Here is a 72,089-nt window from a genome sequence, read left to right as displayed (position 1 = left end):
TCTTTTAAAAAAAATTGTTACCTTCCCTCATAGCATTAGCCACATCAGCAACAACATTCATAATATTTGTTTCAAATGTTTCCGGTTCAGGTTCAGCTTCATCTTCTACTTCATCTACAAATTTTCATTTTTTACTTTTTCATTTTTATAAACTTGAATTTTTTTCAGGTGAAAAACATATAAGGCATACCACTTGAATGTCATCTTCATCATCATCTATATGGTGGTTCTCCAGTGTAACATCATTACTTGCCAATAAATCATCAACTTCAACGATACTTTCTACTTTGATGTTGGAGGTCTTGGTTAGTTGGACATTTTTCTCCTTAGCTGTTTCAGCATTTTCTCCTGAAGTTCTATCTCTAGCAAATATTGCCAACATTTTATCGTTGGGCACCTTTTTTGTCTTCAATATAACTGCTTCAGGAAAATGTTTAAAAAACTCAGATCCAATTAAAAATATAGATAATAAAATAAACATAAAAAACCTAAATACAATGTTAGATGAACACTAACCATAATTAAGATATCTCACATTTGAGAGAGAGAGAGAGTCTTTTTCTATATTAAATAATAATAATAACTTAAAACACTAAAGAGAAATAGAAAATAAATATATCAAAAATATTACAGTCATTTTATTTTTTGAACAAATCAAGGAGATGGTGAGAGGAAATATATAGGCTTTTTTAATATTAAATAAGAATAATAACATAAAATATGAAAAAAATATATATATAAAATATATATTAAGGGTATTACGATTATTTTAGTTTTTGAACGGTCCAAATAAGCAACCCAACTAATTGAAAAAAAAAACACTATTTCTATAATTATTAAGAGGATTCGCCTAGATTGTAAAAATACAAACCACACATATCATTTTTATAGTTTTGTCTAAATATAAACACGAAAGAAATAAAAAAATAGAAAAATTATATCTTAGAAAACAAAATGAAAGAATCATTGATACGATTTTGGATATATCTCGTAGATATTTATGATGTAGAGACAAGCAATAATGTCATTAAATAATCGCAATAGCGTCAAACTATATAGTTTTGTCCAATTGACGGAACATCTCATAAATGAAAGTACTAATACCTTGGCTTTATGTTTTTCACAGAGAAAAATACATAAAAAACAATTATTTTATCGAGAAATTAAAATCCTCCTGCATTTCATTTTTATTATCCTCCTACCAATATTAAACGGTAACACATATTAATATTTGATATGGTAGGAGGATAAGTATGAATAAAATGTAAGATGATATTTAATTTCTTATAAAATAGAGCTATATAAAATGTATTCTATTTTGTTATTTTTACTAGGGTTGTAAATAACAAAAATTATAAACTGAAAAAATAGTCCGAATTGATCAGGGTTCAATTTAATCGGCCGCTTTAACCGAACAAACAGATTAATATATTAACTTATTTTTTTATTTGTATTTTTAATATTCATATCCCTTGTACCGGCTTCATCAAAATACAATCAATCATAGTTAAATTGCATATAGTTTTTTTTTTCGAAAGACAAATACAAATATATACTTAACTACTCATAAATTATTCCATATATGTCCACAGTAGGACTTGAACCCTCGACCTCAAGAATGGAGAGCAACATCGGATACCGTTGGAATAAAAATTATTTGGTGCATATAGTCTTGTTAATCGGTATATGAAAAATAATCATTAAAGAATTTCGAACTAATGGTTCCTCAACATTTGAAAATTCATAAATGAATCGTCATACCTTTGTTAAATTTTACTTTGAACAATGATATTTTAATAAAGCTAGCAAGGTGCTAAGAATTATAGATTACATGTTATCCGCGTGAAGAGGGTACAAACACCATAAATTCCACATTAAGTTTGTTTTATATGCCCTATGTTTAGCCGAAACAAACGCAGACTATGTGTATCCTCAAACATGAGAACCTTGGACAATACTTTGTCATTGAATGCATTGTCATTTCTTGTCTTCTAAATGTACCAACGAGTTGCAAGAAAAATTGTTGATATTAATTTTTTACCCTGAGATGATGTGTTTATAGATTCTGGAATTGACAAGTGGTCTTTAAAAAAATCCATATTAAATTCCTCTGGCTCATACTAGTTTTTGATCTTGATTAAAAGAGATTTTGCATGATTTCACTCCATAATTAGATGATCAGTTGTCTCTTCCATCAGACCACCAAGATGACAGTTGTTGTTTTCTGTTGATATGTCTCTTTTGCTTAATGTTGGTAAGGTTTGAATCATGTCAAGACAAGCACGCCATGCAGCGCAATTAACCTGTATGGAACCTATTATAGTATGTCGGTTTTGTTAGTATATATGCATTTGTATTATGTTTGTATCTATGCAACCCATTATCAGTTGTTGCCTAGATCAATCCACTTCACCGTTGTATATATATATTATGTTGTACTTTTATTAGAAAGGCAATGAGAACACGTTTCACAATTCATAATATGGTATCAACCAGGTGTCTCTCCTAAAATCACTATTCTTCCCATTTCTTCTCCTTCTCTCCACTGGTCTGCTCTAGCAAGCCGTCAACCACCATATTTTCTCATATCCTCCTCCAAGAGCACTAATCCTACTCTACCTCACAAGTTATTTGGCGTTGCCAACATCAAGTCTAACCTTCCTCAGATTTTGGACCTTGAAGACACAGCTATGACTCGTGGAGTTCACTCTTCTCAACCCACTGTTGAGCCTATGATGCACTTGATCATATCGACTCTACTTATGATAACCCCAATGCTCCTCCTAACACCAGAAACTAGAAAAATGTTGATGTTGTGGTTCAAATGTGAATTTACACCACAATTTATCAATCTCTATTGAAACATGTTCTCAAACCTAATATACACACTCGTCATGTATGGGTTACCTTGGAGAAATTGTTTTGAGAGAACAAAGAATCAAACCTCATGCAACTAGACAATGAATTAAGAAGCATTACCATGGGAGACCTGTCAGTTGCTACTTACACTTCAAAGATTCAAAACTCAGCCTCCCTCATTGAGAACCTAGATGTCGACTCCAAGGTAAAAGATAAGTATCTTGTCAAGTATATGATTAATAGCTTATCCTCTAGGTTTAGCTACATCTCCACAATCCTTCATCACAACAAGCCCTTACCTTCTTTCCAAGATGCACGCTCCATGCTAGCTCTTGAAGAACAATGTCTTCTTATTCTTTGCAATCGAAGTCCAACACCTCACATTGATCACCCATCCTCGCTATATGTTCTTCATGCTGGTTCAAATGATTCGACTCGCAATTACCGTCAAGACCAAGGAAATGATAGTCATCGTTCGGACAATCGTCGGTAGGACAATCATCGACAATATAATCATCATTGATAACGGTCGACCATCAACAACTCGCTGGCATCTTCTAGAGGGAATAGAATGGTGTCACGACATTTTTTCAACATACTGAATGGATGATGGTACCCATAAATCAACAACCCTTTTACTACTTCAAGCCCATGACTCCTCAACCTTGGAACATGCATCAAAAAATCTTGTTGGGTCCACCACCATTTCGGCCCAACAACTTTCCACAACCCATGTTTCCTTGAGTCCACCAACGACAACAATACCCATCTCACAGTAGAAAAACAATCATATTATTCCACATTGTTCCAAGTTTGGGATGAACCAGCACCCCACTTCTCTTCCTCACATGTTGTAGCACCCGGTTCTTGGTATGAATTTCATTCAAGTAATATTCATATTTTTTTGGCCTACAACTCGGTGAGTTGATGGCCAACTCGACGAGTCGGGATCCAGACTCGACGAGTAGGCCCTGACTGGACAAAACCCTAATTTAAGGGATTTCACCCTATTTAAGCATCTCATTCAGCCTCCCTTCGTCCCTATTGCTCTCAAGAACTCTCCATATCAAACCCTAATCGTTTGTGTAAAGATCTATTGGGTTGTATAGTATTACGTCATGGGCTCGGTCCTTAGCCCAGTTTTGGTATCCGGTTTGGGCCTGTCCAACCGTGATTGTTTTTATTCTAGGGTTTTAGTATAAGGTGCATGCATGCATCCTTAGTAAAAAACGCTTTTATTATTTTCTTATCATAGTATTGTAAACCCTAGCTCGCCTCTAAAGTGGAAGTTCTTTATCGAGCTCTGTTGAGACGTGACTACATTTGAATCATAAGCTTCATATTGATTCCGTTCTGTGTTCTTAATTGTATTGTGAAAGATCTAAACTATCTAGAGATTTATTCTCATCAATTGGTATCAGAGCAGGAGGTTGTGTAATTCATACACATCTCTTCTGTTGAAGAAATTATTAGGGTTTTTCCGCAGTGATTGATATTAATTGAGCCGTCATTCCAAATTGGCGTATCTCATTAATTGTCGATCTCACTCTAACGATAAATTACAAGTCTGATCTTAAACAGGTTATCGATCAAACATCATCACAATGTCTATGGATGATTCGCAAACCAATCCAATCAACATCTCCAACAGTATTGGATCAACAACAAGGATTCCAATCTTATACACTTAGGATTATGAAGTTTGGACGCATCACTTCGAAGATTATGTAATCGGCTCAGAGGATAATGGGTACTTGATCTGGGAAGCAATCACAGTTGGTCCGTTTGCTCACTCAAGCACTTCAAAGAATGTCAAAACTCAAAAGGAGTACAATCAACTCATAAATAATGTGAAAGACATTCCTCGAGACGAGAAAGAAAAGTTTCAGTGCAACATTAAAGCCTTAAGAATGATTAGTTTTACTTTACAATCGGATACGTTTCGATTGGTGAGTTCATGTGCTACAGCAAAAGAAATATGGGATAGGTTAAAGGAATTGTACTCTACTGATGAAGATCTGGAACATTCGATTCAAACCTTGCTGCTTTCTGAATTTGATGATTTCAAATAGAAGCCCGAAGAGAAACTCATTCAGGCCTTTGATCGGTTTAATCATCTTCTCAGTAAGATGATAAAGCACGGGATCGAAGTTACCTTCATGAATGGTCTTAGAACAGAATGGATGGCATTTGTATCCACAGTGAAGGCACACGAACAGTTCAAATCATACTCTTTGGCGAAATTGGTGGGAATTCTGAAGTCCCATGAAAGTGCGGTGTCAAAGGAAACGAACGTGGTTTCTAGTTTGGGGTCGTTAGCTCTTATTTCAAATGGAAAAGGTGTTGTTGAAGAAGAAGAAGAATTGGATCCTGCTGACTATGATCTAACTGGTGAAGAGTATGCCCTGATGGTTTCCAATCCAAGAAAGTTTATCAAATGAAAGTTCCCAACCAACAAGAACCGAAACTGGCAGGGAAGTTATAGTTCCGAAAATGTGAAGGAGGAAGCGAAGATGGGTTCAAAGTCAGAAGAATCCAAGAAGGATTCAAAGATTGGTGGTGACTCAGGTTTTGATTGCCATTATTGTGGAGGCAAGAATCAATTTGCCAAAGACTGCATGCTGAAGAAAAAGGCTGAAAAGGTTGATGAAGATGATGAGGAAGCGAACCTCCATAGACGATTGGAGGATATCAAGAAAAGGAAATCAACAGCTAATAATAACATCATGAATGCTTTGATTGTACAAGATACAGGTGACAATGATGAATTTGGTGGAGTGCAGGTGTGGTCCATAGATTCAGAGGACGAAGAAGTGAGAAAGCCGACTCATGGCAAGGCTATGCTGGTGAAAGAAGAAAATGTTGCGGGAAGATGGTTGATGGTGATAGAAGGTGTATCAGATATACGAGGATACACAGCAGATGGTGGGCTGGAAGATGAGAAGGAGCGAGAGGACAGGTGTTTCGCTGCAAAACCTGTTAGTGCACGGATCAACGAATGTGATGAGTTGATCAAGAAGGTACAAAATATTCTTACTTCTCTAAAAATTCCTCTTACTAACTATGAAAAGGAACTGAATAGCTTAAAATCTAAATTTTCTAGTTTAAGTAGTAGTCTTACTCAAACTCGTGTCACAAACTCTAACCTGACTGATCAAATTAGTAGGATATCGTCGAAGAGTGAGGAGAGGAGGATCTGGATTGAGCAGAAGGAGAAAGAATTAATTAGGTCTAGGGATGAGTCAATATATTTAAAACGGGACAATCTTAAGCTTTTAAAACAAAGAAACGTTTTTTGTTTGATTGCAAAAAGACTATATTTTAATATCACTCAGTTACATCTCGATTGTGAAATAGGAAAGAAGATACATCGCATGATTTTACCCTTCCTTGAGTTAAAGGAGGATGAAGTCAATGTCGAAGCTTACAGTTGTGAAAATGTTGTATCTTCTGATGAAATCTCTCCTGCCTACAAAATTGGTCTTGACAAAATAGAGTCATACATAAAGTCAGAAGACCATAAGGACATGCTCAAAAATCTGTTAGATGGAAATGATAAATTGAAACTAAGAACCAAAACTGTACATAAATTTGACTCGTTGAATGCCAAATTAAGTTCAGAAAATAAAATTGATGTTGAAAATGCATATAAACTTAATGAGGATGATGACATGAGTAAAATCTCTGTAGAGGACGTGGTGGACTATTCTGAATTTGTCAAAAGCGACCCCGAACCTAATAAAAATATGATCTCTGAAAACTCCGTTGAGTTCGCTCGCTCATCGACAGACAAAACCAAAATCCTCAAGGAAAAAGTTGTTGTATATCAAAAGGTTCAAACCACTCCAAATCAAGTCTACACAGTTCAGGGAGTCACACCTCCACAAACAACAGAATTGACAGCAATGGTAGAAAAAGATAATGCAAATGGATGTGAGGAGTTCTTATGGTCAGCACCAGTAGATAACGCTGATGAAACAAAAGGCCTATCTCAGAAAACCTCATGGAGAGTGAAGGGTAGGTATGTGACGGAACCACTTAATGAACCTACAAGATACGAAGTACCAAGCACAAGTGGTACCAAAACATCTTTGGGCAAACCAATGATAATGTCCAGTCAGACGTGTTCGTCAAAGAGAGAAATCCATGCTCAAGTACCGAAGAAAAAGGTCAATATTCATAAAAATCCAAAACAGGTGGCAGAACGAAAACACCAACGTAATATGAGATACAAGAAGAATCTCTCAGAAAGAAAACAGTTTTGGCGATCTCAGAATCCTCATTACGTAAGGTATGAAAAGACACATAAGTCACGAGGAGAACCAAGAAGCAACCGAAAGGAAAGCTTCAGTCCTTGGCATGAATGCAACCGAAAGGAAAGTTTCGGTCCTCAGCATGAAAGCAACTGAAAGGAAGGTTTCGGTCCTCGACATGAAAGCAACCGAAAGGAGGGTTTCGGTCCTCGGCAGGTAAGCAACCAAAAGAAAGGTTTCGGTCCTCAACATAATAGCAGCCGAAAGGATGGGTTCAGTACCAGGTTCAATCAGAAGAACCTAAGGGAAGAATTTTCCCATTCTCAACCAAGGAAGAGCAATAATTGACGATCTAATATTGCTTCTAAACCTTATTCTTCTCATTTTCATCCTGATTTTTATTCATCAAAAGATTCAAAGGGGAAAGGAAAGCTCTTTCCAGAAGACAACAGATGCTCGAAAGAGATCCAAAAGCATGCAGACGTCAAAATTTCAAATCCTATGTCTAAATCAAATGAATCTAAGTCAAACAAAATCAAAGTTTTTACAATAAAAAGAAAAAGATGAAACAACTCTAATAAAAAGAACTTATATGGTTGATGTTTCTCTTGCTATTCCCTGTCCTGTAAAAGGCTTACAAGGACCCAAGAAACTTTGGGTTCCTAAATTTGCTTGATATTTTGCAGGTTATACGTGACGAGCAGTTTGACGAAGAATGGTACATTGATAATGGCTGCTCGCGTCACATGAAAGGACGAAGTGAAGAACTGGGGGAGTTTCGGTCTCTCAAGGATGGTGGAACAGTGAAGTATGGCAACAATTCATTTGGAACTATCAAAGTCTATGGAATGATTACGAATGGTGACTTCTCAATCAGAAAAGTCGCATACGTTGAAGGATTGCAACACAACCTCATCAGTGTATCACAACTAGTAGTTGGGACCGGATTGAAGGTCTCCTTTGATGATGAAGGCTCAGAGATAGTTGAAAAGAAGTCAAATAACATACTTCTGAAGTCGAAGCGAAAGGGGAAATGTACCCTTTGAATCTCAATCCAATTCGAGGGAAACTGGCAGTTTGCTTGCTAACGAAGGCACGCTCAAATGAAAGCTGGTTATGGCATCAAAGGATTTCTCATCTTAATTTCAAAGACATCAACAAACTGGTACTTGGGGATCACGTTCGAGGTCTTCTAGTTCTTAAATTCGACAAAGAACATCTATGTGCAGCTTGTGAAATGGGAAAGCAAAGTCAACAAAGTCATCCTTCTATTATCAACACGAAGGTGATAGAACCATTGGAGTTGTTACATATCGATCTATGTGGTCCCTCTTCTATTGAAAGCATTGGTGGGAACAAGTACATTCTTTTCATAGTTAACGACTTCTCTCGCTTCACATGGGTATTTTTCTTGAAGCAAAAATCAGAGGCAAATCCAAAGCTCAAGCTCTTCATAAAGCAAGTAGAGGTTTAACTACGAAAAGTGGTTCGTAACGTAAGAAGCGACAATGGCTTGGAATTCAAGAACAAGGATTTCAAAGATTTTCTGGCTGAGAATGGAACGACTAACAATTTCTCTGCTCCATATACTCCACAACAGAATGGAATCGTCGAAAGGCAAAACAGATATCTGTGAGAAGCGTCTCAAACTATGCTAAGCTTCGCTTCCTTGCCTTTATATTTCTAGGCTGATGCTATTGCTACTGTATGTTACACTCAGAATAGATGGTATCTAAACAAGCGATTCTCTATCCCGCCTTACGAGATCCAATTATTTTTTTTGATCAAATATTAAAAATCAAAATCATAATCTCATAATTTTTTTTCTCTCGAAATTCATTTTTGTTACTGAACTTCGAAATGTTACTGCTCGTGATTTGTTGTAGTCCAAAACTTGATCATTGTTCATGTCTAGTTTTTTAAGCCCAAACTTCTTTCAATCCAACACTTGATAACTGTTGAGCCCAATTCGAAATTGAATGATTGAACACTATTTGTTTTAGTCCAAATCAGAATGTGTTATCATTTTCTCATTTGTTCTTCAGTTCTTGACTATCGACTCTTTATTTGTGAGTCATATCGTTTTCTTTTTCCAAATCATGGTTTGATTGGCTGAAAATTGTAATCAATTTCTTGATTTTAAGTCTCGATCATTGTCATTATACCGTTTGCCTCTTTATCACGATTCAAGTTATGAATCAGATTTGTTGACTGTTGAACTGAAGCGAATTTCTTTTGATGTTTACTGATGAACACTGAATGATCAATCAAGAACAAGATCAGTATGTTGAATCGGTATTTTCGATTTGAAAATTGATTTGGAAGAAATAAATTTGGTGTTCATTGATAACAATTTATCAGGGTCAAAGTTCGTGTTCGTTGAATGCTGGTTGCTCGGGATGATTGATTTCAAAATCGGTTGAGATTAATTGTCTAATGTGTTGAAATCGATGATCTTTTGATTTGATTACAGTTCTAAAGTCGAATTGTTTTGTGAAGATTGATATTGAAGTAAAGGACTGATATCGATGAAGTATTGATTTGAGTTTCGATGGCTTAGCTTTGATATCGGTGTCAAAAAGCAAAGTCGTAGTTCACTGGAAATTGTTTGTTGAATCGATTGGGTTGATGACGATTTGATCTTGAATGAAAAGCGAAAATTGATGTAGTGTTTTGATTTTAATTTCAAAATTGGGACGATGAAACGAAGTCTGGGAAATTGATGATTTTGAAATCGATGTATAATCGAATAGCTGAAAGTTTGATAACGAAGGATTGTAAGCTAATTTTGCAAGCTTGGAGTCGATGGATCTGTGATAGTTTTGGAATGAACTGGAAAGATTTTGGAGTCGTTGATGTCGATTTTGCGAAAATATAAAAATCGAGTTCGCATCTATGGATCGATTCTGATGTTCACTTGGGTTCGCATATGAGATCAAAATAGTTAGTTTGCATCAATGGATTGTATATGCGAAAGTTTTCATTCGTAACTGGAACGAGAAGTGTCAATCACAACAGGGTCGTTCATTCGCATATGAGGAAATATCAAAATCGGTTTTGCATGACTCATGTTTATGAGGTTAAAATTGATTTCGCATTTGTGGTCACATTTAAGTTTTGGGGTTAGAGATGTGAAGTCTTCGCTTCTATGACGTTTGCATCTGTGAATGTTTGTTCATCATTCACAATCTGGTAAGAAACGTAGAAGAAAGCAAATGTGTCGATTCGCATTCCTAAACTTTCAATGAAATGACGGTTTATACCCACTTTCGCAATAAGGGTCAAAATTTGTGTTTAATGTTGAATTTCCATTTCGCATCCTTGCAGTCTTCGCAAGGTGACAAGTTTTACCCAGTTTCGCATTTGGGGTAAAAATTTTAAGAAATGGGAATATTTTCGAATCTGGTCCCTGCAGTTTGTGCGAATTTACGCTTTATGCCCGGTTTCGCAAATGGGCTAAAGTTTTGCATATTTGGTTGTTTTTGGCGCAACGGGTCCCTGCAAGTTTCAGAAAGTGACAATTTCTACCCGGTTTTTGAAAAATCTTGCAACTTTCACCCAAAAGTCAAAAATTTTCATAAATTGAAATTTTTTTGTGGCTTTTTCATGATTGTTTTTCCGTGCAAGATTTTTGGTGATTCATTTTTGGTACACATCAAGGGGGAGTATCGTGAAGACTATTCCTCGGGCGCTTCTCATCCTTAGTGGGTTTTATAATCATTTTTTGATTATAAAAAGGGGGAGAATGATGGGTATTCGAAGCTTCTCGGGTTTATGGAATATTCATTTGCGGATTTGAAGACCGGTGTTACTTCGAAGGGGAGTTTGGTCTTGATCGCGCTAGCTCGTTGGAGATTAAAGCCGGACATCCAATCCTAACTTTGAGGGGGATAATGTTAGGGTGCAAAGTCATGCTTGGATGTAGTGTTTTAGGCTTTCCTCTTGTATGTGTAAATGGGTTGAGTCTTTGCTATAAATAGGAAGTGAGTGACTCCCATTATGTAAGAGAATCCATTTGGAGTTTTAGACTAGAGAGAGAAACTTTGTACAAACCCATTTGTATATTCTTTCTAGATCTAATAAGAGCTTACAAAGATTTATTTACTCCATGTGTTCTTGAATTTGTATGATGAATCACTAGATCTTTCCTAATTCCGCACATGCCATCATAATCAACACCACTATAGTGTTTTAGTATTTAAGGTGCATGCATGCATCATTAGTAAAAAATGCTTGTATTATTTTCTTATCAAAGTATTGTAAACCCTAGCTCGCCTCTACAGTGGAAGTTCTTTATCGAACTCTGCTGAGGCGTGACTACATTTGAATCATAAGCTTCATATTGATTCTGTTTTGTGTTCTTAATCGTATTGTGATTGAATTGTTTGTTCTTTATCAATATACATGTGAAAGATCTAAACGATCTAGAGATTTATTCTCATCAAGATCTAAGGCCTGTGTGGTGGTTTTTGGTGATTTTGGAACATAAGAAGGAAGAGAAAGGCTTGAGGAATCAAGAGGAGGCCAGAGAAGTTCGAGTTTGTGCACCATCTGCGGTTCTTTAGAGGTATAAAGCTGATACCTTGCTCTTTCATGTGTTAGATCCCTTTTTGGGGTGATTTAGGGCTTTTAGGAGCCATTCTTGGTGACCAATCATGAGTGCAAGCATGGTTAGGGGCTGAGACTTCAGATCCAAGGTCTTTAAGGGGTTACAAGGCAGAAAGGGACTGATTTTGGAGCCTTAGAGAGCCCCATGCATCTTAAGAGTCTCATTTAGGGCCATTTGAGCTCATAGTCCCATGCATGCACGTAAAGTTTGTAACTTTACGTGCTAGATCGATCCTAGAAGCCTAGATCTATCTTTTGGTCAAGTGTTATACATCAGAAGTCGAGAAATGAGACTTGGTCATTCTTAACTCGACGAGTCCATGGCTTGACTTCCCTTTTCTGTTGTGGTTTGAAGGAACCCAGTGAGTGTTAGAGCGATCCTAGAGGGGTCCGGGGGAATGACCCAACGCATTAGACTTATCCATAGACCTGGGAATCATAGGACTCGGCAATTGTATGAGCAGACTCGATGAGTCCAAGGCAATCTCCCAACATTCAAAGATGAACTCGACGAGTCAAGGGCAGGACTTGTTCACAGGATGGAGATGAACTCGACGAGTTTTTCATACGACTCGGTGAGTCGGATGAAGGTTCATTCGAGGATGTTTTAGAAGGCGAACTCGTAGAGTCGTTGCTAAACTCAACGAGTAGGGGCGTGAAGAAGGTCAGATGAAAGGATAGGGACTCGACGAGTTGGCGGCCCAACTCGACGAGTCAGGTCAACTGGAAGTTGACTTTGACTTTGAGTTGGTCAGGTGTAAAATAGTCATTTTACCCTAAGAGTAGTTATCAGTGTCTGATTAAGTGTTTTATGGATTTATAGCCGGAGGATCACCAGATCAGCAATAAGACATTTTCTGATCAGCTTTTCAGCTGTCGGCCTTACGAGGTGAGTTACCTTCCAATAGAAGTGGGTCTAAGGCACTAATGTCGGCCCACCAATAGGAGTCGTATGTTACATGATTGTCTCTATGATATTCAATCTAGGTTTGCTACTACCTGATATGTTATGTGCTAGTATGATATGATGTTATATGCTAGCTGTGGTAGGGAGATAGTCCCCAAGATTTCCAGTCGATAGGGCCGAAGGGGGGGGGGGGGGGGTAGTCGTATCCAGTCATACTAGATAGAATATGATTATGTGTTACATGTTATGTGGTAGTAGTAGAGGGGTGGAATAGTCCCTGGTATCCGGTTGAGAGGACCGAAGGGGAGGTCAGCACCTAGGTATGCTAGGCAGTATCCGATCGAGAGGACCGAAGGGGAGGCCAGCACCCAGGTATGCTAGGCAGTATCTGGTCGAGAGGACCGAAGGGGAGGCCAGCACCTAGGTATGCTAGCCAGTATCCGGTTGAGAGGACTGAAGGGGTAGGTCGGGCACCCAGATATACCTGAAAGTATATGTATGTTATGTGATTGTATGGTATGCGGTACGGTGGGGGAAACTCACTAACCTTCGTGTTTATAGTTTTCAGTTTTGTTTCAGGTACCTCTTCAGATAAGGGGAAAGAGCTGGCACGGTAGTTGCACATCATACACACACACGTTGGATTTCTGCATCATGAGATTCTTGGGATTGTACTCTGACATTGTTATATTTATGGTTCGGTTTTCAGACATGAGATATTAGTTTTATGAAATTATATGTCTTCACTGTGTTTTCTTATGCAAGTTTTATAAATCAATTAATTAAAAAATGAAAATTTTGGACTCGAAATTTGGGATGTTACACATGTTGCTCCATCTGTCTACATGAGCCGTGTGAATGGGTTATGGACACTAGGGTTACTAAACATGTTCATGCAAACACAATTATCCTTGATTTTATTTGCAATAATCATAATTATCATCATATCTAATTGGAGACGGGTCCAATTTTTTTAACTATTACTAGACACACCACTTTTCCCCTCAAAAATACCTATCGACCTTATACGTTTACATAATGTTCTCGTCACCCCTTCAATTATAAAAAATCTTATTTTTGTTCAAAAATTTACACGTCAAAATAATTGTTCGATTGAATTTAACGAATTTGATTTTACTATCAAGGAATACAAGACCTGCTAACCTCTAATTTGAGGTGACAGTGATGGTCCCCTCTATCCAGTTCTACCATCAACACCTCAAGCTCATGTCTCTTCATGCCCTTCACTTTGGCACCTTTGTCCTGATCATCCTGGAAACAAAGTTTTTGATTTCTTACTTTCAAATAAATTCATGTCATTTAAAAAAGGTTTGGCATCTTCTGCTTGTTCTTCATGCCAAAATAGGCAATCACACCAAACTTTCATTTATACACTCTGATTAAGTTGTTTCTAATGCTTTTGATATTATACATTATGATGTTTGGACATATCTTACAACTAGTATGAGTGTTTTAAGTTATTATGTCATTTTTTTGAATCATTACACTCAACACCTTTGGGTTTACCCGCTTAAACACAAATATATGTTTTCTCCAAATTTATGGAATTTCCACTCTTATTAAAAACCAATTCACCACTAACATAAAATCATTACAATGTGACAACAGGGGGAATACAACAACCACCAATTTCATGAATACTTTGCCAAAAATGGTATTCAATTTTGTTTTTATTTCTCTCGTACTTCTCAACAAAATGGAAAATCAAAATTCATGTTCTGCATCATCAATAACATAATCTGTACTCTCTTTTTCCAAGCTAACCTCCCCCTACATATTGGGTTGAAGCTCTTCACATGGAAGACCACCTCCTCACTATCCTACCCTCTTCCTCATTTAACAACGAAATACCACACTTTCTCCTCCTTAAAGATAACCCCTCATATAATCAACTTCGAGTATTTTGTTGTCTATGCTTTCCATACATCTAATATCCTCAAAAACAATCTCCTCAATCCTCTCCTTGTATATTCCTTAGATATCCGACTTAACATCATGGTTATTGTTGCCTTGACCTAGCATCCCGTAAAATTATCATTTCCCGTCACGTCACCTTTGACGAAACAACTTCCCCTTCCGCGTAGTTACTCAAACCAAGCCCCCATCCTACAATTTCCTAAATCATCTTACTGACCTACCTCCTCAATCCCATAAAAATAGTCAAACCGTCACCACCAATACATCACCCATGATACCACATAACCCTCAATATAATGTTGAGATAATCTTGACCTCGATACCTCAAACTGTTAATCCTCATCCCTTATCATCTCATTCAATTCCATCTAATCATAACTCTACACATCCTATGACTACTTGTACTCACTATGCGCCTGTCAAACCAACAAAATGTCTTAATGTTCACATATCCATTGTTTCCCCTACCCTCGGTAATACTTACAGGCTAATGAGGACCCTAATTGGAATCATGTTATGCACGACGAGTAAAATTCTCTTATTGCTAATAGGACTTGGACTTTGGTACCTATTGATGGGTTATGAGCATTTTGACACTCCTAAGTGTACATGCAACCCTAGAAAACCTTGGATCTATGTTTGTCTAAAATACATGCAAAATTTGATTTCCAAGGTTCATAATCCTATCTAGCATACATGGGGAACTTTTAACATAAAATATGGCTAGAATTACATACCTTGTAGTTGATTTGATTCCTTGAAAACCTTGAGAGCCTAGCAATCCAAGTGTGATCCCTCAAATGTCTCACACAAAACCAAGTGCTTTGGAATGACTTTGAGAGAATGTAGAACACTTGAAAAATCAGCCTAGCCCTCTTGTAATTTCATGTAGCCGACTTTGGTGGATGTGATGTTCTTTATATAGTGTGTTACACTTAGGGTTACACCATGTAAAGACTAATGTAATATGGCTCTTCATTTCCATGACCCCATGGGTTTAAACCTCCATATAGCATCCATGGAGCATCCTATGGGTCTTAGCCCATCTTGATAATCCATGAAGCCTTTAGCCCACTATACAAGTTATGGATGATTCACATAATCAACCCATATATTTAATTAGTTATCTTTTGATCACTTAATTAATTCTAAATTAATTTCTTTATCAAAACTAATTAAATAATTCTATTAATATATTAGAACTTATAATATATTAATAAACCACAAGTGTTATTTCTCTCATTTAGTCTATCCAAATGCACGATGCCATGCAACCCAAATGGACCATGCCAAATCGGGTCAAGTACATACCAGAAATATTTATGGACTTAGACACCTTATCCAACAGTCTCCCACTTGGATAAGTCTAATAACTATAACTGCAAGAATGACTTCTGGAACCGATCAGCAATCGTAGCTCTTTCAAGGTCTCTCAGAACCGAGAAGATGCTGATACATCATTTAAGATAAGTGATCATATAATCCTTTGTTCTAGATACTAACCGGACAAATACATGGAACAATGTCTTACTTATTGTCCAACAGTTTGTTTCCCGATTTCCGATTTGTTTGACAAAGAACTTAATTGAACACATCAACTTAGTTTTGACCGGGCCTGGTACATAGGTCAAAACAAAATCATCAAGGGGCCCAGATATCGCTTCTAATCTAAGAAGTAATAGACAAACTTCGACTCATATGCTTGTTCTACTACTTGTTGAATCACATACAAAAGCACGTTTTATAACATCGAGTTATCAATGCGTTTTCATACAATCAATGTATAACCAACTCATAGGCAATAAGTCATATCTCTATGTTTGAAGACTTATATGATATTACCGTCTCACAATAACTCGAGATAAATTCCATGAAGTGTTGTAGCCATGTCCAACAACTTAGACCTCTGCAACCAACTCATGACAGTCTTGATTCATACCTACTTCCAACATATGACTGACTATGGAGAATTCGAATAATATGATATACCAAACATAATTATTTTGGAAGTCAAAACATGCAAAAGAAATATAGTAAACGATTTACAAAAGATAGCAACACTTTACTCACAAAAAAACACAACTTTTATTCATCATCAAATGTCAATTACACTTTACAAATTTAAAAATTATCTAACTACTAAAAATAATATCATCCTTCAGACCTATGCTCCGAGCATGTTGGAGATGCTTAACCCAACTCAGTCCCTTCGTGAGGGGATCTGCTGGGCTCTCATCCGATGATACCCTCTTTGCCACGAGGAGTCCTTCTTCTATGCGATGTCTGATGAAATGATATTTTCTGTCGATGTGTCTGGATCTCCTGTGATCTCTTGGTTCCTTGGCTAAGGCAATTGCACTTTTACTATCACAGAAAATTTCCATAGGCTCCTTTATAGCTGGTACTACTCCAAGGTCTCGAATGAAGTTTTTCAGCCATATCGCCTCCTTTGCTGCCTCGCTTGCTGCTATATACTCTGATTCGCTAGTTGAATCTGCCACTATCTCCTGCTTGGAACTCTTCCAAGTAATTGCTCCACCATTTAAGGTAAAGGCCCAGCCTGACTGAGAGTGGAAATTATCCCTATCAGTTTGAAAGCTAGCATCACTATACCTTACAACTCTCAAGTCATCACTCCCACCATGGGTAAGGACCCAGTCCTTAGTCTTTTGCAGGTACTTAAGATTATTCTTTACCGCGGTTCAGTGAGCCTTTAGAGGATTCCCCTTATATCCGTTGACCATGCTCAAGGCAAAGGCCACATCGGGACGAGTACAGGTCATAACATATATGATCGAGCCTACTGCAGAAGCATAAGGTACTCGACTCATTTCTGCTATATCAGCCTCAGTACTCGGGCTTTGAGTTTTACTCAGTCTGGCGTTACTCTAAATGGGTAACTTTCCTTTCTTGAAATCTTGCATACTGAACCTCTTCAGCACCTTATACAAGTAGGTACTCTGTCTAAGTCCAATTAGTCTTTTACTCCGGTCTCTCAGAATCCTTTTCCCTAGAATAGAGGCAACTTCTCCTAGGTCTTTCATAGAGAAACACTTCTAAAGCCAGGGCTTCCCTTCCTGCAAGGTTGGGATGTCATTTCCTATGAGTAGTATGTCATCCACATACAGTACCAAAAAGCTAACTATTCTCCCACTAGCCTTGACATATACACAAGATTCATCTTCACTCCTCGAAAAGCGAAACTCTTTGACTTTCTCATTGAAACAAAGATTCCATCTGGGACGTGCTTGTTTCAACCCATAGATGGATTTCTCAAGCTTACACACTCTATTATGGTATTTTGTGCTGACAAAACCCTCTGGCTGACTCATGTAAATATCCTCAGCCAAACTTCCATTAAGGAAGGCGGTCTTGACATCCATTTGCCATATTTCATAATCATGAAATGCAACGATGGCTAACAGGACCCTAATGGACTTAATCTTTGCAACTGGTGAAAGGGTCTCATCATAATCAACTCCCGGAGTTTGAGAAAAGCCCTTTGCAACCAGTCGCGCCTTATAAGTATGTACATTACCATCCATGTAGGTCTTCTTCTTGAAGATCCATTTGCATCCAAATGTCTTACGATTTGGTACATTGTCAACCAAGTTCCAAACTTGATTGTCATACATGGATTTTATCTCGCTGTCCATTGCCTCTTTCCATTTAGCAGACTCGGGGCTTGCAGTGGCTTCCACATAGTTGTTAGGTTCATCCAGAATTACCAATGTCTTATCACTAATAAGTGTATCACCTTCTGTAGTAATATGGAAGCCATAATAATGCTCAGGTGGATTCCTAGCTCTTGTGGAGCGCCTTAGAGGTACAGAGTTGTCAATTGGCTCAACAGGTGTTTCCTCCTTAGGTTGAGTGCTAGGGTTTAAAGTTCCTTCACCACTTGACTCTTGAATTTCTTCAAGGTCAATTTGCCTCCCACTGTTTCCTTGGCTTATGAACTCTATCTCTCTCTCGAAGGACACCCCTCCATGCTACAAAGACCACATTCTCACTAGGTCTGTAGAAGAGGTAACCAAAGGATTTCTGTTGGTAGCCGATGAAAATACACCTCTCATTTCGAGGTTCGAGCTTATCATGAGTCTTACACCTCACGAAAGCCTCGCAACCCCAAATCTTGATGTGGTCTAGTTTGGGAATGTTACCAGTCCACATCTCATGAGGAGTTTTGGCAACTTTCTTTGTAGGGACCAGATTAAGGATATGGCGGTAGTCTCTAAGGCATACCACCAAAATGAGACTGGTAGCGAAGCTCGACTCATCATGGAACGAACCATATCCAACAAGGTTCTATTACACCTCTCAGCCACACCATTCAACTGTGGTGTCCTGGGAGGTGTCAATTGTGAGATAATCCCAGATTCCTTAAGATAGTCGAGGAACTCTGTACTAAGATACTCACCACCATGATCGGATCGAAGCATCTTAATGTTTGTGCCCAATTGATTCTCGACTTAACTCTTTAAACCTTTCAAAAGTCTCTAACTTATGCTTGATTAAATAGACATATCCATATCTACTATAATCATCAGTGAAAGTTAAATAATAACGATTAGCATCCCTTGTGGCAGATTTGAAGGGTCTACACATATCTGTGTGTACCAGATCCAACAAACCTTCACCCCTAGCACAAGAAGCAGTGAAGGGTGACTTTTTCATTTTTCCAAGTAAGCATGATTCACAACTATCATCCGACTTTAGGTCAAATGACTCCAAGACTCCATCCTTTTGGAGTTGGCCTATATGTTTCTTGCTCACATGTCCAAGACGACAATGCCATAATGATGCTTTATCCAAGTTATTATTATTAGAAGAATCAATACACAACACATTATTTCCTAGGTTATTTAAAACATATACAGTTTCATACACACCATCACAAGGTAATGCTTTAAAATGAAGAACATTATTAAAGAAGGCATTTATTACACTAATTTCATTATCAAAAGAAAAGGTAAACCCTTGTTTGTACAATGCATGAAAGGAAATAATATTTCTTGTCATTTCAGGAAAATAACAACATTTATTCAAATCTAATGTAAACCCACTACTTAGCACAAAGAATAAACTCCAATCGTGGTGACAGGTGAAGCTTTCCCACTCCCCATGATCAAGTTTATCTTTCCATGCTCCATATTCTCACTTCTTCTTAGTCCCTGCAAATCAGAACATATATGAATACCACAACCGATATCAAGGACCCTAGAGTTAGAATAGGGTAAGTTATTAGATAAGATAGTGTAAATACATGCATGGTTGGGTTTGACTTTCCCATCTTTCACATCTTGCTGGTACTTTGGGCAGTTCCGCATCCAGTGCGATTTTTCATGGCAATAGAAGCATTCAGCCTCCTTTGGGTCAGAAGAACGAGTGACGAAACATTTCTTGGTTCCACTTGAAGAGGAGCCTTCAAGGGTCTTACCCTTGGTACCCTTCTAAGGGGTCTTCCTCTTCTTACCTTTCCTTTTCCTGATTGCCAAGACAGGGGCGGAGTTGGTAGTAGGAGCAGAAGTGGTAACAACTGACTTACCCTTAAGATCTGATTCTGCGGTCTTCAGGAGTCCTTGAAGTTTGATGAGTGTGACTTCTTCCTTATTCATGTGGTATGTCATGTGGAATTGATCATAACACGAGGGTAAGGAGTGCAAAATTATATCTATTGCTAGCTCCTCGGGGAAGTTCACGTTAAGCATCAACAAACGGTCCAGATACCTTTGCATTTTCTGTATGTGTCTCGTGACGGATTCTCCATCCTTCATCCTGGTTGTTATCATGGAGGAGATTAGTTCATACCGCTCTTGACGAGCACTCTGATGGTATCTTTCCATCATATCTTGGTGCATCTCAAAAGGGTAGTAGTCCTCATAGGACTTCTGGAGTTCAGCTGTCAGGTGGCCATCATGATGCATGCCACTTTGGTGGCATCTCTTTAATGAGTCTTGAAGTCAGCGATCTCTTCGGGAGTAACAGTGGACTCATCGATCTCCTTTAGCTCCTTATTGAGTATATATTCCTTGTCCTTGTAACGAGTCACCATCCTGATGTTCCGGATCCAATCCATAAAGTTGGAACCATCGAACATGACCCTCCCACATAGGTTCATGAGGGAAAAAGGAGCCAGTAGGGTTTGAGCCAGAAGCAATATTGTTGGAAGACATTTGAAAAGAAGAGAACTAGTTTAGTTTAGATATAAAGATAGTCCTTAATAAAACACCCTAATGTAATATTAAGGCTAGGATTCAATCACAATATATCATAACTTAGAATAGCGATGCCGTAATCAAAGCTATAACATATTTGAAAGGTAGGTAAATGACGATTCACCAATTTCCACCATGAAAAATGAAATATAAATATGAGGTTTTAATTGGTTCTTAGAAATTCCTGGATTCTTTTGAGATTCAATGAACTTTTCGAAGGCATGTTTCAATCTCGAGTGTGCCCTCCAAGCTTTGTGACTGGGATGCCGAGGATCACAAAACGAGGTGTGAAGTAACCATGCAAATTACTTGGTACCCTTAATGTTTATCACTCAATCGATGTGCCGGTTAACCACATGAGCTCCACCGACCTATAATAAACCTTCAGTCACCATTTACCTACCTTGTTAAGTCCAAGTTAGTGTGTCGGTTAACCACACATGCTCCACTAACGGCTTAAACAAAGTGTAAAGTGTAATTTCATTGATTAGCAACTTATTCACATTTTCCTAAAGTAACTAAGATTGGGAATTTAATAAAACATTTAGTTACTTGATAATAATCATTATACTTTTAATGGGAATTTTATAAGTCCTTCACCTACCCGTTCGGCTAACAACCCTCCACCGATCAAGGAAGAGGTGGGTGAGAGTGGACACCCATTAAGCTATCATTTTATAGGCAGCAACCTTATACCCCCCTTATAGACTGGCTTCGTGAATGAGGTCTACTAACGGTAAGACGACTTGATCTTATACATATATATATATATATATATATATATATATATATATATATATATATATATATATATATATAAAGTATAAGGGTTGATTTGGAACTAAAGTTTATTAAGATAACTTTACATGTTCCAAAACTTGAGGGCAAGTTTTGTAACTTTGCAAAACTCTTCCATTCATAACTTATGAGTTATTAAAATGAAGACTCTTCATTTTTGTAACTTATGTCTTCTTTTAATGGATTTAATACAAAGTGACTTTTGGTTATCCATAAATTGAGGACAAGTTATGGACTCCGTTAAAACACATAAAGATCATGAATTAAGCATTAAACAAGTAATTCTTATGATTTATCAAGAACTCATAAGAGCATGAATACTCATATCAAAATTTCAAGAACATATGAACATATATAATCATGTAATTTTGATATTAGCCATTGTAAATGGATTAGAACAACCATTACACCATCCAAAACAAGTTTTAAAACGCCAAAACAGTTTAGGGTAATGTTTCTAGTCCATTTCCAGCAGCAAAACTCGAAAAACTGCACTCTGCATGACCATCTCGTCGACTGCAAGAACTGACTCGCCAAGTTGGTTGAATTTTCGCTTAGACTCGTTGAGTCCCCCCATGGACTCGGCGAGTCCCCTGTGTAGACAGCTTAAAAATTCGATTTTTACACTATTTTGCATCAAGTATCAACAAACAAGCCTAGGCTCTAATACCACTGATGGGTTATGAGCATTCTAACACTCCTAAGTGTACATGCAACCCTAGAAAACCTTGGATCTATGTGTAACATCCATAAATTTTACGCCAAATTTAAACTTTTTCAATCATAAATAAAAACCAAATAGCATTGTTTACAAAATGTTTTCAAATCATTTTCCATCAGAGTGTCCCAAAAATCATAACATAAGGATGAGGAGCCGTACAGTCACGCCTTCGCCCTTCTGTGATCTCCTGAAGTACCTGAAACAATAAACTGAAAAGTGTAAGCCCAAGAGCTTAGTGAGCTAGCCCCAAATACCAATACCACACTGATAATACCATATCAGTAATAATCAATCAATCAACATGCATATTGGGCCATCATCCTGACTGGACCGCCCTACCGGGCCTACAGTCTATCTGAACCTATCCTGAGCCTTCGGCATGATTGGTCTGCCACGTGGGCCTACAGTCTCCCCGGACCGCTCATAGGGTATGTTGGCCTTCAGCACAAAGCAGGACCGCCTCAACCCAAACACCAACAAATAACCATGTGTGCATAATATCACATACAGGCATATACAAACATCAAACATATCTGTCACACTGACCATCAATCATAGAATTCTCCTGTAACTAGAGTACCGACCTAGTAGGTCACTAACATACCAATCCCTACGGATCATAAGAGCATAATATACTGTCTACCCCGATTCCGATCTAACAGATCATAACCACATGTAGCATACCATAACAATAACAATTAAAGGGCCGGCCTTGGTGCCGTAGACCCTAACGATATAGTGAGGATAACTCACCTCGCAGATGTCGACACGAAAGGTAAACTCCAACTCCCGGATCACTTGACACAGGTTTTACCACATATCATCATAGTACAACATACTCATAAGTCCTTAACCTTATAAGGTACTCCACAACCCACTAGTCAACCCCTGGTCAAATCAAATTCCTCAGTCAAGGTCAACAGTCCATGTTGACCTTAACTCATCGAGTACCCTTGGCTACTCGTCGAGTTCCCTGAAGTACATTCCAACTCACCGAGTCATCGGAGTGACTCGTCGACTTCCTTTGATTCTCGATCAAACTTAAGGTCACCCGTCGAGTTCCCTCCTTGCAACTCGACAAATACACACTCATACATATCCCAGAGGAAACTCATCCGACTCGCCAAGTTGTTCTTCAACTCGTCGAGTCTTATGGCGATCTTCATCGGACTCGCCGAGTTGTTCATCCAACTCGTCGAGTTCACAACCATCTTAATGTGACTCGTCGAGTCACTTTGCGACTCGCCGAGTCAATTCAGTCATTTTCCTCCATACAAACATATTTGAGCCATGCAACGGTTCCAACTTATAGATCCAAACTTATAGGGCATGCTTATCACGTAAAGTTGCAAACTTTACGTGCATGCATGACTATAAAGGCTCTAAATGTCTATTCTAAGTTCTTAATGGAACTTCATGCTCAAGAGAGACCATAATCACATCCAAGATTGTGTCTTTATGCTTCTAGAATCCAAGGAGGGTCCAGATCTGAAGTTACAACTTCAGATCTATCCCATAGCTCATCATACCAACTTGAAAATCCATAAAAAGCTCTAGAAACTCAACAAAAGGGAAAAGGGGAAGTAAGAATGGCACTTTGATACCTCCAAAGGATGCTAGCTGAGGTAAATCCTGCTTCCCATTCCTTCCTTGCTTTAATTTCCTTTGCACTCTTAGCTTCTTCCTCCAAGCTCCTCATTTCCAAGCTTCAAACACCACACCAAGGCACACACACACGGATTAGGGGTTTAAGTGGCTCTCAAGGACTGTAAAGAGGCCAAAGGAGGCTAAGGCTCCTTTAAATAGAGGTGCAAACCCCAGGATTTAGGGTTTCCACTGCCAGCTCCTACTCGTCGAGTCCAACATGGACTCGTCGAGTAGGTTACTTAACACGTGATCTCACCTCGCTGCTACTCGACGAGTAAGTCAACCAACTCGTCGAGTAGAGCTTAACTCAATGAATCTTATTTAAGCAATACCTGAGAATCGGGGCGTTACAACTATCCCCTACTTGAACTAGACTTCGTCCTTGAAGTCCGCTGGAGTAAACAATGTCGGGTAATGCTCGCGCATCTCCGCCTCCGACTCCCATGTCCACTCGGATCCCTTCCGCTGTTCCCACTGTACCCTTACTAAAGGTATTTCCTTATTCCGTAGAATCTTCTTCTTTTCCTTACCAAAATATCCACAGGCCTCTCCACATAGTTCAGGCACTCATCGACCTGAATGTCATCCAACGATACCACTGCCTCCTGGTTCATAATGCATTTTCGCAATTGTGAAACATGAAATGTGATGTGGATCCGGGTAAGCTCCTCCGGAAGCTCTAGCCTATAAGCCACCCTACCAACCCTGGCAATAATCCTCAATGGCCCAATATAACGGGGAACCAATTTTCCCCTCTTCCTGAAGCGGATCACACCCTTCCAGGGTGAGACCTTCAGGAGGACCATGTCACCCACTTGAAATCCTAGCTCAGATCGGCGTTGGTCAGCATAACTTTTTCTGCCGACTCTGAGCGGTCTACAGTCGCTGTCTAAGTTTCTGTATCAACTCAGTAGTTTGCAGGACTACCTATGTCCGACCCATCACTTTGTGCCCAACCTCGCCCTAGCAGACTGGGGTCCTACACTTCCGCCCATACAACAGCTCGAAAGGCCGGGTGCCAATACTGGAATGATAGCTTTTGTTGTAGGTGAACTCTGCAAGTGGTAGGTGGGAATCCCAACTCCCACCAAAATCAATAACGCTGGCCCTCAACATATCCTCGAGGGTCTGAATGGTCCGCTCACTCTGCCCATCAGTCTGCGGATGGAACATCGTACTAAAATGCAGTCGTGTACCCAGTTCCTCATGGAACTTCTGCCAAAAACGGGTAATGAACCTGACATCTCGATCGGAAACGATAGAAACTGAAACCCCGTGACGAGAGACAACCTCTCTGACGTACAGGTCAGCCAACTTCTCTGCCGATGAACTCTCCCGTATGGCTAGGAAATGGGCACTCTTGGTCAATCGATCCACGATGACCCATATAGCATCGAACCCCCTTGCCGTCTTCGGCAACTTCGTGATGAACTCCATCGCGATTTGTTCCCATTTCCACATAGGAATCTCCAGAGGCTGCAACTTAGCATGCGGCCTCTAATGCTCGGCCTTGACCATGTTACAGGTCAAGCACCTCTCAACAAACCAAGCGATATCTCGCTTCATGCCAGGCCACCAATAACTCGAACTCAAGTCAAGGTACATCTTGGTGGCTCCCGGGTGAATCGAAAAACGAGACTTATGAGCCTCCTCCATCACTATCTGTTGGACCCCTCCGGACATCGGAACCCAAACCCGACCGTAACGGGTCAACAATCTGCGGCTATCCTGAACAAACCGGGCGCTTTCGCCATTAATCCTCTCCAATTTCCAGTTCTCTAGTCTCATGCCCTCAGTCTGAGCATCCCTGATCAAACCCACCAGTGCGGAATCCACCATTATCCTCATACACTTGGCTGGGCTCGAGGACCCAGATGACTTGCGGCTCAGAGCATCCGCAACCACATTCACTTTACCAGGATGGTAAAGGATCTCGTAATCATAGTCCTTGACCACATCCAGCCACCTGCGCTGCCTCATTGTAGTGGTGTTAATTATGATGGCATGTGCGGAATTAGGAAAGATCTAGTGATTCATCATACAAATTCAAGAACACAAGGAGTAAATAAATCTTTGTAAGCTCTTATTAGATCTAGAAAGATTATACAAATGGGTTTGTATACAATTTCTCTCTCTAGTCTAACACTCCAAAATGGTTCCACTTACATTCTTACATAATGGGAGTCACTCACTTCCTATTTATAGGAAAAGACTCAACCCATTTACACATACAAAGAGGAAAGCCTAAAACATTACATCCAATCATGACTTTGCACCCTAACATTCTCCCCCTCAAAGTTAGGATTGGATGTCCGGCTTTAATCTCCAACGAGCTAGCGCGATCAAGACCAAACTCCCCCTCGAAGTAACACCGGTCTTTAAATCCGCAAATGAATATTCGACAAACCCGAGAAGCTTCGAATACCCATCATTCTCCCCCTTTTTATAATTAAAAAATGATTATAAAACCCACTAAGGATGAGAAGCGCTCGAGGAATAGTCTTCACGATACTCCCCCTTGATGTGTACCAAAAATGAATCACCAAAAATCTTGCACGGAAAAACAATCACGAAAAAGCCACAAAAATTTTCAATTTATGAAAATTTTTGACTTTTTGGGTGAAAGTTGCAAGATTTTTCAAAAATCGCGTAGAAATTATCACTTTCTGAAACTTGCAGGGACCCGTTGCGCCCAAAACAGCCAAATATGCAAAACTCTCCCCCTTTTCCAAAGCTGGGTAGAAAGTGTCAATTTGCACAAACTGCAGGGACCAGAAATGAACATTCTTCAATTTCTCAGAAAATTTGCCCAATTTCGAAGTTGGGTATTTTCTGCCAATATTTCGAAACTGCTGGGGCTAATAGAGAAATTCTGTCATTCTTCACAACTTTTGTCACCATTTCGAAATTGGACCATTTGTGCCAAGTCTTCGAAACTTCAGGGGTGATATTCGAAACTTTTGATTTTTCATGTCATACATACGAAGACGTCAAAACATACACGAAGTTTTTTTTTTTATTTGAGAAGTGACAAAAATTCGAAGGTTCAGGGGCCATTTTCGAAAATTTGCCATTTCATCAAATCATACGAAGGTTTTGATCATTTCATACGAAGCCTGTTTCCATTTGTCAACCATTCAAAACAATAAGGGCCATTTTCGAAAATTCTATCTTCCTTCTTTTTAATTCATACGAAGATTTAAGCATACGAAGGATACGAAGACTTGTTCATGAACAGTAATGAACAGTAAAACTCTTCGTAGAAAGTTTCAATATACCCCCTTCGAATTTAAAACAGTTTTTGTATGAATCTCCAATAACCCCTTCGTAAATTCACCCAAACCAACCCTTCGATTTTTACAATAGATCCTTCGTTTCTTACTGATCTTCCCAAGCATGTACCCTTCGAATCTTCAACATACACCCTTCGTTTTTCCCAATTAAAATACACTTGGAATATCAGTTATCAACACCCCTTCGAAAATCAACAATCAAAATCATTACGACTCCAAACATCTGTTCTTCGCTTTTTAATCTAACCCAAAACGAACGAAATCGATTCTTCGTTTCTTACAGTTCTTCGTCCCAATATCAACCCTTCGTACATTAAACATTCGAAAATTGACATCAAACCCAAAAATCGATCAAATCAATTCTCCAAATCGTTCGATTCCAGTTCATCTTCAATAGCGACTAGATATCAACTCTCCAAAACAATCGATGAGACCATCTACTCAAAATTGTATTCCATCGCTTTTCAGTCAAGATCGACTCCAATCTAAATCGATCCCTGTATTCAACCCAAACACCCAATCGATCCTCAATACTCGACTTCGAATCACAGAAATCGATCAGATCGATGACTTCAAGCATTACACATCGAATCCAAGTCGTTTGACTCCAACTTAGAAGCTAATCGACACCAACAAATTCCAAGAAATTGATTTGGTACCAAACTCAACCGATATCAAACTACCAACACAAAAATCATTTCATTTCCAATCATACCTCCGAACATCGACTGTCAATTCCAAATAAATCCAACAAACGATTCCTACCACTTTCGAAATCAACAATCAATGTTCTTCATTTGTTCGTTATCAAACATTGATCATCATACTTGATTTCCATTCGATATTAGTCGAATAATGAAACAAAATCAATTTCAATTTTGACTTTAACAAAAACTTGGTTGACATTCAATTGAATCGATTATCGACATCTTGATCACAATCGATTTCTGTAAATGAATACAATATATTGAATTGATTCACAAGAACTGAGGGACAAGAAATTCTAATCGATTTTCAGAATCGCTGAAACCAACATATGACAACACCAAAGATGCAAACAAAAAAAAATCGATCGGAATTTGATAAATCTTTGGGCTCACGAATAGGATTTGAGATTAAAATAAGATTCGGCTCAGTTAAATGTGTGTGACATCGAATTGTGAACAAATTGTAATCTGGGCTTGATTTTGATCAGATGAACAGTAATGATCGGAAATTTGGGCTCTTGATTATTCGTTGAATAGAGATTTTGAATTCATCAAATTATAATACGAATTGGGCTCATATTTGATTTATGAACAGTAAAATATCAAAAATTTTGAAATATGATTTTGCTATTTATTTGGATTTGATCTATGAAAGAAAATATGTTGGATCATCAATGGGGTAAAAATGGATTAGATCCAACGAAACAAACTTGATCAAGATTTGAAAAATGCAAAGCACGAATCGAAATCATGGACGTTTTGGAATCCATTTGAGAATTTGTGATACCTTTTTGACGAATCGAGTTCCATTTTCAACGAACGAATCAAATTTGGAAGATCTTGGTTCTTTTGTCGGAATGAGAAAATCTCCAAATCGAACATTGTACCACCCACCATGCGAGATGTACAACTCGTTCTTCGTGTTCTTCGTGTTCTTCATCAAACCAAGAACATCTTCAAAAGAACCACCAACACATTTGGGTTTTGACTTCAAATTTAATTCAACACTTGGAGATTGTTGCTTTGGAACCCAAATTTGCTTCACGGATTTTGGCTTCACAACATATGACGATTTTTGTGAGTAAACCCACTTATTCTTCCGATTCATCTTCTTCTTCTTTTTCTTTCTCATCTTTTTGCATCTTGAAGACTTGACTTCATGAACAAACCCACTTTCAACAACATGAACATTTTGAGTTTGAATCAAATCTTTTAGAGTTTGATACTTGTGATTTTCTTGGATCACCGGCTTCCGATAAGGAATCATTCCTTCAAACGAATCACAAGAACACAAAATATCATCGGTTTGAACTCCAATTGAGCAAAAAACTTTTTCATCTTGAAAATCAACTTGAACTCCTTTTTCTTGAACATCATCATCATCAAGAACACCATCCCGAGCTTCACGACAATCTGCATAATATTCAAGTTTATTGCTTCCATATTTGCATTCCGCACGAGAAATTCCTTTTATGACTTCTCCATCTCTTCTATTTTTTCGTGTCTTTTGATATGTTGTAATCAATCGATCAAACAAATGTTTGGTTCGAAAAATTGGACAACTAATTAATTCTCCAACTTCATTCTTTTCTCCATTTACAACAGTATCACATTCACTTATCAATCCAACAGTTAAGCTATAAAGAAGATATTCAAATGAGCATTCACTTTGAACATCATCACTACGTATCATCCATTTCTCCATGATTACAAGAACTTGAAATTTTCTAGAGAGAGAAAGTGATTATGAATGGGTTTTCTAGAGAGATAAAGTGATACAAACAAGTATTCTAGAGAGAGAAAGTCGAATTATTGATGAGATTCAAGAACACAAAAACACTCTCTAAACACGAAGATCAATTAACAAAAAGAATCACCAAATCAAAATAGCCATCAAGGATCAATTCTTGATGAGATTTAAGAACACCCGCTCTGATACCAATTGTAGTGGTGTTGATTATGATGGCATGTGTGGAATTAGGAAAGATCTAGTGATTCATCATACAAATTCAAGAACACAAGGAGTAAATAAATCTTTGTAAGCTCTTATTAGATCTAGAAAGATTATACAAATGGGTTTGTATACAATTTCTCTCTCTAGTCTAACACTCCAAAATGGTTCCACTTACATTCTTACATAATGGGAGTCACTCACTTCCTATTTATAGGAAAAGACTCAACCCATTTACACATACAAAGAGGAAAGCCTAAAACATTACATCCAATCATGACTTTGCACCCTAACACTCATGTTCAGGTTCGACTGATCCACGATGTGTCTCAAACTCTTGTGATCCGTGTATATAGTACAACGGACCCCGTACAGATAGTGCCTCCAAATCTTGAGATCGAAAACCACTACTCCCAACTCAAGATCATGCGTGGGGTACCTCATCTCATTCGGCTTCAGATGCCGCGATGCATAGGCTACCACCCGTCCTCTCTGCATGAGAACTACCCCCAAGCCAGTGATGGATGCATCACAAAATACCACAAAATCCTCCACTCCCTCGGGTAGTGTCAACACCGGCACCTTGCATAAACACTGTCAGAGGGTCTTAAACGCCCTCTGCAGCTCACGGCCCCACCGGAAATCCACCCCCTTCCTCGTTAGACGAGTGCGGGGTACGACAATCTTGGAGAAATCACGAATGAATCTCTGATAATACCCTGCTAAACCCAAGAAACACCTGATGTCAGAGGGAGATTTTGGGGTTTCCCACTGCATAACCACCTCCACCTTGGCCGTATCGACCAAAATCCCCTCCTGGTTAACGAGGTGTCCGAGGAACTGGACCTCCCGTAACCAAAAATCGCATTTCGAGAACTTGGCATACAACTGTTCTCGCCTCAGAACTTCCAGCAGCTCCCTGAGATGCTCCTCATGCTGCTCTCGAGTCTTGGAGTACACCAAGATATCATCTATAAACATAATGATCGAGCGATCAAGAATTGGTCTGCATACCCGGTTCATCAGATCCATGAACACTGCTGGCGCGTTGGTGAGTCCAAAAGGCATCACCAAAAACTTGTAATGACCATAACGAGTCCAAAACGCGGTCTTCTCCACGTCTTCCTCCCTCACCCTGACCTGGTGATATCCTGATCTCAAATCAATCTTGGAAAACCAAGATGCACCCAACAACTGATCGAAAAGATCGTCTATCCTCGGAAGCGGATAACGGTTCTTCACCGTTAACTTGTTCAGCTCCCTATAGTTAATGCACATCATGTGCGAACCGTCCTTCTTCCTGACGAAAAGGATCGGTGCTCCCCAGGGGGAACTACTCAGACGAATAAACTGCTTACCCAGCAGTTCCTGCAACTAAGATGACAACTCCTGCATATCTGGCGGTAACATTCGGTACGGTGCCTTAGCGATAGGGGCCGCACCTAGTACTAGGTCGATTCTGAATTCAACTTGCCTCTCTGGAGGCACTCCGGGTAATTCCTCCGGAAACACATCAGCAAACTCCCTCACCACCGGGACCTTAGAAACTGAAAGCTTCTCTCTAACCCCGCGTATCTACAACATACACCAAATAACCGACACACCCGTGCTGAATATACTGCCGAGCCCTGGCTGCCGAACAAAACCCTGATCCCAACCTGGTGCCCTCACCATATACTACAAGTTCTCCCCTACTTGGGGTTCGAACCACCACCCGCTTCCCCTCACAGTCGATCATGGCGCCAAAACGGCTAAGCCAATCCATCCCTATAATCACGCATACATCCCTCATGGGAATTGGAATCAAATCTATCGGGAAGGACACCCCAAAAATCTCCAACTCACATCCCCGGAAGACCGAAGAAGCAAAGACCCCATGCTCGTTGGCGATCGAAACTTGCAACGGACACTCAAGATCATCTATCGACACCCTGAACCCTTTAGAGAATGTCTAAGATACAAACGATCGACTCGCCCCTAAGTCAAATCATACCAAAGCGGGCAAGGAATTCACTAAAAACGTACCTAATCGCAGGTACAATCAATAAGCATAACACAAATACAATAACTGAGACAGAGAATAGAAAACGTACCAGCAACCACATCCAGTGTTGACTTGGCCTCCTCGGCCATGAGCTGGAAGGCGCATCCCTGAGCCTTCGGAGGCTCCACCTTAACTGGCCTCCTATCTCCAATCCTCGCAGCAGCTGGTATTGAACCCTGCGTCGGCTTGGCAGCGAGCTGCGGACAGTTGGTCTTCACATGACCAACCTGATGACAATGGTAACAAATCCACATATCTGCTAGAGGGGCGGACTGACGACAATCCCTGGCAAAGTGCCCCTCCTTGCCACATTTGTGGCACCCACCTCCTGCTCGACAAACCCCCGAATGAGCCTTGCCACACTTTCCACAAGTGCGGCTCTGATAACCCCTGGACCGTGTATCAGCGGTCTTAGACAGCTTAGGCGCCGGCTGAGACTGTGTCGGTGCCTGCCGCTGCTCCTTCAGCTGCAGCTCTATCTCCAACTCACGCCGCCGCGCAACTTCATGAAGGTCCAGGAGGGTATCACATCGATGTGTAGACACAAACTGTCGAATATCAGTCTTGAACATACTCAGATAACGAGTCGTTTGAGACTGCTCTGAAGCAAACTCCGGTCAAAATATATCCCACTCCATGAACATACGGGTAATCTCCATCACAGACTCCCCATGTCTCAATGACAAAAACTCTTGCGCAAGCCGCTCCCGCTCAATGCGTGGAACGTAGCGGGTGCAGAACATATCTCTGAACTGCTCCCAAGTAACAGCAGCTCGCTTATCATCAGTATACGACCCAGTCGTCAACCTCCACCAGTCCTTTGCCCCAAGCCTCAGTAGGTTCAGGGCACACCTGACCTTTTGGTCAGCAGGACATGAGCACGTGAAGAAATAGCCCTCCACGTCAGATAACCACCTCATAGCCCTAATCGCATCCTGTGTGCCATCAAATGTTGGGGGCTTCGTATTATCGAAGTGCCGGTATTGGAAAGCCCTGCCAGCTTCTCCTCCAACCCCTGTCGCAGTTACAGCCGAAGTGGTTGCAGCGGCAGCTGTCTCTGCTAGAGCTGCATATTGCTCATCAAAATACTCAACCATCGCGGTCTTAATCGACCCAACTCCTCGGTCCCTATCTGAACCACGGGCTCAGGTGCTACCGGCACCTCCAACCCTCCGTCTCCCGACCCCGATGCTGATCCCGAAGCAACACCTCTCGTCACCACTATACTGGAATATATATATATATATATATATATATATATATATATATATATATATATATATATATATATATATATATAAGTCATAAGATAAATAACATAATGTCGGGAGACCAAAACCCCAAAAAACCCCAGGGGTTGTGATTTCCTTGCTATGCGTATGGGTCCTGTGCTTTCAGTAGTACAGGCCCATACTACTTTCCACACCTACCCATATTTGTCTCAAGTATCACCACAACGCCCTACCAATATCATCAACATAGAAATGCGCCCAACCCTCACTTCTAGGAGAATACCAAATATCTCACATCTAGTCTCACCACTTATCACAACTCACACATCCATGAAACTTCCATCATCCCCTGCAGCGACAGTGCACGCTAGCTGCACATAATGCTGGACCCCATAGACTTTCGAATATCCAATCCTACACTAAGGTCGAATCACACATTCTCAGGATATATGATTTTGATTATACACAGCCGTGATGCATACACCAAACATCTACAGTTATGATGTCAATTCCATATACAAGAAACCCTAGGCTAATAGGCATCATATAATCAGGCAAGTCTATCATGCAATTCCTGAAGATCCCTAGCCTATCACTAGCATGTTGTTATAACATATCAGAATATCAAATAATTGTATGGTATTTTGGGGTTCACTTACAGGCTTCGGCTGATCGTACCCTCTGCATCCTCCATCCTTATTTTGAAAACCATTTTAGAACTTATGTTCCGAAAATCTCCTTGATTTGAGACTGGATTCACACAAGTGTTCCTCCAATTCACTCAAACCAAGGCTCTGATACCAACTTGTAACATCCATAAATTTTACGCCAAATTAAAACTTTTTCAATCATAAATAAAAACCAAATAGCATTGTTTACAAAATGTTTTCAAATCATTTTCCATCAGAGTGTCCCAAAAATCATAACATAAGGATGAGGAGCCGTAAGGTCACGCCTTCGCCTTTCCGTGATCTCCTGAAGTACCTGAAACAATAAACTGAAAATTGTAAGCCTGAGGGCTTAGTGATCTACTGCTAAATACCAATACCACGCTGATAATACCATATCAGTAATAATCAATCAATCAACATGCATACTGGTCCATTGTCCTTACTGGACCGCCCTACCGGGCCTACAGTCTGTCTAAACCTATCCCGAGCCTTCCGCATGACTGGTCCGCCATGTGGGCCTACAGTCTCCCCAGACCGCTCATAGGGTATGTTGGCCTTCAGCACAAAGCAAGCCCGCCTCCACCCAACCATCAACAAATAACCATGTGCACATACTATCACATACAGGCATATACAAACATCAAACATATTTGTCACACTGATCATCAATCATAGAATTCTCCTGTAACTAAAGTACCGACCTAGCAGGTCACTAACATACCAATCCCTACGGATCATAAGAGCATAACATACTGTCTACCCCAATTCCGATCTAACAGATCATAACCACACGTAGCATACCATAACAATAACAATTAAAGGGTCAGCCTTGGTGTCGTAGACCCTAACGATATAGTGAGGATAACTCACCTCGCAGATGTCGACACGAAAGGTAAACTCCAACTCCCGGATCACTTGACATAGGTTTTACCACCTATCATCATAGTACAACATACTTATAAGTCCTTAACCTTATAAGGTACTCCACAACCCACTAGTTAACCCCTGGTCAAAGTCAAAGTCCTCAGTCAAGGTCAATAGTCCATGTTGACCTTAACTCGCCGAGTACCCTTGGCTACTTGTCGAGTTCCCTGAAATACATTCCAACTCGCCGATTTATCGGAGTGACTCGTCGAGTTCCTTTGATTCTCGATCAAACTTAAGGTCACCCATCGAGTTCCCTCCTTGCAACTCGACAGATACACACTCGTACATATCCCAGAGGAAACTCATCCGACTCTCCGAGTTGTTCTTCAACTCGTCGTGTCTTATGGTGATCTTCATCGGACTCGCCGACTTGTTCATCCAACTCGTCGAGTTCACGGCCATCTTCATGTGACTCACTGAGTCACTTTGCGACTCGCCGAGTCCATTCTGTCATTTTCCTCCATACAAACATATTTGATCCATGCAACGGTTCCAACTCATAGATCTAAACTTCTAGGGCATGCCTATCATGTAAAGTTGCAAACTTTACGTGCATGCATGACTATAAAGGCTCTAAATGTCTATTCTAAGTTCTTAATGTTGGATTAGTGTCTAAGGCTGTAACTATATTTGGTAAGTACTTGACCCGGTTGTGCATGGTCCTTTTGGGTTGTCTTCAGCATAGCAACTTGACAAGGTGATTTATATAGAGAGAAGAGATAGTATTATTAATGTATTATAAGAATAATATATTAAAGGAATAATAATGTTATTTGATTAATATAAGTCATGTATTAATTAAGAATTAATTTGGTGACTTAAAGAGATTAATTGAATAAAGGGGCATAAACTGTCAAATGTGTGATAGTTGTGTTTAGGGCAATGAATCTTTATGGATATGGGACGGGACGATTTTAAGGATATGGATATCTTAAAAATCATCCAAGGCCTTATCTATAAGGATCTTTGGATTGCTTTGAGGCTAAGTTATCCAATTAGGGTTTAAGGTGAAACCCTAGGAGCTCATAGTATAAATAGACCCTTAGGGTTGGAGAAATCGGCCACTGAATCTTTGTGGAAACCCTGGAGCCGATTTTTCACCTCTCTCCTTCTCTCGAATCATCTTCTTGCTGGTTGGTGTTTGTAAGCCATTAGAGGAGTGAGAATTGTGACTCTAAGCTCCAAGAAGAAGAAGTACCAAGCAAGTAATCCAAGGTATTATTCTAGATCCTAATTCATATGATTAGAATCAACTGTTTACATTATATCTAGTATTGAAAGTCTTGGATACAATGCATGTTCAATTAGAGAAACCTAGATCCAAGCAATTAGGGTTTGCATGTGCACATAGGAAAGTTCTTGTGGCTCAATCCCATCAGTGGTATCAGAGCTTTGATTGATTTCTATTGAGTAGATGCATTGGTTGATTGCTTATTGCTTTAAAAATTCGATTTTTGTGATTCTACCTGATGAACTCGGTGAGTTCCACTGTGGACTCGGCGAGTCCATAGTGGGAACTCGGCGAGTTCGAGCGTCAGAAGGAGGTAGTTTCGGGATTTCTTGTTGTTTTACTTGAGGAAACTTGCCTTAACTGTTTTAGATCATTAAAATCTGATTTTAAACATATATATATATATATATATATATATATATATATATATATATATGAGTATATTCTTGACCAAACAAAAGATAATTACCAACTAGTTGAATAATAATTTCCTTATATGATAATAATTGATTATTTGAATTGAATTGGTTAATTGTCTTGCAAGTAATATTGAATAAGATCAAATTGAGATAATCTAATTAGTTGATTTATATTATTTGCTATTTGATCCTTATGTTTTGAAAAGTTTAAAGCATGTTCTCAAGTTTTGAAATTTAAGTTTTCTTATTAAAAGTTTAATTTAAATAATTTAAATTTCAAACCCTAGAATTTCACAAGTTTAAAGTTCAACCTATACTAAGATAAGATTACAAGTTTAATATATTTATATGTATAATTAAAGATGTTAGTCTTACCGTTAGTAGGCCTCATTCACGAAGCCAGTCTATAAAGTGGGTATGAGGTTGCTGCCTATAAAATGGCGCTTAATGGGTGTACACTCACACCCACCGCTTGCTTGACTGGTGGAGGATCGTTAGCCGAACGGGTAGAATAGGGAAAACCTCTTCTCATTAATAAGTATAATGAATCTATTTAAAGTAACTAAACTATTTTATAAAATTCCCAATCTTAGTTACTTTAGGAAAAGTGAATTGATGCAATCCCATGAAATTATGTTTTGCACCCTTGTTTAGATGTTAGTGGAGCGTGTGTGGTTAACCGGCACACTAATTGACTCTAAGCAAAGGTGGAAAAGGGTGATTCATTGTTTGTCATAGTTCGGTGAAGTGTGTGTGGTTTACCGGCACATCGAATAGGTGATTGTAACAATGAAGGCACCATGTAGATTTGCATGGTTATTCACACCCGCTTTGTGATCCTCGGCATCCCAGTCACAAACTAGAGGGGCATATCGAGATTTAAACATGCCATTGAAAAGTTTAATGAATCTCAAAGAAATCTAGGAATTCTCAATACATTTAAAACTTAAAGCTTATGTTTTTCGTGGTGAAGAATTAGTGAATCGTCATTCACTTACGTCCAAATTATTTGCATGTTGGATTACGGTATCCCTTTTCTAATGTGTAAACAATGTTGTTGGGTCCTAGCCCTAAATTTCCATTTTGGGTGTTAATTAGGGACTTAACTCTAATCAACTTTATTCATTTCTATTTGTAGATATCTAACGCAAACAACGCTACAGCTAGCTCATTCACGCTAATGAGCCTTTGTCAAAAAGTGACTTCGATGGATCGAACTTTAGCGAATGGATAAGATACATCCGCACGATCGCGTGTTATGAGGACAAGGAGTATGTTCTCGATGAGAAGCTCGAAAAGATCAATCCAAAAACTGCTACTCCCGAAGAAATGGCTGTGTTTAAGACACATGAGTGAGATGCAACGAAAGTCCATTGCATCATGATAGCCACAATGAACTCCGAATTCCAAAAGTCCTATGAGGACATGTATCCTTATGAGATGCATCTAGACTTGATGGAGAGATATCACCAAAGCGCGAGGCAAGAGCTCTATGAGATCATAACGAATATGATCACTGCTAAAATGGGAAGTGGAGTGTCTCTAACCGTGCACTTGCAAAATATGCAAAGGTATGTCGATCGTCTTTGCAAGTTGAATGTGAACTTTGGGGAAGATTTGGCTATCGACATTGTTCTCCACTCCTTTCCGTCATGCTACAATCAATTTAGGATGACCTACCACATGAACAAGGAAGAGGTCACCCTAAGCAAACTCCAAGGTCTCCTAAGGACTGCTGAGAGGAACCTAAAGGACAAGTCTGTTGCACCAACTCCCAATCCATTTGTTTCTCCTGTTTTGGCTATTGGGCAGGGAAGGGGCAAGAAAAGGAAGGCTTCTTCGAAGAACCAACGCAAGGGAAAGTCCCAAGATGGTTCCTCTTCTAGTGGGACCAAGGTTGTGATGGGTTTTGAGCATTCTAACACTTCCTAAGTGTACATGCAACCCTAATAACCATGGATCTATGTTTGTCTAATAATCATGCAAAGTTGTTTTCCAAGGTTATGACCCTATCTAGCATACATGGGATACAATTTTCTTTGTATAAAAGATAGAACTACATACCTTGTTGTTGAAAGTGTTTCTTGAAACCTTGTGAGCCTAGCACCTCAAGTGTGATGCCTCAAATGCTTCATACAACACCAAATGCAAAGAATAAACTTGAGAGAATACTTTAACACATGCAAAATCGGCCAAGCCCTCTTATTTCTTTTTTTTTGTAACCGGTTTTGGGGAGAGTACCATTGCTTATATAGTGTGTGACATTAGGTAAACCCTAATGTTCCATGACTCTTCATTTCTTGATCCATGGGTTAACTCCATGGAGCATCCATGGAGCATCTTATGGGTGGAACCCAACTTGATAATCCATGGAGCCTCTTAACCCACTATATAAGATATGGAAGATTTACTTAATCTACCCATATAACTATTTAGTTATCTTTTAATCACTTAATTAATTCTAAATTAATTCTTGATCAAAACTAATTAAATAATATTATTAATATATTAGAACTTATAATATATTAATAAACCATATGTGTTATTTCTCTCATTTAGCTTATCCAATTGCATGGTGCCATGCAACCCAAATGGACCATGCTGGGTCGGGTCAAGTACTTACCAGAAATAGTTATGGACTTAGACACCTTATCCAATAGTCTCCCACTTGGATAAGTCTAATACCTATAACTGCAATACTTCAGGAACCGATCGGCAATCGTAGCTCTTTCAAGGTCTCTCGGAACTGAGAAGATGTTGATACGCCTTTTAAGATAAGTGATCATATAATCCTTTATTATAGATATCAGCCAGACAATTACATGGAACAATGTCTTACTTATTGTCCAACAGTTTGTTTCCCGATTCCCGATTTGTTTGACAAAGAACTTAATTGAACACATCAACTTAGTTCTGACCGGGCCCGGTACATAGGTCAAAACAAAATCAACGAGGGGCCCATATATCAACTTCTAATCCAAGAAGGAACAGATAAACTTCGACTCATATGTTTGTTCTACTACTAGTTGAATTATACACAAAAGCACGTTTTATAACATCGAGTTACCAATGCGTTTTCGTACAATCAATGCATAATAAATTTGTAGGCAACAAATCATATCTCTAGGTTTCAAGACTTATATGATATTACCATCTCACGATCACTTGAGATAAAATTCCATGAAGTGATTCCAGTGAGCGTGGGTTGATTCCAATACTCAGAACTTATGAGCACTCATGAAGTGTTGTCTTATATCCTGACACCTACAACCAACTTCATGACAGTCTTACTTCATATTTACTTCCTGTTGGATTAGTGTCTAAGTCCATAACTATTTTGGTACGTATTTGACCCGATTATGAGCATGGTCCTTTTGGGTTGCCTTCACCATAGCAATATGTAGGATGATTTAAGGAGACAAAGGTTTAAATATGATTTATTAATATATTATGAGAATAATATATTAAAGGAGAAATCATATTGTTTAATTAGTATTAGTCAAGAATTAATTGATAATTAATTTTGTGGCTAAAAGAGATTAATTAAATTTAGGGGACTGGACTGCAATTATTGGATAATTGAGTTATTGGGCTAAGGAATGCTAAGGGATCAAGGGGTGAACGAAATTACGATGGGAGCCCATCATATTTTCGTCCATGGCCTTATCCAGAAGGTTCCATGGGCTGCTTAGAGTTTAAGCTGTCCATTAGGGTTTTGACTGAAACCCTAGCAGCCCACACAAGTATATAAAGGACCCCTTAGGCTCCAAAAACGTGGACAACTGATTCTCTAGGGTTTCTAGTCGTTTTTGGGCAGCCTCTTTTCTTCTCCTCTTCATCCAAGTTGCATAAGGTGTTTGTGACTCCATTAGAGGGGCAGCACTTGAGGCACTAAGCTTTTGAAGCCAATCCAAGCAAGGAATTGATTGTTATTGCTATATAACAATCAAAGGTAATTCTATAAACCCTAATTCAGTTTATAATATGTTAGATCTAAGTTTATTAGTCTTGGATTCAAAGCATGTACAATAGAGAAACCTAGATCCAAGCATTAGGGTTTGTATGAGCACATAGGATTGTTCTTATGCATAAAACTCATCAGTGGTATCAGAGCCTTGATTGGTTTCAGTTGTATGTGATGCTTAACTGTTTTGTTTGCTTAAAATCGAGTTTTTTGCCTCTGCCCGACACAACTCGGCGAGTCAGTATCTGGACTCGGCGAGTTGGCCCTACTCGGCGAGTCCAGGTCTGACTCGGCGAGTCAGTTCGTCAGGCAGAGGGTATTTCGGGATTTAGCTGCTGTTTTGACTTGGATTTGATGCTTAATCGTTTTTTGAAGTTAAAATCCGATTTTTATCTTAAATTAATGATTATCCTTGCCAAAACAATAGATAATTTCAAATCTTTTAAATATTGGTTGTTTATATGATAAATATGGATTATTTCAAATTATTTGGTAATTATCTAGTGACTAAAATAAGATTAGGTCAAATATAGATAATTATGAAATTAATTGTTTAATTTGAATTATTTGTTATTTGATCCCTAATGTTTTGAAATGTTTCAAAACTTGCCCTCAAGTTTTGGAATTTAAAAGTTGATTAAAAGTTTAATTTTGAATAGTTAAATTCTAAAACCCTAGTAATTTGAAAAAGTTCAAATCACACCCTTATGGTTTTGTTAATTAATTAAAGTGCATAATTAAAAGTGATTTAATAAACCCATAAAGTTTTTGGTTTACATTTAATTAAATTAAAAGTATAATTTACTAAGTTTAACCACCTAGTATTTTAAAAATGTAAAATACACCCTATACTATATATAACATTAAATGTCTAGTATTGTATATGTATGAGTAAACAGTCAGTCTTACCGTTAGTAGGCCTCATTCACGAAACTGGTCTATAAGGGGTGTTTAAGGAAATTTCCTATAAAATGGTGATTGAATGGGTATCCACTCTTACCCACCGCACTCTTGACTAGTGGAGGGTCATTAGCCGAATGGGTAGGATAGGACAGAAACCTTCCATTATAAGTATAATGAAGTACAAAGTAACTAAATGCTTTTTCAATTTCCCAAATCATAGTTACTTTAGGAAAAATGTGAAATTATATTCTAATCCATAGAATTACACTTCGTACCCCTGTCCAACGTTAGTGGAGCGTGTGTGGTTAACCGGCACACTAATTTGGGGATGACATTGGTAGCGAAGGGTGACTCGATGTTTGTCATAGATCAATGGAGCGTGTGTGACTAACTGACACATTGATTAGGTGATTGTAGCATTGGGTGCACCACGTGATTCGTATGGTTATTCACACCTTATTTGTGATCCTCGGCATCCCAGTCACAAATAGTAGGGCATAATCGAGATTAAACATGCCATTGAAAAGTTCAATGAATCTCAAAAGATCTAGGATTTTCAATTCATTTAAAACTTAATCTTCCTTTTCGTTTTTCATGGTGGAAATTGGTAAATCGTCATTTACCTACCTTCAAATATTTTGCAACTAGATTACGGCATCCCTTTTCTAGGGTGTAGAATATTGTGTTGGATCCTAGCCTTAACAACTCATTTGGGTGTTTTATTAAGGACTCAATCAACTTAACTTGAATTTTCTCCCGTTTTGTAGATGTCTGACTCTAACCGTGGTATTCTCGAATACCAAGGAAAAAGTGTTCCTAATGAAAGTGAAACCATGATTCAAAGTGATGGATCACTGTGGACTAGCTTGATTTCACTTCCTCCTTTTCCTCCCGTTGTTCTCCCTGACCCTAATGATTGAAGATTTGAAAGGTTCAAGATCACCGAATCCCTATTGGAAATGGAACATCAAGATGGCAAACCCGTGTGTGCTCACATCCTAGGGATGAAATCACACATTGATAGGTTGATTATGTTGGGTGCGTCTATCTCAAATAAGTTGGTTGTGGACTGGGTTCTTCAGTCACTCCCTGAATCATATGATAAGCTCATTAGAGAGTATTATATGATGAAACTTGACACAACCCTCATTGACTTGACTTACATGCTTATTGCTGTTGAATCAGAAATGATTTGGCGAAGTAATGGAGCATATTTGTCTGATAATTCAACCAACCATGCTTCCATGGACACCACATGTTCCTGCTTCCAAGGAAAGGGGCAATGGATATGAAGCTGCCCGAAGGACCTGAAGAATCTAAGAGATGGGAGAGTCGATAAGTATGGCTCTACTTCAGGTATAAAATCCACTATCTAACTCCATTTAAATTCCTATTCTTTATTCATAATGTGATAAGATTACATTTGCATGTTTTGCAGGATTAGAGAAAAGAGAGGAAGTTTGATGGAAGAGCAAGATGAGTCTGATCACGAAGAAATGGATTTCAATCGCATGAATTCGAAGATCAGATTTTGAGCTTAGGAAGTTATGATAGATTTGTTAGGAGTATATGATTACATAGTTTTTCGTTTGAATTTTGCATTGTAAGGACATGTTTTTCCGCTGTTTTTATAAATAAAATAAATTTTGGTTTTTATCTTATTTGTTTATCCTTGCAATGAAATATATGAAAAATTGATTTTTGTGTACTTCTATTATTAGCAAAATGGATTTGATTCTTAATTATGTTATTTGTGGAAATGACAAAGATATTCATCACAATTTACTAAAGTTTAGTAAATATGATTATACTTATAAGATTAAATGTAATTCTAAGTTGATTGAAAGAGTTTCAATGAATAGTAGAACGAATAAAGAAGAATCAAGTATGCAGAAAGATAAAAGTTTCTCTATTCTAAGAAGAAGGGAGAGTACCTTTTATTGTGTTTTATGATAAGTCTTAAAGATTAAGAACCATGTCTCAATAGATCCTCTAAGTGAGTCTTAGTGCAATTGCATGTCTAAGAAGAGGAATCGAGTATTGTAGAAATGGTTAAATCAATAAGTCAATCATACTTCGTTCCAATATCAAGTCTTAGAGTCAAGATTGTGACATTGAGTGAACAGTCTTAAGTAGGTTTATAACACTCATCAAATGTGGAACTTGGAAAAGTTTTCTTATCCTTGCACATTTGAAATTGGTAAGTTGTGCTATCTTGGATAAGACAAAGACCAACTAGGACCAATTATGTGAAGTGTTTTGTCTTGATAAAAACTACTCTAACTCTTGAATATTTGTCAAAAAATGTTTCTTGACAAGAGAATCTTATATGTCAAGGAGTTAGTGGGAGTCTTAATGGTCTTGAAAGGTTTCAATAACAAATCAAGAATAAACCTTATCGATCATCACTAGCACACGACTTGAGGTTTACAACCTATCGTGCTGACATTATTTTGTTTCTGTGTCATTCCAATTGAGTTAACTGTGTATGTGAGTTCTATGAGCTCTCATTTGAATGCATACTAGAGCCTTAGTCGATGGAAAGTACATTGATATGTAAGGACAAGTTACTAAACTACTTGGAAGACATGGTGGGCACTCGTGTTATCATAAGGCATGAAATCAAGATTAAGAAAGTTCAGTGTATATGAGTTTGGATTTGTCACAAACCTTGGTTTTGGCAAATTCACATGGATAGGAACTCATACACCATAAAATATAAGTGTCATAAGATTTCCTCCTTCATGAAAATGACTGTGATGAAATGCTTTCATTAAGAGAGATTTTAAAAAGTTAGCGATTATGAAAATTGTATTCTCAAATTCGATTATGGTTACGACATCCCTTTCCATAGTTCGAATTATGAGATTTGGCAATTAGTTTCAACATTTGGAACTTAGTAACATAAGTTATGAATTGTTTAAACACACATATAACTATCTAAGGCAAAGGTGTATAAGGTTAAGAAGCTTAGATAAAGGCATATCGAAGCATCTGGTATAAGAAATATGAATTTCAGAAATTCAATAGGCATTGTTTTCTGAAAATTCATTTGTTTTCTGAATACATGTCAAAGCTAGTGGAAGCATAAGTGTTATGCTTATATGATAATAATCATCATGATAGTGGGAGAATAAGTGTTATGCTTATATGATTATTATGGCAAGTATTACAAGTATAGCAATATTAATTATAGAAAAACAAAGATTCAATTTGCAAAGTTGCATGAGTTGAAAAGTTGTTTTGCTATAATTAAGGGAGAGAATATTATACTTCGTTTCAAAATCTAAAGCTTAGATTGAGAAATTTTAATATTTTTAGTCAAAGGATACATTGTGTGTTCTCAAATTTCGATTATGATTACGGCATCCCTCTTCATAGTTCGAATGGTGAGTACATGACACATAAAATATTATGGCAAAAGATTGGTAAAGTATCATATCTTTATGTAAGACATTATGCATCGTGTCCCATACACTTCGTGTATAGGATCGATTGCAAATGCTATAATATTTTACCATTCTAAAAAATTTCCAAATGTCTAGCGCATTAAGAGGGAAAAAGGACTAGAATTGGTTTTAACTAAAATAATTAAACAACTATCAAAGGGCGATCCAAAGTTCGCTGAGGATTGGTCGCTTGTGAGTAGTTGGAAGTATGGTATTAGATGGACCATATCGACATTATTATGAATAGATAAGATTCTATTAAGAATGAGTTATCATATGCCAAATGTGGAAATGTTTCCATATTAGGAGTTGGATATTGAGAATCTATATCTAGATTAGAAACTTTTATGCACGAAGGATGTTCAAAGGAATGTACTTTGAATGTGAGACTTCACGTCTATGGAATTGTCTTGTAACAATTTCTAAGAAAGTACTTTGTAATTTCATTAGCCAAGTCTTGGTGACTTTTGTGCAATGACTTTACGAAAGGATCGTTGCGTAAAATGTTAGAATCTAGCACATTCTAGTAGTGGCAAGAACATTGTGCTCTTACACTAACAATGGGGATTAAGGAATTGTGAAATGAGAATCATTGGAAAAGTTTTCTATTGATCTATTTTACAAAGCATGGACCATAGGAAACAAAGTGTGCATGCTTAGAGTATGGGACAATTGTTGTTGCAATTCAAGTAACGAGTTGATTATCTAAAACATTAAATGATAAATAATGAGTAATCAATATGGTGGATAAATAGAAGTGTTTTATTTACTCTCACAAGTTTGGGGCCATATAGGATTAAGTATTATTATTATTATGTTTCAGTTTGCATGTTTTGACTTCCAGAATAACTAGGTTATTCAAACATCCACGGTCGGTCATACGTTGGGAGTAGGTATGAATAAAGACTGTCATGAATCTGTCTGTAGATTGTCTGAAGTGTTTAGACATGGCACAAGTTTGCTGCAGAATTCGTTAGTGCTTTGATAAGATTAGAGTATTGGATTAAACCCACGCTCACTTGGATCACTTCATGGTTTTATCACGAGTGATTAGTGAGACGATAATATTATATATTCTTAAAACCGAGACATGTGAGTTGTTATTTGTTGGTCGGTTGCACATTGATGATAAGTAAACGCACCAGTAACTTGGTGTTATAAAACTTATTGTTGTCTGTGATTCGATCAGTGAATGCAAGCAAGCATATGAGTCGAAGTTTATCCATTCCTTTTACCCAAAGTGGGATAAAAGCGATATCTGTGGACCTCTCGATGATTTTGTGATGACACCTAAGCGCTTGGCCAAGTCGGGACTAAGTTGAAGTGTTCAATTGTAGTCTGTTATCAGTCGTCATAAATCAGAAGTCGGGAAACAGTATAGAGAATATGATGAAAATTCATGTCTTATGTCTATACGATATCTTGAGAATGGAGGAATATATGATCCCTTATCTAAAGGACACGCTATCTGATAAGATCAGTGTTGACAGCGGCTTTTGAAAGCTACGATTGCTGATCAGGTTCTGAAGTCATACGGAAAATAGTTATTAGACTTATCCAAGTGAGAGACTGTTGGATTAGTGTCTAAGTCCATAACTATTTTGGTATGTACTTGACCCGATTATGTAGGATGATTTAAGGAGAGAAAGGTTTAAATATGTTTATTAATATATTATGAAAATAATATATTAAAGGAGAAATCATATTGTTTAATTAGTATTAGTCAAGAATTAATTGATAATTAATTTTGTGGCTAAAATAGATTAATTAAATTTAGGGGACTGGACTGCAATTATTGGATAATTGAGTTATTGGGCTAAGGAATGCTAAAGGATCAAGGGGTGAACGAAATTATGATGGGAGCCCATCATATTTTTGTCCATGGCTTTATCCAGAAGGTTTCATGGGCTGCTTAGAGTTTAAGTTGTCCATTAGGGTTTTGACTGAAACCCTAGCAGCCCACACAAGTATATAAAGGACCCCTTAGGCTCCAAAAACGTGGACAACTGATTCTCTAGGGTTTTTAGTCGTTTTTGGGCAGCCTCTTTTCTTCTCCTCTTCATCCAAGTTGCATAAGGTGTTTGTGACTCCATTAGAGGTGCAGCACTTGAGGCACTAAGCTTTTGAATCCAATCCAAGCAAGGAATTGATTGTTATTGCTATATAACAATCAAAGGTAATTCTATAAGCCCTAATTCAGTTTATTATATGTTAGATCTAAGTTTATTAGTCTTGGATTCAAAGCATGTACAATAGAGAAACCTAGATCCAAGCATTAGGGTTTGTATGAGCACATAGGATTGTTCTTATGCATAAAACCCATCACTTCCAACATATGACTGACTGTGGAAAATTTGAATAATATGTGAAACCACAACATAGTATTCTGGAAGTCAAAACATGCAAAAGAAATTATAGTAAACGATTGACAAAAGATACAAACATTTTACTCATGAATAAACACAACTTTTATTCATCATCAAATGTCAATTACACTTTACAAATTTCATAATTTATCTAACTACTAAAACTTATATCATCCTTCAGCCCTATGCTCCGAGCATGCTGGAGATGCTTAACCCTACCTAGTCCCTTCGTGAGGGGATTTGCTGGGTTCTCATCTGATGATACCCTCTTTGCCACGAGGATTCCTTCTTCTATGCGATGTCTGATAAAATGATATTTTCTATCGATGTGTCTGGATCTCCCGTGATCCCTTGGTTCCTTGGCTAAGGCAACAACACTTTCACTATCACAGGAAATTTCCATGGGCTCCTTTATAGCTGGTACTACTCCAAGGTCTCCTATGAAGTTCTTCAGCCATATAGCCTCCTTTGCTGCCTCGCTCGCTGCTATATACTCTGATTCACAAGCGGAATCAGCCATTGTATTCTGCTTTGAACTCTTCCAAGTGATTGCTCCTCCGTTTAGGGTGAAGACCCAGCCCGACTGAGAGCGGAAATTATCCCTATCAGTTTGGAAGCCAGCATCACAATACCCTATAACTCTCAAGTCATCACTCCCTCCGAGGGTAAGGACCCAGTCCTTAGTCCTCCGTAGGTACTTGAGGATATTCTTTACCGCAGTCCAGTGAGCCTTGCCAGGGTTCCCTTGATACCTGCTAACCATGCTCAAGGCAAAGGCTACATCAGGTCAAGTACAAGTCATAGCATACATGATCGAGCCTACTGCCGAAGCATAAGGCACTCGACTCATTTATGCTATCTCAGCCTCAGTACTAGGGCTTTGTGTATTACTCAATCTGGCATTACTCTAGATGGGTAACTCTCCTTTCTTTGAGTTCTGCATGCTGAATCTCTTCAACACCTTGTCCAAGTAGGTACTTTGACTAAGTCCAATTAGTCTTTTACTCCGGTCTCTCAAAATCCTTATACCTAGAATATAGGCAGCTTCTCCTAGGTCCTTCATAGAGAAACACTTCCCAAGCTAGGACTTAACTTCCTGTAGAGTTGGGATGTCATTTCCTATGAGTAGTATGTCATCCACATACACTACCAAAAAGCTAACTATACTCCCACTAGCCTTGACATACACACAAGCTTCATCTTCACTCCTAGAAAAGCCAAATTCCTTGACTTTCTCAACAAAGCAAAGATTTCATCTGCGAGGTGCTTGCTTTACTCCATAAATGGATCTCTCAAGCTTACACACTCTATTAGGGTACTCGTTATTGAAAAAACCTTCTGGCTGATTCATGTAAACATCTTCAGTCAACTTTCCATTAAGGAAAGCGGTTTTGACATCCATTTGCCTTATTTCATAGTCATGAAATGCAACTATGGCTAACATAACCCTAATCGACTTAATCTTGGCTACTGGAGAAAAAGTCTCATCATAATCCACTCCAGGAGTTTGAGAGAAGCCCTTTGCAACCAGTCGAGCCTTATAAGTGTGTACATTACCATCCATGTCGGTCTTCTTCTTGAAGATCCATTTGCACCCTACAGTCTTACGACCTGGTACATTCTCAACCAAGTTCCAAACTTGATTGTCATACATTGATTGTATCTCGCTATCCATAGCCTCTTTCCATTTAGCAGACTCAGGGCCTGCCATGGCTTGCGTGTAGCTGTTAGGTTCATCCAGACCTACTAGTGTCTCATCACTAATAAGTGTCTCACCTTCCGCAGTAATATGGAAACCATAGTAATGCTCAGGTGCAATCCTAACTCTCGTGGAACGCCTCAGAGGTACAGACTCGTCAATTGGCTCAACAGAAGTTTCCTCCTCAAGTTGAGGGCTAGGGTTTAAAGTTCCTTCACCACTTGACTCTTGAAGTTCTTCAAGGTCAATTTTCCTCCCACTGTCCCCTTGGCTTATAAACTCTCTCTCTTGATCGATCGAAAAACTCCTCTTCTTGCTACAAAGACCACATTATCACTAGGTCTGTAGAAGAGGTAACCAAAGGATCTTTGTGGGTAGCCGATGGAAATACACCTCTCGCTTCGGGGTTCTAGCTTATCATGAGATCGTGCCTCACAAAATCCTCGCAACCCTAAATCTTGATGTGGTCTAGTTTGGGTACTTTACCGGTCCACATCTCGTGAGGAGTTTTGGCAACTTTCTTTGTAGGGAATAGATTAAGGATATGGGCGGCAGTCTCTAAGGCATACCCCCAGAATGAGATTGGTTGCGAAGCTCGACTCATCTTGGAACGAACCATATCCAACAGGTTCGATTACGCCTCTCAGCTACACCATTCAACTGCGATGTTCTGGGAGGTGTCAATTATGAGACAATCCCACATTCCCTAAGATAGTCGAGGAACTCTGAACTAAGATACTCACCACCTCGATCGGATCGACGCATCTTAATGTTCCTGCCCAATTGATTCTCGACTTCCTGTTTAAATTCCTTAAACATTTCAAAAGTCTTTGACTTATGCTTGATTAAGTAGACATATCCATATCTACTGTAATCATCAGTAAAAATCAAATAATAACGATTAGCATACCTTGTGGCATGTTTGAATGGTCCACACACATCCGTGTGTACAAGTTCCAACAAACCTTCACCCCTCTCACAAGAACCTGTGAAGGGTGACTCTTTCATTTTTCCAACTAAGCATGATTCGCAACTATCATCTGACTTTAGGTCAAATGACTCCAAGACTCCATCCTTATGGAGTTGGCCTATACGTTTCTTGCTTATATGTCCAAGACGACAATGCCATAATGATGCTTTATCCAAGTTATTATTATTAGGAGAATCAATACACAAAACATTATTTCCTAAGTTATCAACCACAGATACAGTTTCATACACACCATCACAAGGTAATGCTTTAAAATAAAGAATATTATTAAAGAAAGCATTAATCGAACCAACTTCATTATCAAATGAAAAGGTAAAACCTTGTTTATACAATGCATGAAAGGAAATAATATTTCTTGCCATTTCTGGCGAATAACAACATTTATTCAAATCTAAACTAAACCCACTACTTAGCGATAAAGTATAAACTCCAATCTTGGTGACAGGTGAAGCTTTCCTGTTTCCCATGATCAAGTTTATTCTTCCTTGCTCCACATTCTCACTTCTTTTTAGTCCCTGTAAATCAGAACATATATGAATACCACAACCAGTTTCAAGGACCCATGAGTTAGAATGGGGTGAGTTATGAGATAAAATAGTGTAAATACCTGCATGGTTGGGTTTGACTTTCCCATCCTTCACATCTTGCTGGTACTTTGCACAGTTCCGCTTCCAATGTGCCTTTTCATGGAAATAGAAGCATTCAGCTTCTTTTAGGTCAGAAGAAGGAGTGATGAAACCTTTCTTGGTTCCACTTGAAGAAGAGCCATCAAGGGTCCTAGCCTTGGTACCCTTCGAAGAACTCTTTCTCTTCTTCCCTCGTCCTTTCCCGATTGCCAAGACAGAGGTGGAGTTGGTAGGAGTAGGAGTAGTAACAACCGTCTTACCCTTAAGACCACTTTCCGCGGTCTTTAAGAGTCCTTGAAGTTTGCTGAGAGTGACCTCTTCCTTGTTCATGTGGTATGTCATGCGGAATTGATCATAACATGAAGGTAAGGAGTGCAAAATGATATCTATTGCTAGCTCCTCGAGGAAGTTCACATTAAGCTTCAGCAAACGGTCCACAAATCTTTGCATTTTCTGCATGTGGCCCGTGATGGGTTCACCATCCTTCATTCGGGTTGTTATCATGGAGGAGATGATTTCATACCTCTCTTGTCTTGCACTTTGATGGTATCTTTCCATCAAATCTTGGTGCATTTCAAAAGGGTAGAATTCCTCGTAGGACTTTTGGAGGTCGGCAGTCATAGTGGCCATCATGATGCATGCCACCTTGGTGGCATCCCTTTCATGTGCCCTAAAGTCAGCGATCTCTTAAGGAGTAGCAACTGTCTCATCAATCTCCTTAAGCTCCTTATCAAGGACATATTCATTGTCCTTGTAGCGGGTAATCATTCGGATGTTTCTAATCCATTCATTAAAGTTGGATCCATCAAAAGTAACTTTCCTACACAAGCTCATTAGAGAAAAGGAGCCATTAGGATTAGAGCCAGAAGCAGTAGTGTTTGCAGACATCTGAAAAGAAGAAGAGTTTAGTTTAGAAATAGAGATAGTCCTTAATAAAACACCCAAATGTAGTATTAAGGCTAGGACCCAATCACAATATATTATACTTAGAAGAGGTATGACGTAATCTAAGTAATAACATATTTGAAAGGTAGGTGAATGACGATTCACCAATTTCCACCAAAGACGAAATATTAAAATATTTAATTTGGTTCTTAGAAACTCCTAGATTCTTTTGAGATTCAATGAACTTTTCAATGGCATGTTTCAATCTCGAGTGCGCCCTTCAAGTTTTGTGACTGGGATGCCGAGGATCACAAAACGAGGTGTGAAGTAACCATGCAAATTACTTGGTACCCTTAATGTATTACCCCTCAATCGATGTGCCGGTTAACCACACACGCTCCATCGATACTATGATAAACATTAAGTCACCCTTTACCTACCTTGTTAAGTTCAAGTTAGTGTGTCGGTTAACCACACACGCTCCACTAACGACTTAGACAAAGTGTAAAGTGTAATTTCATGGATTAGCACCTTATTCACATTTTTCCTAAAGTAACTAATATTGGGAATTTAATAAAACATTTAGTTACTTTATAATTATCATTATACTTTTAATGAGAATTTATAAGTCCTTGTCCTACCCGTTTGGCTAACGACCCTCCACCAGTCAAGCAAGCGGTGGGTGAGAGTGGACACCCATTATGTTGCCATTTTATAGGCAACAACCTTATACCTACCTTATAGACTAGCTTTGTGAATGAGGCGTATTAGCAGTAAGACGACTTTGATCTTATACATACATATATATATATATATATATATATATATATATATATATATATATATATATATATATATATATATATATATATATTATTAACTTATAATATTATAAGTATAAGGGTTGAATTTTAGCTTTTAAAATTCTAAGGGTTGGAACTAAAGTTTTAATATGACTTTACTTGTTCCAAAACTTGAGGGCAAGTTTTGTAAACTTTCAAAACTCTTCATTTCTTGTAACTTATGAGTTAATTAGAGTATTAAAAATGAATACTCTTCATTTTATAACCCATGTGTTCTTTTAGTGGTTTTAAAAACAAAGTGACTTTTGGTTTTCTATAACTTGAGGACAAGTTATGGACTCCATTAAAACACATAATGATCATGAATTAATTTACCACATAGGTTACAAATAATTCCTATGATCATCTAAACATCATAAGATCAAGAACATGAATATGAACACTTTCATGAATCGTAAATTACACTTAAAACTTGTAATTTTGATAATTTGTCATTGTAAATGGATTAACATGAACATTACACCAACTGAAACAAGTATTAAAACACCAAAACAGTTTAGGGTAATGTTCCTAGTCCATTTCCAGCAACAAAAATTGAAATTCTGAAAACTGTAACCTCTACTCGTCGAGGGCATGAACTGACTCGACGAGTAGCTTGCATTTGGTCATGGACTCGTCGAGTCCCCCCATGGACTTGGCGAGCTCATACAGGCAGAAAGCAGAAAACTCGATTTTTCAAGCAGTTTGCACAAAAATCAAACAAGCAAGCCTAGGCTCTGATACCACTGATGGGCTTTGAGCATTCTAACACTTCCTAAGTGTACGTGCAACCCTAATAACCTTCGATCTATGTTTGTCTAATAATCATGCAAAGTTGTTTTCCAGGTTATGAAACTATCTAGCATACATGGGGTACAATTTCTTTGTATAAAAGATAGAACTACATACCTTGTTGTTGAAAGTGTTCCTTGAAACCTTGTGAGTCTAGCACCTCAAGTGTGATGCCTCAAATGCTTCACACAACACCAAGAATAAACTTGAGAGAATACTCTAACACATGCAAAATCAGCCAAGCCCTCTTATTTCTTTTTTGTGTAACCGATTTTAGGGAGAATTACATTGCTTATATAGTGTGTGACATTAGGTAAACCCTAATGTTCCATGACTCTTCATTTCTTGATCCATGGGTTAACTCCATGGAGCATCCATGGAGCATCTTATGGGTGGAACCCAACTTGATAATCCATGGAGCCTCTTAGCCCACTATATAAGATATGGAAGATTTACTTAATCTACCCATATATCTAATTAGTTATCTTTTGATCACTTAATTAATTCTAAATTAATTCTTGATCGAAACTAATTAAATAATATTATTAATATATTAGAACTTATAATATATTAATAAACCATATGTGTTATTTCTTTCATTTAGTTTATCCAGTTGCATGGTGTCATGCAACCCAAATGGACCATTCCGGGTCGGGTCAAGTACTTACCAGAAATAGTTATGGACTTAGACACCTTATCCAACAGGTTGATCCTGCTAAGCCCAACCCTAACCCAAAGGAGGCAGAGTGCCATCATTGCCACAAAATAGAGCATCGGAAGAGAAGCTGCCCGGAATATCTACAAGCCATCAAGGATGGAAAGATCAAGCCATCTTTTGCAGGTATATACACAATTAAATCTAATGATTCATCCCATGCTATTTCTTGGGTTCTTGATACAGGGTGTGGTAACCACATTTGTTCTGATTTGCAGGGACTAGGAAGAAATAGGGATGTGGAGCAAGGAAGAATAAATCTAATCATGGGGAACAGAAGATCGTCGCATGTTACCAAGATTGGAGTGTATTCTTTAGTGCTTAGTAATGGATTGAATTTATATTTAAATAATTGTTGCTACTCGCCAAATATGGAAAGAAACATCATTTCTTTTCATGGTTTGTTTAAACAAGGATTTAGATATTCGTTTAATAATGAGAGTGGTTCGATTTACGCTTATCTAAATGGTATTTTATATTTTGAAGCAATGCCTTGTAATGGAATTTATGAAACTGTTATGGTTGTAGATAACCTAGGAAATGATGTGTTGTGTATGGATTCTTCTAATAGTATGGATAGAGCATCCTTGTGGCATTGTCGTCTTGGACATGTCAACAAGAAGCGCATAGCCAAACTCCAAAAGGATGGAGTGTTGGAGTTATTCGACCTTAGGGAAGATGACACGTGCGAATCTTGTTTACTTAGAAAGATGACCAAGTCACCCTTCACTAGCACTTGTGAGAGGGTGAGGGTTTATTGGATCTCATACACACCGACGTGTGTGGGCCCTTTAGATCCACCACAAAGGATGGGAACCGCTTCTACGTGACTTTCACCGATGATTATAGTAGATATGGGTATATTTACTTAATCAGGCACATGTCAGAAACGTTTGAAAAGTTCAAAGAATTCAAACATGAAGTGGAGAATCAATTGGGCAGGAAAATCAAGATGCTTCGATCCGATCGAGGAGGAGAGTACCTAAGTCTTGAGTTCCACGACTATCTCAAAGAATGCGGAATAGTTTCGCAATTGACGCCACCTAGGACACCGCAGTTGAATGGTGTGGCAGAAAGGCGTAATTGAACCCTGTTAGACATGGTTCGTTCTATGATGAGTCGTGATTTACTACCTATCTCATTCTTGGGGTATTCCTTAGAGACTGCCGCCCATATCCTTAACCGAGTCCCTACAAAGAAGGTTGCCAAACACCTCACAAGATGTGGACAGGGAAAGCTCCCTCGTTGGCACATATCAAGGTTTGGGGCTGTGAGGTTTTCGTAAGCGAGAGACTCACGACAAGCTCAAACCTCGTAGTGAGCGATGTATTTTCATCGGCTACCCGCATAAATCCTTTGGATATCTCTTCTATAGACCGAGTGACAATGTTGTCTTCGTTGCGAGGAGAGGGGTTTTCTGAGAGCGAGAACTCATAAGCCAAGGAGACAGTGGGAGGCAAATTGATCTTGAAGAGATTCAAGAGTCGAGCGATGAAGGAACCTCTAACGTTAGCGCCCAAACTGAAGAGGAAACTCCAGTTGAACCGATTGACGAGTCCTTAACTCTTAGACGTTCCGAAAGAGTTAGAGTTCAACCCCAGTTTTATGGTTTTCATATTACTACCGAAGGGGACACGTATATTAGTGATGGTACACTAATAAATCTAAATGAACCTAATAGCTATAAAGAAGCCATGGCAGGCCCAGAGTCTGTATAATGGAAAGAGGCGATGGACAGCGAGATTCAGTCCATGTATGACAACCAAGTTTGGAATTTGGTTAACAATGTGCCCAGATGTAAGAGGGTTGGGTGCAAATGGATCTTCAAGAAGAAGACTGACATGGATGGGAATGTGCACACATATAAGGCACGATTGGTGGCGAAGGGCTTTACTCAATCTCCTGGAGTTGACTATGATGAGACCTTCTCACCAGTTGCTAAGATAAAATCTATTAGGGTGATGCTAGCCATTGCTGCATTTCATGATTATGAGATATGGCAGATGGATGTCAAGACCGCTTTCCTTAATGGGAAGTTGGCTGAGGATGTTTACATGGCTCAGCCAGAGGGTTTCGTCGATCTGAAGCATCCTAATAGAGTGTGCAAGCTTGAGAAGTCCATTTATGGACTTAAGCAAGCGTCTCGCAGATAGAATCTTTGCTTCGATGAGAAAGTCAAAGAGTTTGGATTTGTACAAAGTGACGATGAATCATGTGTATATGTCAAGGCCAGTGGGAGTATAGTTAGCTTACTCATTTTGTATGTCGATGACATACTGCTCATAGGAAATGACGTCCCGACTTTGCAGGAGGTTAAATACTAGCTCGGGAAGTGCTTCGCTATGAAGGACCTCGGAGAGGCTTCCTATATTTTGGGAATAAGGATAGTGAGAGAACGAAGTAAGAGACTAATAGGACTTAGTCAGAATACTTACTTGGATAAAGTACTAAAACGTTTTTGTATGCAAAACTCGAAGAAGGGAGAACTACTGATACAGAGTAATGCCAAATTGAGTAAGACTCAAAGTCCGAATACAGAAGCCGCGATAGCTCAGATGAGCCGAGTACCCTACGCTTCCGCAGTTGGCTCAATCATGTACGCTATGACTTGTACTCACTAATAGAAAAACAGCCTTTTACGATGCTCATTGCGCGTCGTAAAATGCTCAGACGATGAGCAAATGCGCGTCAAGGAAGGCCCTGTCATAAAGAGAGACAACACGCTTTTGTGTGTCGTCTATAGACGACGCGCATTTACGACGCACGGTTATGACACGCAATGCGTATCAAGGAAGGCCCTGTCATAAAGGAAAACGACACGCATTTGCGTGTCGTAACCTTACGACGTGCGTATTCATGACACGTAATGCGTATCAAGAAAGCCCCTGTCAAGAAAGGCCATGTCATAAATGAAGATGACACACATTTTGCGTATCATAATTTTAAATGTTAAAAAAAATATATTATTTACAGATTTACTAATTTTCAAATTAAATTTGGATTTAATGTCTCATAACAGAAAATAAAATATCATATACAAAAAATACAATCCATTGCATAAAATTTATTGTCATACAAATAACAAACTTTATTTCATATTCATACATATGATTACATTATTCATTAAAAAAACATATACCTACATCTTCCCCTAAAATGTTATTACATGATGTTGGCCACTTCATTGATGGATCACCAAGAGGAAAACCAACAACTGCCCTAAAATATTCAATGATGTGCCGATACTCATGTCCTGTAACTTTAAATATTTAATAAAGTAAAATACCTCCTAAAAATAAAATTGCACAAGAAACAACACATCATAATGAGAAATTACTAACATGAATGGAAGTACACTATAAATTTGTTTTACCAAGAGTGGCATGGACGATCAGGTGCTACAAATTTTGTTTAAGCTGCCAAACAAAGACTGCATGCAAACCAAAACATACAAACACTATAAATTTAATTACCATACAAATCATATTCATACATACGAGTTTGTTTTACCTTTTTTGCCTCATATCTTTATTTTTTTTATTCTTATTAGCCATGGAGTGTTGGTGTTTTCTTTTCTCTCATTCAATCAACCCTTTGTTTTACTTTGAAAAAATAACAATTTCCCTACCGGTTGACTCTGCATCAAACAGAAAAAAGTAAGTCAATTAATAGTCAATGGTCAATACCAACTACAAGTTTTTACTGAAATAACCTACCACCATAAATACTTTGGTTTAATGAACATGAACATGTATGTAAAAAATCGCAATTGAAGTACTTTGGTCTAATACCTCCAAACAAAAAACCTTCAAACAAAAAACTCCCAACAATGTCATTAATGTGCATCTTAAGAACAGGAAACTATTGTAGTTAATGCACTAGACAACTAAGGTGATCTGAAATATTTCCCAAATATTTATTTATTCTGAATTATAAAAAAAAAAGAAAAAGAAAAAGAAAAAAAAAGATAATACTTTTTACTAATTCATTGTATACAAGTCTAGCACATTGAAGACAATGATCCAACAATCGAGCTATTTGTCTTCGAACCAAAACTTGAAGTGGAACCTATATATGTATTAAAGGGTTAAATTATTAATATAAATAAATAAATAAATAAATAAAAATCTAAACCTCTGGCACGAATAAAGCGGATCAAGAAAGGCCATGTCATGCCACTATGAAGATATACATGCTTGAAAGAGATACAAAGTGCTAGCCAATAATACTGAGTGATAAAGAACCTCATTATTGCTTGGAGCATTAAGTTTTTGGATCACCAAAGTTAAACTTCAATGCCAAAATGTTGTGAGAAAATAAAATGTGAAGAGGGCAAAGTTAACCTGCTTAAAGTTGCTAAGAAAAACAATGATGAAAAATATCAAATCAAGAACACATTTGATGAGCTCAAATCTTCAAACTGAACCTGCAGCAGGAAAAATCAGTTACTGGAATGTACAACATAAAGAAAATTGAACAAGAAGTAAGGTCAGTAGATATCAAGGGAACCATGGCAGGGCTCATTGGATTGCGGGAAAAATCAGTGACTCTACCTAATGTGGCCTTTGCTTTGAGCATGGTCAGTAGATATCAGGGGAACCATGGCAGGGCTCATTGGATTGCGGTCAAGAATATACTTAAGTACCTTCGGAGGACCAAGGAATGGTTCTTAGTCCTCGGAGGGAGTAATGACTTAAATAAAGGAGTATTATTTATTAGTTTAGATTAAATAAATGAGTATTATTTATTAGTAAAGCTACTGTCTTATGTTAATTGTTTAACTATTGTTTCATTTTGCATGTTTTGACTTCCTGAATAATTGAGTTAATAAAGATAATCGAATTATTCGAATGGTCCACAATCGTTCATATGTTGGAAGTAGGTATGAATGAAGATGGTCATGAATTGGTATGTATGTTGTCTAAAAGGTATTAGACATAGCAAAGGCTTGCTGCAACGTTCATGAGTGCTTATGAACAAGTTTTGAGCATTGGAATAAACACGTGCTTGCTGAAATCACTTTTGGAATAAGACACAAGTGATCGCAAGACGATAATATCATATGGTCTTAAAACCAAGATATATGGTTTATTGTTTATTAATTGGTTGTGCATTGATAATGCGAAACCGCATTACTAAATTAATGTCATAAAACGCATTGTTGTGTATAGTTGATTAGTAAATAGTAAATTCATATAAGTCGAAGTTTATCTGTTACTTTTATCCTAAGAGGGTAAAAGCGATATCAGGGCCCTTCGATGATTTGATTTGACTTATGTGTCGGGCCCGGTCAGGACTGAATTGATGTGTTCAATTAAGTTCTATGTCAAATGAATCTGAGATCGAGAAACCAATTGTTGGACAATAAGTTCCATAAGATTGTCCGCATAATATCTAAACAGAGGACTGTACGATCCCTTATCTAAAGGACAGGATGCTGATAAGATCAGAGTTTGACAACGTCTTTAAGAGCTGCGATTGCTAAACGGATTGTGTTTGCATATATAGTTACTAGTCTTATCCAAGTGGGAGACTGTTGGATTAGTGTCTAAGGCTGTAACTATATTTGGTAAGTACTTGACCCGGTTGTGCATGGTCCTTTTGGGTTGCCTTCACCATAGCAACTTGACAAGGTGATTTATATAGAGAGAAGAGATATTATTATTAATGTATTATAAGAATAATATATTAAAGGAATAATAATGTTATTTGATTAATATAAGTCATGTATTAATTAAGAATTAATTTGGTGACTTAAAGAGATTAATTGAATAAAGGAGCATAAACTGTCAAATGTATGATAGTTGTGTTTAGGGAAATGAATCCTTATGGATATGGGAAGGGACGATTTTAAGGATATGGATATCTTAAAAATCGTCCAAGGCCTTATCTAGAAGGATCTTTGGATTGCTTTGAGGCTAAGTTATCCAATTAGGGTTTAAGGTGAAACCCTAGGAGCTCATAGTATAAATAGACCCTTAGGGTTGGAGAAATCGGCCACTGAATCTTTGTGGAAACCCTGGAGCCGATTTCTCACCTCTCTCCTTCTCTCAAATCATCTTCTTGCTAGTTGGTGTTTGTAATCCATTAGAGGAGTGACAATTGTGACTCTAAGCTCGAAGAAGAAGAAGTATCAAGCAAGTAATCCAAGGTATTGTTCTAGATCCTAATTCATATGATTAGAATCAATTGTTTACATTAGATATAGTATTGAAAGTCTTGGATACAATGCATGTTCAATTAGAGAAACCTAGATCCAAGCAATTAGGGTTTGCATGTGCACATAGGAAAGTTCTTGTAGCTTAAACTCATCAGTAAGTGGGTAATTTGGGCCCAATAGGCATGTAAATGGACCATAAAGGCCCAACAAACATGTGACCCATAAATCAGGCCCAAATTAACATATAAATAGGTCGCAAGGCCCGATAAACATGTCATGGAAAATATTGGGCTCAATATACACTTGAATGGGCCCTTAAGGCCCATTGGGCACGTAATATGAATATTACACCCAATAAAATTATTATCGATGTATTCTGCCCATTCGTATTGTTTTGTTGTTTATTTTAGCTCGTGGTTTACCAAATTTATTTTAAAAAGTCTCCTTTTTCATAAAACAACATTTTTGGTAAAAAGCCTCAAATTTTCAATTAAGGCCCAAAGTTTTGTAAAAATGACACTTTAGTCCATAATTTGTAAAAATTTATAATTTTGTCCCAGATGTCTAGAAATTCACGATTGTAGTCCAAAAATATATATTTTGACATTTAAGACCCAATTTTGCAGAAAAGTGCATTTTCAGCCCCTTGTTTGTAAAATTTTACACTTTCGGCCCAATTTTGATAAAAGTTACATTTTTGGTCCAATTTGGAAATAAATATTATTTTCACCCCTAAATTTGGTTTATTTACATTTACGACTCAAATTTTGCTCAAATAACATTTTTAAATCCCAAAACTTCATTTTTTTCGCAAAATTTGACCCAAAACCGTGAGGCCCAAATGTTTGGCCCCTTAAGCTCAAATTTACATTTTTGGCTCTTTGGAAGGTATGTTTAACATAAAAATCCCTTTTTATACAAATAGGACCTGTTTGGTCCCTATAAAAACATAAATGTCACTTTTTGCCCTTATCTTTTGTTTTCTTGACACTTTTGACCCTTAACAAGGTTTTTGTTTTAAATTTTTATATCTTAAAGACATAATCACTTTTAACTTGATAATATGATGTATAAATTGTCTTTGTTCATGGATCTTAACTCAATGTTACTTAAGATGTCGTGATTTTCTAAGATATAACATATTTTTACAAAATAAACTAAGAAATCACACAAGACATGCATATAACACATAGATCTACACATTTTACTTGCATTCTCCCCCAAAATTCATGTAAAAACTGAAAACAAGGGGGTATGAACTCACCTTTGCTTGATGTTTCGGTTTTGAAGAAGAAATGAAGGGATTTTTAGTCCTAGCAACACCATGAAGTGGATCTCGAGCTTATGAAGTTTCTAAGGTGTGATCATGGAATAAAACTATGTAAGAAGGAGTTTTTCATGTTAAGATGAAAGAAGATACTTGTGTTTGACAATAACTTACCAAAGATTGGAAATACTTGATAAATATCCTTAGAACTCTAGCAAATTTTTGAGATCTTGGAGGAAGGAGGAGATTCTTTGAGAGTGTTTGGCGAGTGTTTGAAAGAGTGTGTGTGTGTGTGTGGTCTTTGCTCTCGGGTGAGATATCAAGAAGAGAGGGGAGAGAAAGATGAGATGACTTTGCATGGAAATATGAGAGACCATGCCTTGTTACATGGTGAATAATATGGAGGTGGCACCTCCAAAGTCACCACCCCCCCCCCCCCCCGCGCCCATTTCATTTCTTTTCTTTTTTCGTTAAATGGTGTTAGGCCAAGAAGGTAGGAATGGAATAGTTTAAGGTCATTAAACTTTGGTTAGGATTTTTTTTTGGAACCTAATCATAAAATTTTCGGCCCAATGGGCCCTTGGAAACACTTACGGCCCAACATAAGATAAAGGGATGGGTTTTAAGTCCATTAGGGTCTATTGGAGTGGTTATGGCCCAATAAGGCCTATTGGGGTTAGAATGAATCATTCTAGGCCCAAATGGTCCAAAATGTTATAGATTTGTGAATTGGGTCCATTTAGAATCCAAATAGGATTTCTAAGCCCAATATAATTTAATCGAATGCTTATTTGTCCATTTGGCCCAACAAGGAAATCCTAGTCCAACATGGACTTAAACCAGGGTTCTTAGGGTTTTCAGGCTCTTTGTTAAACATGAAAGGTGAATTTAAATGAAAACTGAGTGATATTTACTTAGAGTATATGTTTTACAATAGTTGAATGGTTACACAGGAATAGAATTTCCTAGCTAAAATGCTAGTTGTGACAAAAGTCAAAGTCTAAACCCTGGTCAAAGGCAACATCCGATTGACTAGACTCACCGAGTTGGTTCACCAACTCGTAGAGTCCCCTTGTCCATGAACAGCTCAAACTTCGTCCCTACTCGTCGAGTCTAGCAAGAGCTCGACGATTTTGCATTCAAGAACACATAGGGCTATCTTCAACCGACTCGGCGAGTCCATCTTCATCCATATGAAGGTGTTCAGTTTATGACTCACCGATTTCCCCTTGAACTCGCCAAGTTAGCTCATACACTCACCAAGTTTTATGATTTCCAGGTCCCTAATGAGCCTAAACAATCGAGGGGCCTTCAATCTTAGCATCTGGTCCATCAACATAAAGGATTTGATGGAAAATACGTCCCGACTCACCGAGTCCCATGAACGACTCGTCGAGTCCCTCTTTGTCCAAAACTATACAGTAGATTATAATGGGTCTTAATGCATCAAAACCATAGATCTGACCTCCTAGGGTCCATTTCATACGTAAAGCTACGAACTTGATGTCCATGCATGGGGTTTTTGGCCCCAAAGTCCATAAAAACGGGGTTTGTAAGATGCATGGGCTTCCCATGGCCATAAAGTTGGCACCTTTATGCCATGGGAACCCTCAATGGTGCCAGATCTGAAGTGTAACTCCATAATATACACTCAATCCGAATATGGCCTTAGAAATGCCCCAAAATGATAAGATCTAAGCCCTAGAGGAGACCTATCAAATGAGAAGTCAAGGTTGAAGCATTTTACCTTGAATGGGATGGGAATAAATCAATACCTTTGGATCTACTAGTCTTCTCTTGATCTTCCAAGCTTCATTCTCTTCTTTAAACATCAAACCGCCACAAAACACACAAAAATGGCTCAAGATCACTCAAACAAGGTTAGGGTTTCAATCTAGGGCTTCTCTGAATTGGGAGGGGTGATAGAGGCTGATTTGGGACGAGATAAAGTGTTTAAATAGGGTGGAAACCCTAAATATTAGTGTTTTATCCAGACAGCTCCTACTCGTAGAGTCGGTCACCCGACTCGCTGAGTACACCATTAAAACCCCCGCATAATGACGAGTCTACTCGACGAGTTGGGCCTCCAACTTGCCGAGTCCCAAAGTAGAATACCAAAATACTTGAATTTAAAATAATACGAGGAACCGGATGCTACACACGATTTTGGGGGAAAATCGTGTGTCATGACGTGAACATAGGGAGGTCACAATGTGACAAGCCAAAATGAAAACATATATTCGAAAGAATGTCACGACGTGACATGTGTATGGTCACGACATGACAAGGGTTCCAACCCATGCCCATGATCTTTTAGGGTTTCCTTCAATTTTAAACCCCTAATCTCGGATTTTGGGTTTCATTTCCAGTCTCCATCACCCTCTAGAGGTTTAAACAAACCCTCATAACCTCATCTTCATTTGTGAGCTTATTCTTGCAGTTTTGGTGCTCTTGTAAGGAAGAAGAAAATCCTTGTAGTGTACAGAACCTATTAGAAAACTTGGAGTTTGTATTTTAGCCATTTTTGGACCATTGTAAGTGTTCAAGATCCAAACTTTATGTTATTAGCTTCTAGTTCTAGGCTTCTTGTCCTTTTTCCTTATAGTTGTGGACGTTTGGATGGAAACATTCCACAAATTGGCAACTTTATGGGTCCTTGAGGTTTCTTGATGGTTGTGTTTGATGGATCTGAAGTTTGGCTAAGTTTTGAAGGCATTCATGTGAGTGTGGTTCCATTTCTTCATCATTTTGACCTAATATAAGATCAAGACATTCATTGGACATGCATGTATATAAAGCATTGATTTGTAGAGTGATTTTGGAGTAAGAAGGCCCAATTTGTTGGAATATATGGCTTTAAGGATCAAGGGTTGAATGCATTAAGTTGTCCCAATTTGTTGTAGTCAAGAAATGACTATACTATGGTCACGACATGATGATGAGATTTTTATCGATTATTTTGGACTGGCTCAGTCACAACGTGACGATGGTTTTTGATCGTGACTGAGTTGTTCGAATCATAAGTTTTGGATCATGAATGAGCTTGTTGGCCACGACATGACCATAGGCTGGTCACGACGTGAGAATCAATTTTTGGTGATGTTGGTTGTTGACTTTGACTTTGACCGTTGACTTTTGGAATGGGTTGACTTTTGGTTAATTTTCTAGTTTTAGAATGTGGACTTAGGGTTTACCTTGTATGGTTTATCAGAAGGTGTTTAGCACCCATTCCTTGGCTGTGAGAGTTGTTAGCCCTAGACTACGTCGGCAAGGTGAGTCTTCTCACTATACTATGTAAGATGCTAGTTGCCTTTGTGATACCTACATGGAAGACCAGGTGGTGGCCCCTGGCATATGTATGAAAGACCAGGTGGTGGCTCCTAGAAATTAAATGCAAGACCAGGTTTGACCCTGACAGTTATATGTAGGATGCTAGTTGTATATGCGATGCTTGCATAGAAGACCAGGAGGTGGCTCTTGGAACTTATACGTAAGACCAGTATTTGGCTCCTGGTGTGGTAAGAAAATACCATGATTGACTTATGGCTGATAGTGACAATAAGACTATGGGTGACCCATAGCATTCCCTATCCTATGTATGGTATGTTGTATTTTGGGAAACTAGCTAAGCTTTATGCTTACGGATTTGTGGTTTAAAAATTTTCAATTACTTCCAGTTTTGAAGGGAAGGGCCCGGCTTGATTGTATTGCATCCCCTGATAGCTTTTTCACACTGATTGCTATTGTTTTACTCTGATGTTGTAAAATACAATTTACTCTTATTGGTTATGGAACAAATGGTTGTATAGATTTGATAGTTTAAAAATGAAAATTTTATTGGTATTTTTGGGATGCTACACTCTTGATAGGCTATAACAAGTATTAAGAAGATTGCATATGTGTATGAATAGGCCTAAGAGCAAATAAGATGGATCAAGAATGCATCAATGAAGAATTGAAGAAAAATGGATAGTTAGTCTTGACTAACTAACAATGTGAGTTATAACTCACACTCTCTCGCAATAAATATTGATTATATATTTATAATCTTTTATGTATGTATAATTTATGTTTTTGAAGATCATGTATATGAGCATGATATAGAGAAATAAAGAATAGGATTATTCATATGTAAGATTATGTACTTGTGGTTATACATTGAAGATCATGTATGTGAACATGTATGTGTAACCAAAGTAAGTATAGATGTATAAGGATATGTTAAGGGTATTATGAGGAATACCTATAAGATAGAGATAAAAAAAGAATAAGATTATATGTATTATAATCTTATGTATGGTTAGATAAGAAAGGTATTTGTTAAATACCTAAGAGACGCAGAAATAACTAGAATATAATCATAGTTATTATAATCATATAAAAGATTATGTATGGATGTGTAAGATGTAAATGGTATTGTGTACAATACCTAAAAGATATGGGATGAAGGTATAGATTAAGTACTTAATGAGTTAAGTACTAGATGAGTCGTGGAAGGTCTATTGATGAGATAAAGATATAGAATGTCCATAGGACAAGTGTTATGTGATGAGTCACATAAAAGAGTTGCAGAATGGTAGAAGGATGAATCTTTTGGGAAAGGGGATAGAGATTTCTTTGGTAATAAAGAGTATGATTCCTTAGGGAATAAAGAGTATGATTCCTATGGTAATAAGAGTATGGTCCCTTTGGGGATGATGATAGATGATCCCTGCAAGAATTAGGTTGTGTGTGAGGAGAAAAGATAAGAGTGAGAAAGGTTCCATGAGTGGAACAAGGTAATAGAGTTCTTTTTAAGAACTTAGATAAGACCCATTAGGGATCAAGAGTAAAAAATTTGTGAGGGGTTCAAGAGAAGAAGAATGGTTAAGGGTCCCCAAGGGATCATAAGAGAGGGGGGGTAAGTCCGGATGAGTGTACCCAGTAATGTTAGTGGGATTTTGTTTCCCTTAGAAGATAGATGATATTATAGTATGAGATGGGACTGTTGGCTCTAGATGAGAATAGAATATTGAGGCATTGGAGTTGAGAATAAAAAGATGAAGGGTAAGAAGAGTAGACATACTAAGAGTAAGAAATTTTTGAAGAGAAGAGTCAGAATATGAGAAGATCATGCATGGAATATGATATGAGATAATAGTAAGGGACAAGAAAAGAGATGTAGAAAGAAGAATATGAGCAAAATAAATATAAAGAAGATAGAATATGTACAGAGTATGAGAGGGGCCTGAGAAAAGGCTAAGAGAGAGTATGAAATAAGGAGTAAAGATTAGAGAAGAAGAGCAGAAGATACATGATATGAGAAGGCATGAGAAAAAGAATAGAAGAGATAGATGTGATGAGAAAGAATGGTAGAGTGTGTTATGAGAAGAAGAGATTAGATCGTAGAGTATGAGAAAGAAGAGAGAAGAAATTTAGAGTATGTGAAGATAGAGAAAGATTAGAAGAAAAGTATGATAAAATGAAATAGATTATAATATAACTCACCAGACCTATGCCCTGATGTAGTAGATTTTTTCATATTTTGCAGGTCTAGGTAGAAATCGTGGCATGTGAGAAGATAGGAGCACAAGACTAGTTTATGATTATGTTTTTGTATCAGTTATGACATTCCAAGCTTTTAAATATTATTGAAAGACGTTTCCTTATAAATGCTTTGGTGACATCCCCATTTTCACGGCCAGAAAAGACCGATTTTATTTATGCTTTGTTTGAAAATCAGAGTAACATTTTAAATAAAAGTGTTGTGGAATTTGTTCCCAAAATAAAATATGATAAAGAATTATCAAAGCATTTCTGAAGAAATGTATTCCATTAAAAACCTCGGGATGTCATGTTCGATACAGATCAAAAGCATAAACAGTGCAATATAAGCCTTACAACATTTATTCATATTTACAGGCCTATAATCCGTAATCCCTCATCCAAACATCACATATATGCTCGTGTGCCACTATCTGCAATACAAAAACTGATTGGGTCAGGCTTGGGAGCCTGGTGAGCACCTAGGGTTTTCAACCCACAATAAATAAGTTATTAACTTTATCAAACCAAACAAACTCAATTACCCGTTCCCGTTATCCTCACTTTACATCCCTAAAACATCTAACACAAGGGACCTAGTATAAGGACTTTCATCGGGGTGACAACACTGCTTCAGTGGTTCCTCAACAATTTATATCAAATAAGGCAACCATGTGGGGTATGGATTATTGTTGGTGAACACTAACTTCAAATAAACACCTACAACTTGCGAGCCTGTTAGCGTTCCACTAGACTGTCTAGAATAGTCCGTAGTTGTCATCTATACTCCGCTAGATGACTGGATCATCTTAAAACATCGAGGTCTCTCATCATTTTATTACATATCATATATTTCATTTACCCATGCTTTATCCAATATTTTTATAGATATAAAATACGTATATAGTTTAAATCATTTAAAACATGTATAAAAACGTTCATCCAGCATATATATCAAGTAAATAGATAATATGCACACATAGCACGTAATTCATATAAAATACTTCATATTCATGTGTAAGATGAAACTAACTATGCACTCACTTGTTATGGTGGTGATTCTGAACTCAGACAGTGCTTCGCGGAGCCTTCGGGAGCCTCGAGGCTTCCTTCGGGTGCCAGGGGGTTCCCTAGGGTTTAGGGGGATTAGGGGGTAGTGAGAGAAAGTAGAGAGAAAAAGTAGAAGGTTTTGGAGTGGAATTGTCGGCTGCCCTTGCAAGCCTTTTATAGGTCGAGTTGCGATCCTACGTTGGGCGTACCGAAGATGTACGTTGGGAGTAAGTTCGGATTGTACAACACGTGGCGAGGTCTTAGTGGGGAGACATGGCTCAACGTGGAACAAGGAAGACAGAAGACCGCTGCACATAATCTCCTTGTACGCAGGGCGTACTCGGACGCTGGGCGTCCCTTCGGTTACGCGATACATAACCCTCGCATCGGCTTCGTGATTTGCAACCCCGACTTCAAAAGTTCATAATTTTTTCATACTAACTCCGTTTTCGATGTTCTTTATATCCACGTATAGGCGGGATCGTACTCTACAGCTTTTGTTTAGACTCCATCGGCTAATTTTGACTTTAATTTTAAAGTTTTATTTTTAACAAGTCAGGACAGGATTGGTCCGTTAAAAATTCATAACTTCTTCATCCAACATCCATTTTCGTCTATCTTTGTATACCTACGCTACTATTAACGAGATCTTCGATTCTCTTTTAGGTTGTATCGGCTAAAAACCGTTCGATCTAATATTCAAATTCTGGGTTGCATACTGCTAAGCCAAAACTTTGAAAAATCATAACTTCCTCATACGAAGTCAGATTTGGGCGTTCTTTTTATGTACGCTCTTGGTTTAACGAACACTACAACTTTTGTTTAGATCGCTAGGGCTAAAAATCAATCTATCGTAAATTCACTATTTACATCGCGCAGTATCGTGCCAGTTCTGTCGCGAAACTTCGACAAGTCATAACTTCTTTGTTATAACTCGGATTTCGGCGTTCTTTATATCTCTGGAATCCTTGTTTCGACCACTACAACTTTATGTATAGATATCGGGTTTATCTCACACTTTAACTTTGATGCTTATTTTTATCCTTTATTTATTATACTTTTATAATTAAGTATAAACCACATAAATTCACATAATACACATAATACTCAAATAATTCATCTTTATTATTTCAAAATAGGTTACAATGGTTGACTTGACTATTACATCACTATACTAATGCTTAGCCCAGAAACACGGGCGTTACAGCTTTGGATATTGATATCAGTTCACATTAATAACGTTTTGGGGAAAATTCCGCACTAATAAAAGAATACTATGTTTTAAACAAGCATAAATTTTTTTTTAGTTGTCCATAAAATTAGGGATCTCACGGTTGGTATCAGAGCATTAGTTTAAGAGAACTATGAATTTTGGTAAATTCTAGACTTAAAATTGGAATGCTAGGTGATGATTGTGAGGTATGTGTCTAAAGTATTTTAGGTTGTATGCCTAATTGACACAAGAACTAGCTTATTTTAGGATAAAATGACTAATTTGATGTTATGTACTAAATGTTTTATATTATAGCATGCTTTAGGTTCCCTACCTAGATTGCTTTTACTTGAATAGATTTAAGGTATGTTGTCGACCATGATTTGGAAACTTTATATGTTCGGGATTCTAAATGTATAAATTAATTTATTAGAACTAGCATATAACTTTTCAGAGTATTAAAGAAGATTATGCATCTAAACATAACTAAAACCTTCCCCTATCATAATATAATCGCGTTCCGGTACACTGAACGATTGTTCTGGTGTACAGGACATCATGGTGAGAAGTTCTAGCGGACTGGGCAATAGTAATGGAAATCAACAACATGAACCTTGATGTGTGATTAAGCGTGCATGAGAAGTCGTGCCATCAGCTAAACCAATCACGGTGGCAGGAGTTCAAGCTATGATTCAGGAAATGCTAGTGGAGCAAATGGAAGAGACCCGCCAACATCTTCAAGGGAATAGGAGAGAAGTCATTGCATTGGTTGATGAACCAGTGTTAAATGAAGGATAATCCAAAGAAGGAAGCTACAATAGGACTGTAGACCAATCTGAACTGCAAAGATTTAGGAGGAACAACCCTAATGATGGGATTGAAAGAGATGGATGTAAGTACATGGTCTTCATGGCTTCCAAACCACCAAGTATTTCGGGGAGCCAAACACAAGTAGGAGTTATGGGATGGATCTCTTAACTGGCGATGGTGTTTGATAGTTGTGATTGCAGTGATTGATAGAAGACCATCTAAGTGGTTAGACAACTAAAGATTGGTGTGTTGAGCTGGTGGAAGTTCTTAGTTGAGTCCATGCCAAAGGGGGGAGAAAGGAAGATGTTGTGAGAGAACTTCCTTGAGCAATTGAAGAGACATTACTTCTCGAAGAGAGACCTTCTAGAGATAAAAAAATGAATTCCATAATTTGAAGAAAGGAAAGATGAGTGTCAACGAGTATGCTACAACTTTTAGTTCCTTACTTCGTTCCTACCGAACTTTCCAAAGTAGATAAGTTTGCTAATGGGCTACCAGGGATTTTGGTCCAATGGTGAAGCTAGCAACCACTCTGAAAGCAACCATGTGGGCGGCTAAGAATGTAGAGATCCAAATAAGAGATAAGAATCGGGAAAAATCTGAAATTGGGGAAAAGAGAAAGTTTGAAGGATCTCCAAGGTCCAATAAGAAGAATGGTTTTTCGAAGTCTGGCCCTAGTAACAAGAAGTCTGGGGGTAAAAATGAGGCAAAGTGGTGTGACAAGTGTAGAAGGAGACACGTTGGGTGATGCACTTAAGAAGTGACTTACTTCAAGTGTGAAAAGACCGGTCTCTATGCCAATGAATGCACGACCAAGAAGGAAGCCTGCTTTGAATGTGGCGAAGAAGGACATTTCAAGAAACACTGCAAAAGAGGAAGGGAGCTACGAAGCCAAATTTGCCACGAAAACCAAATGCACAGGCATATCAGATAACCCTAGAGGCAGCAGAATATGAAGAAAATGTCGCTTCAGGAAATCAATAGAAGGAAGATGCTTATCTGGAGTTCAAGACATGAAGTGGTCATCCCATATAGATAGTACTATTATATGTAGCCTGATATAAGAGGCATGAAGTATTATGAACTTTGAATATTGTTGTAATCATTTTCAAAAGTTATAAAATCCCTAATTATGTTATATTATTCAATGTGTGTTCAGTGACTATGATCCAATATCGAACGTCGCACAGTCCAGCGTTTCCATCACCGGTTAGGGGTGTGACAATAAGTAACTATGGTTTCTACATAATGATTTGGCTAGGCACAAATGATACTGATAGAAGTAGTTCGAGGGCGTTTACCTCCATATCTGTCAAAAAAAATTATATAGTATGCCTTGCAGACTGGATACTACATGAGAAAGAACTAGTACAAAAAGTTTGGAAGTAGAATTGCGATTCAAGTTACGTAGTCTTAAACGATCAAAAATGGAGGAGAAGAACCTATCATTATGAAGACAACATTTTATTAGAGGCATTCCTAAAGACCTCTTTAAAGTTGAAAATCCGTGTAGATTATCGACGTTGAGATAAAGAATCGTAGAATTAGAATATGCTAGGTCAAGCATATGCGCGAAAAGGATCCTAGAAGGAGAGTCTATGAAAATTCATATCTGCATGGCAGAACACATAGTAAGTATTAGAGCGACTACTAGAGTCTATTTGTACATGTGCTTATTTGACCACTTTCGTATGTGTTGAATTGTTTTGTGATTCTACGTGTAGTAACTTGGGGACTGCGAGTGATGTGTGATATTTATATATGTATTTTAATTGCTCAAGTTTTAAATTTATCAAACGGATTTTATCGCAATCAAACTAACACACACACACTAGGCAATGAACCTAATCGTGTAATAGTATAGTTGTGGTAAGAACAAGTGTAGAACACAAGGGGAACGGTGGTGAGTTAATTTGGAGTTTTTTATTACAGGTTACATTAAACAAAAAAAAGTAGTATAGAAGGTTTTTATGGAATTAAATCTCAAACAAAAGATTAAACAGCAAATCTCGATAAACTGATCGAAGATAAATCTCTTTATATACTTTGGTTTAGACAAATTACATCTTAAAATCATAGATAATTGCACACATAGATTTTAACACAACTATTAATCCATTGATCAAGTGAAAAAAAATTATGAAAATCAGTATTTAGTTTGTATTAAGCAAGATTTGATCTTTATTAATCCTAATGATCATAGGAATTAAATCATGCATAGATTGGTCGTCTACTCATGCATACACATTAAAGTTCATCATTATATTTCCTAACCCTAGGTTTTGGTCAAAACTCAAGTGGAAAACTATGATTCAAATTAACACACTCAGATGGTCATCTAAACTCTATTAATTCAGAAATAAGGAACAATGTAACAATCTCTAACTCATATGGATCTTGTGTAAGTCCC

Source organism: Lactuca sativa, chromosome 1 (assembly GCF_002870075.4).
Source record: "Lactuca sativa cultivar Salinas chromosome 1, Lsat_Salinas_v11, whole genome shotgun sequence".
Taxonomy (NCBI): Eukaryota; Viridiplantae; Streptophyta; class Magnoliopsida; order Asterales; family Asteraceae; genus Lactuca; species Lactuca sativa.
Note: the sequence above shows the minus strand (reverse complement) of the source record.